Source organism: Lytechinus variegatus, chromosome 12 (genome assembly GCF_018143015.1).
Source record: "Lytechinus variegatus isolate NC3 chromosome 12, Lvar_3.0, whole genome shotgun sequence".
Classification (NCBI taxonomy): domain Eukaryota; kingdom Metazoa; phylum Echinodermata; class Echinoidea; order Temnopleuroida; family Toxopneustidae; genus Lytechinus; species Lytechinus variegatus.
The window spans coordinates 577,501-647,966 of NC_054751.1; the positions used below are offsets into that span (position 1 = coordinate 577,501).

Consider the following 70,466-nt stretch of genomic DNA (forward strand, 5'->3'; position numbering starts at 1 on the left):
TGTTTTTTAGATAAAGTTAGTTGTCGAATAGGCTCTCCTGGCATTTGAGGTCTCTATCGGTGACGTCACTCAGGATCGTCATGCCTGAACCATCGGCCGGGCAGGGATCGCAATGGTAGTATGATTTATGCATAATGCACTCGATATATACAATAATCTTGTCCTCCCGTTTAAATGAATGTGAAACTCATATAATTTTCATCAGAGCATTCAACAGGAGTACTTATTTCTTTGTTATAAGTGAATTAAAGTCCCTCCAGTGAGTTTGATCACCCCTATTGGGAAAATGTATCACCCCTACGTTGTAACACAGTCAGCTGTTTGCACTCAGGGTCACTCCGTGACCTGTGTGTGCGTTCAAGAGTTGTACACGATTTTCTGTCTCATTTAGGCAGAAATCTTTCATAATGCATCATCATCATTATCATCATCATCACCAACATCATCACCATCATCATCACCGTCACCATCATCATCATTACCATCACCATCATCATGGTAGTCCAGATTAGTAATTTTCAACTTCATACAAATCGTTGTCACGAGTACCGTCGCATTAAGCATCATCCTCCTCATCACCACCACCACCACCACATCATCAACAACAACAACGACAACAATGATCATAACGCATCACCATCGTTATTAGTATCATTGTCGTCACCACCAATATCGTCATCATCTCCAACTCCACAACCACTACATTGACGTATCATTTCGCTTGTTCGTTCCATATAGGCTTATTGTCTCATATCTGCTTTAAAACTGCTTTAAACAGTCAAGAACATTATGGTAGAAACCAATAGTACTAATACCATGGTCACATTTGTTCTACGGCGGCCGTACGGCGAGTTGAAAACAGCCGTTTTATCAATTTTGATTCAAACCACCTATATGTAGTTGGACAAAAAAATGTTAAAACGGCTGTTTTCGACTCGCCGTACGGCGGCCGTAGAACAAATGTTACCATGGCATAATAATGTCAGTTTGAAAACAAAATACAATGATTCTGTTTATAAGACTGTGTAATTCATATTGAATTCATGCTTCTATCTGTTTGAAAATTTAGTTTAATGTGATTTTTATATTTTTTTTTATTTCCAGACCTCGGGATAAGAATGATTTGAGAGCTTACCTAGTATTAATTCAGGTAAAGATCTTGTTATTAATTTACATACTGTTAAATCATTTCGTAGTTTATGCTGATAAGTGCTTGAGTCTATTGATAATACAATAATTAGAGTAAGTTATAGAGCGCTTAAGACATAATATAAGCGCTTATATATTTATTTTACCCCGGTCATCTGATTAAATTTCTCGTTCACGCATACAATGTATACATGTATGCACATCCTCCACTGCATGGGGAAGTATTCCAGCCGGTCGACAATGAAAGGACGGAATATACCCAATTTATTATGAAAATAACAACTTATGATACAACTGGCGTTATAAAATTTATTATGCTGTACGCCAAATTAAAAAGTATGAAAAAAAATAATGATCATGATAATATTACTGGATACTCGCTATTAGTGTGGATCACACTTTGGAAAAGGTGGAATGATTATTGGTGATCATTGAAATGAATCAATAATGTTCTGTTATGAGTTGTTATTGCTGAGTAGCTAAAGTTTATTGCGTTATTGATGTCATCAATCAATGATAATGAAAAATATAATTACGAGCCAACCCTACACATGAGTAGCCGGGCTCAATCGATATATTAATTTTTTTTTCACGAGACTCATTTTGAATTTCTCATGTCAACCAGATATTCATTGTCAATAACAAGTTCCCTGGTTGACATATTTACAGAGTTTTAATTGGACGGCGCGGCAGACAAGGGGGATAAAGGAGGGGGAGTAAGAGGGAGTGGGAGAGAGAGAAAGAGCGAGAGGGGGAGGGGGAGAGAGGGGGAGGAAGAAGAGAAGATAATCATAGATGAGCAATATATATCATGTACGGATCATGGTTTAGATGGGTCAAGAGAGGGAGAGAGAGAGAGAGAGAGAGAGAGAAAAGGGGAGATGACATTAAGAAGATGAAATAGATAGATGGATAGAAAGAAAGAAAGATAGATAGATAGGTAGGTAGGTAGATAGATAGATAGATGGATGGATGGATGGATGGATGGATGGATGGATGGATAGATGGATAGATAAATAGATATAGATAGATAGATATAGATAGATAGATAGATAGAAAGAAAGAAAGATAGAAAGAAAGGTAGATAGGTAGATAGATAGATAGATAGATAGATGGGTAGGTAGGTAGATAGATAGATAGATAGATAGGTAGATGGATAGATAGATATAGATAGATAGAAATATAGATAGATAGGTAGATATAAAGGCGGTTTGGTAGATATAGACAGAAAGAACGGTAATAATATAGGAGAGAGATAAAGACAAAAAGACCTACAGACACAAAAATTTAGCAGAGAAAGATTTTACTGATATAGTTTCAGATAAAGTGGAAAAGCAGAGAGTGAGAGAGGGAGACATATAAGGGATTAAGAATAAGAGAGAAAGAGAGAGGTAGCATATATCTTGTTTTTGCTGGTTGCCTAGCAACGCATAGCATTCATTACTTTAACCCCCGTATACCTATGTACAGAGCAAATTAGTTAATATTATTGACTCGCATAACATCGTCGTTTTTTTCCAATCAACGGCGATGTGGTATTCATTATCATTTATTATACCACTGCAACAATATTTACTGATACAGGAACTTATATAACTGTTTAAAAATAATGGATGAGCGATAAACGTGTTCATGATAAAGCATCTAATTCCTTTTCCCAACTCTGTGGATTTGTGCTGGATAAATTATAATCTAACTAATAGGCCTGTCCAACAATCTGTTGCATGCTAATTCCCAATGCATATATCAGATCAGATTGATATCCCGAATGGGTATTCTTGGAATTGATTTTATTGTCAGTTTATACAGGCCTATATAGGCTGGTTTACAGGTATATGATTCAAGGATATATGTAATACATGTATATATTTATTAGCATGATATAATGCTTTTGTATGCTTTTAAGTAATTAAATAAGCGTTTGGTACCGCGAAATCGAATAAGAGCCTATGAACGACATACTGAAGCTTTTCGAATTGCGATCTAGCTTTATAGCTAGCTTTCATTGTTTTATTCGGTCTCCAAAATTTTCGATTTCACTATCATTTTTTTTCGTTGTTAGTATTGTAATCTTCTCTTAAAGGGATACACCCATGAAAATTATATTGTGTAGGCCTATTAAAAGATTACACGCGGTCGTCTCTGATTCACTTATAGAATATAGTAGGAATCAAAAGGTGGTACTCATAAAGATAAGTGCACAAAATTCGAAATTAATTATTTCGCTCATATACCTGCTGATGGTTTTAATAACGTGACACCATGGCCTTCTTTTGATGGATAGAAATCTATATGCACTTTGTAGTGGGAGCCTGATATGCTTGAATTATCACCAGAGTAAAATTTTACCCCAAAACATAATTGATTTTTTATTAATTCATTACAAACTTTCAAAATTCCGTTGATTGAAAGTCAAACCAATAGATTGTGGTCAGGGGCCAATTTAAAATTGGATCGAATAAGATTTAATTCTAAATCTATTAGATTGAAAACTTCAAGAGAGAAGAAATTTAAAAACGATCCGATGTTACGGGATGAAATTAACCCCCCCCAAAAAAAAGAATAAATAAATATATAAATAATAAATTAATAAATAAAAATGAATAAATTAATAAATAAATAAATAAATAAATAAATAAATAAATGAATAAATAAATAAATAAATAAATAAATAAATTAATTAATTAATCAATTAATAAATATATAAAATGACTTTTTATTCATTTGGTTAAAAACTCAGAATAGAAAGGCACTTTTACTCTGAATAAGAAAATTGCCGGGGATGTGAACTAGCGAGAGAGAAAGAGAAACAGCAAGGAGATGGAAAGCTGCGATGCCGAGTGAGAAAGAGAGAGACAGACAAACGACCATGGACAGGGACAGGCTAAGAAAAGGGGAAGAGGATTGCTCCGCCCAGCCCTTCCTCCGTCGAGAGAGTAAGAAAATAATGATATGACGTACAGAGGAGGGTCACTCATTAATTTATTCGACCACTCTCCTCTAACTTGAACATTATTGATTTCATTTTTTTTCCCCCAGAACCCGCAGTTTGACAAGACCTCGACGTTTGTTATATTTGCTCATCTTCTAAGGCAGCTTTCCACCTTGGCAGACAATGATCATCATTATATGGTGCATTGGTTTAAAGGGTATGTGATCGATGTCACCTGTTTTTTATTATACAATTGTATTCAGGGCGGCTTTCCAGGCGCCACCGCCCCTCCCCAAGCATTATTTTTTTTCTTTCATATTTGAAACAAAGAGAGAAAAGACAAGAAACACGAAAACATACATGTAGAATATAGGGAATGAAAAGTATGGTAAAGAGAATAATTACTCAATGTTTCGATAGAATATAGATTTATTTTCATATGCAAATATAAATTTAAAAATGTTTGATCATCCCCTTCCAAATAACAATGACGCTGACCACAATAACATCATTCATGGAGAGCTCAAATTTATTCGAATATTGTGCCCAGTTATCTCTCTGAAAGTGAACAATGTAATATGAGTTTTATGTTGTCATTCAAAGGATCATGTATCCAATGCTATCCTGCACTGTTTGTGTAAGTCTGATAGTATTTTTTCACTTAAAAAGCAATTACAAGAATGATAAAGGTTAAAGGTTTTCATTTCCATCATCATCATCAATCGTCATTATAATCAAAATCTCATCATTACCATTGGCATTATCATCGTCATCATCCCCTTCCACACTATCACTATCATCGTCGTCATTTTCCACCACCATTGTTCAAGATTTCTCTTCGTCATTATCATCATCATCGTCACCACTACAACCACCACCACCATCATCATCATCATAGCCTTCTCCATCATCATCATCATCATCATCATCATCATCACACCACCACCACCACCACCACTACCATCATCATCATCATCATCAATCGATCATCACCATCATCATCATCAGTCATCATCATCACATCATCGTCATCCTATATCATCATCCTCATCATCATGTATCAGCATCGTCATCATCATCTTAATCAGCATCGCTGTCGTCATTATTGGTTCCTTCTTGAGGCCGCCATAAGTCCAACCGAGCAGAGAATTCCTACTGACTTTCTATTCTCTTCTCATCCAGGTTACCTGCTGCCAACTTCAAGTCGATCGTAGAACGATTGCAACAGTTTACATCCGTCCGTCTTTTCCCGCCAAAAAGTAATGATTTACCGCCTGTTGGTAAATGCTCATGGTGGATACCCAGTGCTACCAAAGTCCTCGCCTTACTCAGTGAGTCATTATACACTGTAAAAATTGCGGTGTTAAAACTGACACCAATTGGTTTTAATAGAGGACCACAACAGTCCTTGAGGTGTTAAAATTACACCCTAGAGATTAAACATAACACTAAAGAGTGTAAATGTAACAACAAAAGGTGTTGTAATAACACCTATAGGTGTAAAACTAACACCACCAATTTAACACCGGTGTAAAATAACTGGTGTGGTCCTCTATGTACACCGGTTAACACCACAGTTTTTGCTGCGTACTATCTCCTCAGTAAAACAATGAATAATGTTACTAATAATAATGATGATGATATTCCGCTCATGATATAGTGCTGACTTCATCGGAACATGTTTAAGGGGTTATTATTTCAATCATACTTTCTATCAAACTCATCCTAAATCTGAATCACCGCAATCCCTCCCAATCAACGTTTTACCAAGAAAAAGGTTATACACATGCAACGACTTGCTTAAAAAAGAAGAATCATTACTCTTTAGTTTCTAGGTCTTGACAATAAAGGTGTAATGATTTCGTACATGGGATTTGTAGAATTATAGTACATGACAATTTCATGCGATTTCAAATCATTAATTATAGTATGAGATTAAGTATATTGGAGATTACTGTGAATACGAATTTGCTTCCAATGTTGAGCGCTTCATACTTTGTCTCAATGTTGTGACTGGGTGAACTTTTTTGAGACAGTAAAATAAAACATTTTATTTTTAAACAGATGCATCCAACTCAATGTGTAAACCTTTGAAGATACCATACACGTGTTTCTATAACAACACTCTGGATAACATCGATCTTATGAAGGAATACCACGCATGGCAAAACCCTGTCGGCCATCAACAAATGTAAGTTCTGTTGTCAAATTGAAAACACTGTTTGCAATAAGCAGATATAAGTCACTTTGTCACATTGTGCGCACTGAATGTATGTTTGCAATCAACAAAATAGTTCCTTTATCAATGCATTCAACCGATATAACTTTGTCACACTGTACGCACTGAATTATGTTTGCAATCAACAAAATAGTTCCTTTATCAAATTGAATACACTGTTTGCAATCAACTGACATAAGTCACTTTGTCACACTGTGCGCACTTAATATTGTGTTGGCAATCAACACAACAAATATAAGATCCTTTATAAAATTGAATACAATGTTGGCAATCAACCGATATAAGTCACTATACACTGTTTGCAATCGACTGATATAAGTGACTTTGTCACACTGTATACGCACTGAATTATGTTGGCAATCAACATAGTTCCTTTATCAAATTGAATACACTGTTTGCAAGCAACTGATATAAGTCACTTTGTTACACTGTGCGCACTGAATATTATGTTGGCAATCAACACAACAAATATAAGTTCCTTTATCAAATTGAATACAATGTTGGCAATCAACCGATATAAGTCACTATACACTGTTTGCAATCAACTGATATAAGTCACTTTGCCACAATACGTACTGAAATTTGTTGGCATTCAACAAAGTAGTTCCTTTATCAAATTGAATACACTGTTTGCAATCAACTGATATAAGTCACTTTGTCACACTGTGCGCACTAAATATTATGTTGGCAATCAACACAACAAATATAAGTTCCTTTATCAAATTGAATACAATGTTGGCAATCAACCGATATAAGTCACTATACACTGTTTGCAATCAACTGATATAAGTCACTTTGTCAACTGTACATATTCAATGTATTGAATTCATGTTGGCAATCAACAAAATAATGTAAGTTCCTTTATGAAACTTTGAGCATTGGATTCATGTTGGCAATCAACAAAATAATGTAAGTTACTTTATGAATTTTATTAAATACATGTTGGCGAGCAATGCTTACAATTCAACAGATATAAATCAGTTATTGTATATTTTGAGAGTTGAATACATGTTAGCAATCAACTTTATAATTTGAGATTTAAGTCATGTTATTTTGAAGCTTTCAGAACCTTTTACCAATCATTTTTCATATATTCGGATGATTTACTATATCTACGTTACTCTTATATTGACTTATTTCACATCAATGAAAATTAGTGGTATAATTTTTTTTCTTCTCATCTCTTCTTATTTTAGCTTCACATTTTGTCAGTATCCGTTTGTTCTGAGCCTTCAGGCTAAGAGGAGCATCATGCAGAAAGATTCAGAACAGCAGATGATAATGACAGCAAGGGTAAGATCACTTTTATCATAATAAAAAAATAAATATGTATATATATATATATAAATACAATGTCGAGTATTGCAGGAAACGGTCAATTTCCGATCAAGTATTAAGTTTTGCATCACAGTTTCAGATTGCATCATTTTATTTCCCCTGAAAATATATATTTACACAATTCTTTATAACGGATTATTGTAACAATGTATCACCACTTTTGAATGAATGTCGCATAATGCCATAGAGGTACTAGATAATATATTCTCTGCAAAAATGATTTAGCTTTGGTCTGCAATGCTAATTTAAGATTGAGAATCGACAGAAATGTCACATTTCAACCTTTTTTTTATTCAACCTCTATTTTTGTCGATTGCAGGTGTATAGCATATAATCTATTCATTAATTTGTGACACGAAGTTGTATAAATGAAATTGTATAAATTGTAATTATCACACAATATGCCCCATTTCCTTCTGTCGATCGATTGCCTTTCATTTTTTTATAGTAATGATCTAAATCTGCCCTTCTGTGGACTGGGTTAGTCTTTAGATTAACGTAATAATGTTGAACAAAAACTATCGAGTGAGTTTTAATCTACATTTCGACTCGCAGAACAATCTAACACTGACAGTGTTTCCATATCTACTACAGATCAATATGTAACAGGTGGGTGTTTCATAAAGCTGTTCGTAAGATAAGAGCGACTTTAAGAACGACTGGTGATCCTTTCTTTTGGTAAATGGTTATGTTCATTGGCGATGGTTAAGCGCGTAAGAAAGGTTCACCAGTCGTTCTTAAAGTCGCTCCTAACTTATACGAAGAGATTTATGAAACGGCCCCCGGATCTCTCTATCCAAATTATATGATGCATCTTCGTCTTATTCCATAGGCTTCAAAATGGGTTTAAGGTGATTCCAAGGCAGGAATGTTATATTCTTTTTAGTTGTCTATTTTGACAAATCATCGCAACAGTTATTACTTCAAGCATCAATGATCTTAAATTTTAAAAGGCAAATTCTATATACATGCACTTCATCAGTCAATTCATGATAATAAAGCTATATGCATAATTACAGGACTCTAATACAAAACATAAAACCTATATCTAATAAAAATTGCACATTACCGATAGATGTCGGTATACATAAATGCATATTATTATTATTATTATCATCATTATTATTTTTATTTGTTAATATTAATAGGATATAGATCTATTCATGGTTGATAGCCAGTCAAGGAGTAATGTAAAACTTGATGTGGTTATTGTTTTTTTTTTGTTTCTTCAGAGAACTCTGGTAGCTAAAGTTCAACAACGTGAGATGCCAAATATGAACATGCTCTTCCTAAATCTCAAAGTACGACGTTCACATCTCGTCTCTGATTCACTACACGAGGTAAACTGTTGTATTTCATAATTCTAGAAATTAAAGACTGATTATTCCATTCATATTGGTGTATGAGCATTTATTTTTTTTCTTTCTCTCTCTCTCTCTCTTTCTTTCTTTCTTTCATTCTTTCATTCATTCATTCTTTCTTTCTATCTATCTATCTATCTATCTATCTTTCTTTCATTTTTTCATTCTTTCTTTCGTTCGTTCTTTCTTTCTTTCTTTCTTTCATTCATTCTTTCTATTTTTCTTTCTTTCTTTCTATCTATCTATCTTTCTTTCTCTCATTTTTTTATTCTTTCTTTCTTGCTTTCTTTTTTCTTTCTTTTTTCTTTCTTTCTTTTTTTCTTTCTTTATATCTATCTATCTATCTATCTATCTACCTATCTATCTTTCTTTCTTTCTTTCTTTCTATCTATCTATCTTTCTTTCTTTCATTCATCAATTCATTCTTTATTTCTTTCTTTCTATCTATCTCATTTTATATCTGTAAACAAAATCGAGTAAACTTTCAGTTTGATATGATTGATTTTTCACCCAGAATCGGTTAAAGAAAAGTGATCTAACCGTCACTACTCTTATGTAAGATTGGAATGGTAGATTGATACTTCGGAAAGGTTCACATCACTTGACCTTACCAAACCTTAAGACAGGCTTTAACATAATGCAATGATCATGACGAAGACAATGTTAATGATTATGTTGTAGGTTGCCAATAAGAAGCAAGACTTGAAGAAGAAACTTCGGGTGTCTTTCGCTGGTGAGCCGGGTCTTGACATGGGCGGTCTGACCAAGGAGTGGTTTCTATTACTTCTAAGAAAGATCTTCAGAGAGGAATACGGTATGAATCATCATTCAAATATTCAGATTTATGGAATGGCTTTCGTAATTCATTTTTCACAAGAGATATTGAGCAGACCTATCTCAATTGCTTACATGTATAAATGTAAATTATTCTTCTATGTAATTGTCACAACTGGGGGAAAGATCATTTGCTTTTTATGCCCCACTTTGTGGAAAAGCCTTCCTGAAGATATAAAAAAATGTACCTCTGTCGAAACTTTCAAAAATCTTCTAAAAACTTTGCTATTTAACTCTTAGCTCTTTATGCGCATTGAGCACTCTACAGAGTGGATTTGGCGCTTTATAAGAGTCTCATTATTATTATTTTGTAATTCTACCTTTTATTTTTTTCATTTCTTTATATGCATTACGATTACTGAGATTCATGCATTGGATTATCAATAAGTTCAGAGACACCTGCAAAAAATAGTCCCGTTTCATAACGACTTATTATAATACTAAAAGGACAGTTTTTAAAACAAATTTACTATCACAGTACACTGTAAAAACACTGTTTAAAATTTTAAGCACGTTGTTCAAGCCCGTCACTATAACAACTAATGTTTAAACTTTTTAAACAAATGTTTAGACTTTTTAAACAAGTTGTTTAAAAGTGGAAAAGCCTTCCTGAAGGCTTTTCAACAACTTTTAAACAAGTTGTTTAAAAGTTTAACCAGTTACACAGCAGTTTAAACATCCTGTTGTTAGAGTGACAGGCTTAAACAACGTGCTAATTTTTTTTTACTGTATATCAGCCAATTAGATTTCATTTTTCAGTAGCTTTTAACAATTATTGCAAATCTGTTATTTTAATAAGCTTTATGAAACGGGCCTATTATGGCATATTAAAACTAGATACTCGCGTCAGGGGGTGGAGTGGGGGTGTTAAAAGAATATTCTCTATCACCATTTTTCTTGGGGGGTTATGGTGTTGTATCTTTCGTGTACATGTTCATAATTAAGGCACATTTTCTTGTGTTGTTTGATTTATTTTACTCAGGGATGTTCACGTACTTCAAGAAGACGCATTGTTTCTGGTTCAACCCCGCCTCCACTGATTGCAATCAAGAATTCAATCTGGTTGGAGTTGTATCCTTTTATCTCTAAAATGATGATATCTCGCTGAGTAAGAGGGTTATTATCAGGTGGTTATGATGCAGAGAGAGAGAGAAAGAGAAAGTGAGGTGGGGAAGAAAGATGCACTGAATTGCAACTCAAAAAGTCAGTTTGCACTTAATCATCAAGTTGCGATTCTTCTTCAGAAGAAGTTGCTCCTGTTTGCCACCGGTAGTGATCGCATCCCTATCGGCGGTATGAGTGAGATGTCATTCAAGATCATAAGGGTTGATACCTCCTCAAACATCAAATATCGCGATGTTAATCTCAATATTCGCCATGAATATAATCCACTTAAATCGGTATACAAGACATAGAATCTACTTGGTAGGGCATAGAGTAAAACTGATGGTAATGATGATGATAATGGTGATGATCATAATGATGAAGATGATGATGGTGGTGATGATGATTATAATGAAGATGATGAGGATCATAATGATGTTCATAATGATGATAATGATGTTGTTGATGATGATGGTGATTTTAATGAAGTTAATGATGGTGATGAGGATGTTCATGATGATGGTGACGCTGAAAATGATAATGAAGATAATGGCGATGGTGAAGAAGATAATGATTATGATGGTGACGATGATGACGACGATGAGGATCATAGTAAAGGTTTTGCTGATAGTGATGGTGATTGTGATGATGATGATGAACTTGATGATGATCAGAAATCTACACTACCATCTCGCTATTAAGGGGAAAGTTTAGTAGCAATTACCCTCCTAATCATCACTATTATCTTTATATAATATCTGTTTCTTTCTCTCTTGCGTGAATACTCTTTGTTTTCTTGACAACCGTCGTTTTATCCAGTTAATGGGTCTAGCAGTCTACAACAGTATCATCCTCGACATCCGATTCCCTGCCATCACCTACAAGAAGCTTCTGAGCCCCGCAGTCGTGCCATACAACAAACCTCAAGCTCATGTGGGAAGGTGCAAAGTCACCCTCGAAGACCTCGAACAAGTCAATCCCGTAGGTTTCACGAACGTCAAACATTTCCCCGAGACTCGTGTGTTAAATTGATATTTCAAAAAAAATATATATATTCTTATAAAAATAAGGATGAAATTAGAGGGTTGAATGTTTACTACCATTTGATAGGATATATATGTTAAAAAATGCACTTGATGTTACTAATCTCTGTGATGTATGCATTGAAGTGATTTCTTTAATCGTCGATGATTAAGTAATTGTTGTTTTAACTACATTTCAGGATCTGTGTCACGGGTTGAAGGAACTCTTAGAGTACAGCGGAGACGTGGAGGAAGATCTGTGTACGACGTTTCAGGTGATGATATGTGATTATTAATTTGAAGTTTTAAAACACAGATAATAATCCCATTTTTACTGATAAGTCTTATAAAAAAGATTATGCCTAAGGTATTGCAGATTTCTATTTGTTTTATACAAGCCAATCAAATGTTATAATCTTATGAGTCACAAGAGTTAACGTATATTTATCAGGTTTCTGAAAATACTGAAATCGTGCGTCTTACTCTGTCTGTCTGTCTCTCCCCCTCTCTCTCTCTCCATCTCCCTCTCTCTCTCTCCGTCTATCTTCCTAATACTCCCTCTCTTTCTAAACTCTCTCTTGCTGTTTTCAAATTTCATTTGCCCTCTCTCCCTCTCTTGTAGCCTTCAACCCCTTACTTTCCCCGTTTTCTATTCTGAGTCGTATTCACGTTTCTCTCCTATTGTTCAAGTACCTCAATGTCATATCCCGATATATTTTCATATTGGCACTGTTTGATAACTGCGAAGTAGTTCATGAATTAATCATTTGATTTATATTCATGTTTTAGTACCGGTAACAATGTTCTTTGACATTGATCAGTTGACGCATGATGCAAATCCAATTTCATTAAAAAAAAATTATGATATAATACCATATCGCTCAATAATGCCTATCCCCTACAATAGAGTTGGTCACGGCTTTTGACTTCGATCGAAAAAAAGGTAACGAATCGATACATTATTTTGTATTCCAGTGTTCAATTCCCGTCTATGGAACGACGATGACCTACGACCTTAAACCAAATGGCGGAGATATTTTTGTTACGAATGGCAACAGGAGAGGTATGATTTATAAGTGAGACGTTGCGAGTACATAATGATTATGATTATTTCTTTGTTCAGATATTCCTTCACCGATTCATTCATAAACAAGCCCAAATAAAAAAATCTCTCAAATTCGTTCAACGATAATATAATTATCATAAAATAGACTACAATTTCATGCAAGTCTGAATAATTCTACCCGTGTTTCTAGCTGATAAAGTTTGTCTTTAATATTATACACTGTTGCTCCACTTTGTACATTTGTAAGCATATCAATTTTTATTTTCGTTGAAAGATTATCATCCCCATGGCGCCACCCTCCCCTTCCCAAGAGTTAAAAGCATAATTCCTGTAATAACCAACCAAATAGAGATAGGATTAGAAGTGTCTTGACGACGCAAAAGAAACGGCGACTCACGGCATGATTAAGCTTTTCGGGGCATAGGAATCTTGATAAGGATGACAGCATTAGCAATTCAGAAATGGCGGGTGTGGACATATTTGTTACAAATTATACTTAATTGTTTTTAAATCTGTTTCTTTCCCTGTAGAATACGTGGATCTGTACGTGAACTTTCTCCTGAACAATTCAGTCTATGAACAATTCGCTGCATTCTACCATGGCTTTCACAGCGTCTGTGCCTCCAATGCTCTTATTATGCTTCGGCCTGAGGAAGTTGAGATGTTGGTTTGTGGGTCTCCCATTATAGACTACGACGAGCTGGAGAAGGTCACCTTATACGATGGCTTTGACAAAGATGACGTCACAATCAAGTAAGATTTTTGCTTATATCATGGTCTTTGCTTTTTAAATAAATGAACTCAAATTTCGCAATGATATGTATATATATATATTTTTTTGGGGGGGGAGCTCAATTACCTCACACCTCCCATGTTTTTAGAGATGCCGTTTCATAGCTCTCTCCGGTGGCTATTCTTATCTCACTGATCCGATCTTGCATTTCAATGCGTATAAGATTCCATTTCTTGCTTGGTTGCTTCGCTATCTCTCCTTGGCCCTCTTATGAAAATTCCTGGCTACTCTAGTGGATGTTGGCCTAGCGTTGATAATGATCTCTGCTCAGGATAACACTGCGCACAATAGCTCCTCAAAGTTCATTTAAAATTCTCCCCATAGATTTGGTGGCAGCGGTGGGATGTGACGTCATCAATTCATATAAGCAATGAAACTATATTTGTTTTCAAGGCACACTTGAATTCTATGTATGTCGTGATGTATGATTCGTGTAGCCTTGATCCTTGCAATGATTATGATATATATATATTGACAATTACAGCGTTGAACCATACATTTAGACAACCACAAAAAGTTGAAATCGGTAAACCAAACGCTTTAGTCTGTACACTGGTTGATCTGCTAAACTACGTTCGCTATTAGTAAAATGTCATAAATTTAAAATAAATCCCCAGTAACAGCGGTTATTGCTGTCTACAAAATCAGTAACCTCATCAGATTGAACTATCAAGTCTAATGCTAATCTCAAATCATTAAAATGTCTATATTTTTCTTTCACTCTCAACCAGATACTTCTGGGAGGTTGCCAAGGGTTATCCCCTCCCTCTTCAGAAGAAGTTGCTCCTGTTTGCCACCGGTAGTGATCGCATCCCTATCGGCGGAATGGGTGAGATGTCATTCAAGATCATAAGGGTTGATACCTCCTCAAACATGTGAGTAAATGTTTTATTCATTTAAAAAAAATCTCCTCTTTTGGACTGGGTGGACTTCCTTAGCCATTATGCATGATAGGGATCTGCTCCGGTGAAAGTGGCTCTGATGGAAACCCTTTACATAGAGCCAAAGTTAAAACCTGGCAACTTGCAACCATGATATTGATAATTTTGAAAAGTGCTATGCATTTTGATATCATAGTATCATTGATGATTTTAGACCATCCTATATCTGTCTAAAGAATCAATGCTACCACATCCCCTATTTCTCTTTTTTAACATCATCCCTAAAAAAAGAGGACATCCTTCGAAAATTCACGAGATAAACTGCCAGTTGCATGCCTACAAGAATTGACTTGGTAAAATTCCTAATAATATGAGTTCACTATATACTGTTACTGGACAAGTTCAATGAACAGCGAATACATTCCAAAATACTGACATAGCATAAATTCTCAGTGGTCTTATCGTTTGAACTTAAAGCATCTCAGTTATTTCTTCTCGACACATCTCACGCCTTAAGTATAATCACGAACATCACACTCCATTACTTTTTGGAGTCATATCTTCTCACATTTCTGGCTGACATCTTTTATGGACGAATCCTTAAAGCTTTGATTATTGGATCCTGGGATTGTCTACCTCATTTTGTACCATAATTTGTACCAAAATATGTCCCTTTGGTTTATAGTAGCTTCGCCTATGGGAGATGATGATAAAAAGGGTCAGTTTGGGAGATTGAAGGGCTCTTTAAAAGGGTATATACCCCGGCCCCAAAGCTGCATGCACCTTACCCCCAATGTCATTCAGATTTGCGCATGCTATTCAAAAGACATTTCCATTGCTAGTCATAAGAATTCCCGACATAGCACCAGTATGATGTTTGAATGAAAAATGTACATGCTCATGAAATCTAAACATGTCTTTCCTTTCTTCATTTTCATGTTCATTTAGGCTTCCCATGTCTCACACATGCTTCAACCAGCTCATTTTGCCTCCTTATAAAAGCAAACGACAGTTGAAGCAGAAGCTAACAATCGCCATCTCCAATGCAGAAGGATTTGGATTAGAGTAGCCAATGGTAGCCGATAAATGTAATTGGACTACGAGGAGAGGCTCAGAATTTCTGTTGTCCTATAGCGCCGAGGGCGCCGCAATGATGTTAGGATTTGTGTCTGGTTATTAGACCTTTCCTATTTTAAAAGACAGAACCTTCGATCTCTTAAGAAACTGCGGACTAGATTCATTAAAAGCAAAAGGAACAAAGCCTATGCAATGGATCAGGTGCGGGACTAATAGCGAAAAGATCGACTTGTGTATGGTGTGCTTTCGCGGTGTTGGTATACTCTACAGGTCCTCGGTTGATGCATATAAATCGAATTATGTGTGTTTCAAATGGATGAGACATGGAAGTCATGAAGAAGAAAACGCAAAGTTGGCGCCGCAACGAGACGACTACTATCCATCATTATCACGCGACAATTTGACTGTCCATGCGTTTCTCATGATATTATTGGAAGGACATTTTCATCACCAAACCTTGAGCAAAATACTAATTAATGCTGGACGTTGCGCTGTTATGTGAGGATGACATACTTCAAGCATAGCACTATAACTGCGTCGGCTGTTCCATAGAATATCATTGACAAAGACAAATTACTGTTTACATCTGAGTATTTAAATTTAGCAATATAGAACATTATGGTAAAAAAAGAACAAACATGAGTAATGCAGTCGACGTAATTATTGATGTATCGAATTATGAATTGATAGATGATTATAGAATTATTTGTAGCCCTACGTCATGCTGAATTTGTTTAAGTGCTTTCTCATTGTCTTTCAGATGGGTGCCCAGGCTCTGTTAATATTTTATTTGAGGGAGCGTGGGTGTGTGTGTGTGTGTAGTGGTAGGGTGTTTGTGTGTGTGGGTGTGTGTGTAATAGGGGAGAGTGAGTAGAGCAGAAAGCTGGAGATAAATGGGAGAGGCTGAAAACTATAGGTACAAGGAGAGAGAGTGTGTGGGTGTGTGTGTGTGATGTGCGGATGTCATGTAATGTATGACAGAAACATCGAGAGAGAGAGAGAAGGAAATTTATCAAGCCATTTTGTTTGTTACCAATGTTACTGTGTTACAATGGGTTGACATCAGTGGCATGTAACTTGTGAAATTATTTGTAATCATTCAACTGCTTAGACAAAGATACAATTGCCATGTCAAAGGTTTCCATATTCACATTTTATGACATAAAACCGATTATGCTTATTTTATGAGAAAAATATATACATTGTTAGTGTATAAGTATCCAATTGGACAGTGATAATAAACATTTCATGAACAGCCACACGACAGTTTATTGTTGGTGAGGGTGATAATAAGCCAGTTCGTAATTCCTTTCTGCGGATGATCAAAAGATTCTACGCATGATCAGAGGAAGGTCATTTGTACTAAAATGACATGGTGGCTAATGAGATAAGCACCAACTTTGATGTCTTGATTATTTATATATTCTTTTGAATTGTGATTTTCATTTACATCCACAAAAACAACAATGCGTCCACGAACGACTGGTATTTCACGTGCAGTTTGCCAAGTACATTGTGCAACATGCTATGATATATATTCAAAGTAGGAATGCAATAAATACCTTCATTTAGTGTTCACTAGTGTGCTATTCTAGTCACCTGATCTATTCAATTTCTTCATCTTGCTATGTAAGGCAAGCTTACGTAATATCTTGCTTTGAAATCTGCCTATCATAATGAAAGAAATGAAAGGTCATTTGACCAAAATTGTCCGTGAAGTAGGGCCTAACTATTACACTGTATATAGCCCTTGACACTCACTTTATCAGAACTTGACAAGTGAGCCGCTTCTACTCTTTCTTATTATTTTCTTTCATCTATCAGAAAAAAAACAAGAGGAATGATCTGTGAGGTTAATATAGGTTCATTTGCAAGAATATTATTGTAGTTTCAAGTACATGTACATCAGATGTACATTGTGTAAAGTGTAAGCCACGCGATCAATGGAGTGCAATGGTGGCAAGTCCTATCATAGATTTTGTTACAGTAGCCTCGGGAAGGGTGTTTCGCGGAGTGTGCCGGCGTTTTACATCCCCTGTGATACCGGAATATGTGCCCGATGAGCTGTTGTTGACTAAATCATAGAATTGGAATTCATAAGTGTTTAATCATTTTACAGACATTTTATTCACTCGTGAAGGCGGCGATTTACATTTCACCATCATCGCGTTCATGTAGAAATAATAATGATCTCGGTAGTCTAATGCAGAATATATACAACCTTCCTCTGAACTCAATTTTCCAAATTTTTTATATAAATAAATTGATTTATTCATCATGTTAAGGCGCCATCATGGATTGCAAATGTTAACGTTAAGAAAGTGAGCAAACTGCGTGTCTTAAAACAGTACAGCAAAACCAAAAATGTGCTAAGAATACTAGTACTTCATTTTTTTGAAATGTAATGCAGAATTAAAAACATTCGGATTTCCTGATATTAAGCATAAAAACGCAAAGTTTAGAGATTAAAATAATCAAATCGCTTGTAATGTTGAAGTGACACCACCTCCTTCTCTACTCTCTTTTTTGATGTCTCCTTTTACACATCTTTCGTAGTGGAATAAACAAAATTACCTCTTTTTTTCCACCTAATTATTTTCTTTCTTCATCTTACCTTTCCTCTTTTAACACTTGTCTATTACTTCTCCATCCTTCACTTGCTCTTCTTTCATCTCTTTTTTTAATGTTCGATTGCCATATATGCCTTCATATACTATCAAAATATTTCCACTGAAATCTGACATCGTTATGCCAATAATTCTATTTTTAAAAATGCACATTTCAACAATTTCATTCCTTTTTTTAAGGTCTATCTTTTTATTGATGATTAAACTCTGTATTAAGTGACCATCGTAATAATGATAATTATGAAGTGAGGGGATTCACAGACTTTCATAGTCGGAGTGTGCTATTTTGTGAAATGACAGGTGACCTCAAAGTATTCTTCTTTAGGCAGAAGTGTCAATATAATTTATTACACAGTGTTCGCATGTGAGTATGTGTTAACGTAAATCTAATTGAAATGATTTATATTGGACAAAATGTATTAAAATGTGTCAATAAATAGATATACTTAGAGTGTTTGCAATGCATTGTAAATAAAAAATAGAATATTTTAAAGAAATCAACACTTGAAATTGCCCTGTGTTTGTTGTTTTGCATTTTGTTAACTTTTAACAAGTAAATATTTTTTGGGGGGAACAATATGTGAATTGATGAAGAAGCTCTCTTCTAATGGTTATTATTTTCAATGTTGCCACTTTAACCCATTCTCTATTCTTCTAAATTAAATATTTACGTTATTGCCTCATGTCATTTTATAGCTTATAGAAAAATGAATACACACAATGCACATATTTTTACAATACTGATATGATACAAATTTATTTTACTTGATAATAAGTCATCAAACATTCATTTTGAAATTTTGGTATTAAAAGTGGAATATTATTTCTCTGTGGCAAAATTTACTTACCTGTTTATCATTTAAATTACACAACCTGATAATTTTAACAGAAAAATCTCTCCAAATTAGTTTTGTAAAACATACAGAATACAAACATTAGATAGATGAAAATAAGGAAATGAAAAATATTTGACAAACATAAAAAATAAGTCCTTCACGCATGTGAAAACAAATCATTTACCAAATTTGAATCAGATCTGTAAGGTAGAGCTAGTTAATTGTGGACTTTGTGGCCCCATTTCAATTTTATTTTCTCTATCGTTGCAAGAAACTGCAAAATTCTTGATGTTGAATATCTTAAGACTTTGATAAGAATTCAAATTCCCATTCCACAAAGACATTCGCTACCAGTTGTCTGAACATTACTGAACTCTTTCATGATATCTTAATATTTTGATAAGAATATTCATCTTCCCATTCCACAAAGACATTCCCTGCCAGTTGACTGAAAATTACTTAACTCTTACAGACTATTCCGCTGTTGTCAATTTGGTAAACTGCCAATTCATCCACTCACCACATGTCTACCTTCATAATGCCATTCCATCCATCAACATTTCATCTAACAACCATTTGGACCAATAATCACTTAATCCAATCACCAGTTGGTCTATGAACATTTTGTCTCATGCAGTTGGTCTAATACTCGTTTTACTTTCATTCATTTTGCCAAATTAACACTTAGTCTAATTAGACCAAATGGTATACGGACTATATGCAAATGGCTCTTGGACTAACTGGTTATTAGACTAAATGAAGAGTTGACAAAATGGCAATTAGACCGTGTGGATATTAGACAAAATGATGGTAGACCAAATGATAGCAGAAGAGTTGGCAATCGGATGAACTGGCATTGGACCCAATGAAAATAAACCATTCATTCTGCATTATTTAATTATTTATTTATTTTAATATAAGTGACAAAAAAACTTACTATTAAATTATGATGATGAAACATGTATTTGATATCTTGTGGAAAATAAGTTACATTATAATTTTTATATGAAAAATTCCAGTTTACTTTAATCATCCTGGAGCCTGTTGCATAAAACTTTTTACCTGAGAAAACTCTGGTAAAAATTGAAAACTATGGTTAGTCTGATTTCTGCCATTGACTTTAACACAGGGCAAAAACTCCGGTAAAAACAACCTGAGTTTTCTCAGGTAAAAAGTTTTATGCAACGGGCCCCTGGACAAAATAGGAATTCCCTTTTGTGCAGTCAAGCAATTAAATTTTGAAAATGTCACATAAGGGCCGTTTCATAAAGCTGTTAGTAAGTTAAGAGCGACTTTAAGGATGACTAGGGGATTCTTTCTTATGGTAAATGATATTCATCATTAAATGTTCATTGGTGAATATTGTACAAAAGGATCACCAGTCGTTCTTAAAGTTGCTCGTAACTTACGAACAGCTTTATGAAAAACCCACCATGGCCCTGTGACACAAAGGTTGGTGATTAATCGCTAAATGAATTGGCCTATCAGGATCATCGTTACACACACGTTTTGCTCAGTAGACTGACAAGGGACTAATCATAACTCTTCGTTCAAATCCGCAATTTATCACTAACACTTGTGTCAAGGGGCCCAGGTTACACAAGTGGAATATCAGGTAACATCACACACAGATGTTTTCATGGAATTTAGACAATATGGCCTGTATTCTGAACGCAGGTTTAAATTAAACCCTGGTTTTAAGTTGTGGTTAAACTGTGGAGAGCCAATTGGTGCACAAATCCCTAACAATACAAATCCACTTTATTAACTCATTTGACACTCATACTGTTCATAATTGTCTGGGAATGATAACTTAAGTATTTTTTTCATTATGAAAGCAAAAGGAAACAAAATAGTAAACATAAGAAATGTACAATATAAACAGAATTTTTTAAATGTTGGCTCCCCGCAGTTTCAGCAGAGAGTTGGACTGTGGTCTAAGTTAAACTTGACTTCAGAATACGAGCCTATAAAACTACTGTAGGCCTACTTTTAAGCAGCTATACCCAATTACCCTGTAATATAGTTATAAATACTTGTCAAGTTGTCATAATCCTTTAAAGTCCATATTCTAGTTGACCAATTAAGTGAGCAACAATTTCAAGAGAAAATCTTTGAAATCAAGGTTTAATCTATTTTGAATTGAAAATCACAGACAGAATAATGTTAATTCACTTAATTAGTATTATTATTTCTATCATTATGACATAGGTTATGCAAGCCAAACATTTGAAATAATGAATACTTGTTGCTTGGAAATAAATACACTGAAAATCACCAACACAGATATACACAGATATGGGTACATGCACATTGAATAACACAGCTGGGTTAAAGACTGACAGAAAGTCTTGTTTTCTAGTCTGCAGGCACAGACCCTGATTGAAACTTTGATCAACAAGTGGGTCTTTGCACAAGACTAGCATATAACTTGCTGTTTCAATTTGAGCAAGAGGGCCTTCTTTACACAAGTCAATGTAGGCTGGGTATTCAGACCCTTTAAACTCGAGTGAAGGGTTGGCAGAGTAGACTACCCTCATTCCTTGAAATATTTGTGCATTGTATAAAGATATGGTGGGCAGAATCAAAAATTCTTCACAAGTGGGTCAGAGAAGTTCAATGATAACATGCACAGTACGAGAACAGGTACAAGTGCAGAATAATTTCATTAAGCTTGTTATCAATTACAAATACTACTATAATTCTATAAAGCCAATCAAATAACATGATTTTCAGTAGCTTATAACTCTAGTTTGTATTACTTGCCAGTGCTAATATGTTTTAGGTATCGGGGAACATAATTTTTAAAGTGGAACATGATTAAGAGAGAAACTCTGATGAAAGTATGATACATCACCTTGGGGACATCAGGGGCCCCATTTCATAAAGAGTTACAACTGTTGTAACTTTCCCATTATGGCAACTACCATGGAAACCTTGATTATGATTGGCTGCTGAGCCCCGTTGCCATGGTTGTTGCCATAATGGCAAAGTCACAACAGTTGTAGGAATCTCGGTGTTCATTTTGACTCTGAGCTGTCAATGTCATCACACATCACAGCTACTTGCCGATCAGTATACTTAAAATTACGTAATATTCATAGCATTAGGAAATCTCTGTCATCTAAAGTTGCAGCATCTGTGATTCACTCATATGTAATATCTCGTATTGATTATGGAAATGCTTTATTGTTTAAGATCACATCGTATCAACTTGCCAAGCTGCAACATGCTCAAAATTCTGCTGCTCGGGTCCTCAGTGGAACATCTCGTTTCACCCATATCACTCCAATTCTCAAAAATCTTCACTGGTTACCGGTATCTAAGAATAGAATTCAAAATCCTACACCACACATGGAAAACATTGCATGGTCAGTCTCCTTTATACCTTCAAAATCTAATCTCTGAATACATTCCCGTAAGAAATCTCCGATCCTCTACTAATAAACAGCTAAATGTACAAAGAACGAATTTAACTCTGGGAGAAAAGGCATTCGCCTCATCAGCTCCATCTCTCTGGAATGCTCTTCCACTGAGGATCCGATCAGCAGAATCACTTGAGGCATTTAAAAAATACCTAAAATCTTATCTGTTTTCTTCTTATTTTTGTTAAATATTGTTAGCTAATTTCATTTATTCATGCACCCATACATATGCAAATTATTTTATCTGTAATTCCCAATCCCTCTGCGCCTCGGAATAGTTCACTAGATAGATGGCGCATAATAAATGCTGTGTTTATTATTATTATTATTGTAACACCTTTATGAAACGGGTCTCAGATTTGCTAAACAATAGTTTTTCGTCGTTATAAATAGACATCTTAACCGACCAATAAAAGTAGATGATTACAATTCAAGATGAAGTATTCTCCTCCTTATCCGGGACATCAAAGTAATCAACATGCGCGCCAGACTCGAAATCGTCTCCCTCCAGAATGACAGCCAACTTGGCTGCAGTTTGATGAGGTTTGAGGAGCACGTTTTTGGTCTCCAGATCCCTCATCATCTCTCTGAACTCTTGGTCAATGCTCTTGTTGATGATTTCTCTATACATGTCTGTATCGACTGGTCCCGGGGAGTAGTTCAGGAAGCGCACGTCGGGTTCCTCAATGGCATAGGTCCTCACCATCATTGCTCTGGCAGCCTTCCCCATGTTGTACAAACCGCTGAACAGAAAAAGGAAAGAGGCAGGATTTGGTGTCATTAATCAATGTGTAGGATGCTCCTAGAACCCATGAAAACTGAGACATTCTTTTGATCATGTACAATATATGAGAAGACAGTATTAATCACCTGCTTTGAGAATTATTTTATCAATGCTGATAATTTACATTACTCCCCTCTAACTTGATAGAATAATCAGAACAATCAGAAGTAGAAGAAAATAGATTTAAAATGTTATCAATTGAAACAATCAATTTATTAAAACATGGCTGAACTCATAACAAAATTAGAGCTATCCACTCTTTAACTATCAATATCATGCATTTAAAATCAAGCAGAAATTCTGAGGACCATAACCAAATGAAAATTGTTGAATGATATTACTCACTCAAAACATAAACTGAAGTGTCTGGTACTTTCTACCTAAAGTTTAGGCCTAGGCCTATATCACTCACAATAAAAATTTCCCCAAAATATTCCATAAAAATATTAGTTTTCTCACTGCGAATAGCTACCATGTACAAGCTAAAGATTGAAGATGAAATCAGTAACTAATAAATTAGTAATAATCTAAGTTTGGACTTTGATTGATCATTTATTTAGTATGTATTCAGGGTCGCGGTGATGTACTGACATTTAGATTGGACTCTATTTAATTGAATTTACCTTGTCTTCATAGGCTTAATGGCACAAAGAGAAGTCACGTTGATAACGGTTCTTCTCAGCCCCTCCCTCTTTGGGAAGGTCCGCAAGAAATGCGAGGTCAACATCAGCATCGACGTCAAGTTAAGCATGAAATACTGCTGCACATAATCCACGTCAGAGGCGGTCATCTGCTTCATATACCTAGACATGTCATTGATACTTGCTGCGTTATTGATGAGCAAGACATGTTGAAAATCTGACGGGTTTGTCGTTCCAGTGAGACTGGAAAGAGATTCGGACAGGGTACCTGCATTTGCGAGATCGGCGGTGACTACACTGACGTTCACGCCGGGCGCAACGGCCTGGACTTGACGCTGGGTCTCGTTGAGATCAGCTGTGGAACGTCCCGTGAGGACTACTGTTGACCCTGGGCCAAATTTCGCAGATAATGTTGCTGCTATGGCACGTCCTATGCCTCTACTTCCTCCTGTGATTATACAAAATGTCTTTGAGTCCAATACTTGTGTGGCTGCCATGATTCAAACAACAAAATTTGCTGACGTTCTTTCCAAGACCAGACAACAGTTAACGATCTTTTGGCTGAGATGGCGCCCTTAATCTGCGCCTGCGTGTAGCCTAACCGCGCCGAGCAAGGTGCGTGTCGCCGAACGAGAAAAATCACAAGTCCGTGTTCGAATCTTAGTTATAATTCTATATATTATGTTCTACATACATTTATATACACTTCTCTATTTTATTCAAAGAATTGAATACACGATAGATTCATACCTTTAGCAATGTATGCACGTGTCTGAAAATTGATACTGTACCATTACGAATAAATTTCAATTTTTATTTCATATTTCATTAGCTAGTTTTGGTTCAAAACGGGCAAAACTATACTACAACTAAAAAAATATTACCAAATTACAAAACTATATTGACAATGGATGCCTGCTATAAAAGAGGAACAGCATATACCCGCACAAAGCAGAATACATTGAATAATTGATAATACATTGAAGATTACATTGCAAAAATACATATATTTTATTAATAGTGAATGGAGTGCCATTTGCTGTCCCCTTTGTTGAATTCGGTTAATTTAAAAACATCCTGCCTATCAAACAAAACCAGGGTAGCAAATTATTTTTTTAAGAAGTATTTTATCAAAGTATAAGCTTTATGGTTCAAAATATTTATAAAAACAAATAAAAATACATGTGTTCATACATTTTTGAACGCACTGATCTTGCGAAGATCTGCAGCACAATAAGGGAATATGACCGAAAGGACATTTTACAACAGCGCCATCTTAGCACCATTTAATTTGAACCGAATAGTCATTTTATTATTTCACCCAAGTTATTTACTCAATATTGATCTTTTCTATTTATTTTGATTTCAACACATTGGACATGTCATGGCGACGTGCGTAATCACATATGAACTGGTACAATACAATGAAAAAACATCCACATCATATTGGTATTTAAATGCTATTAATTCATTTCGTATCAATACTGATGACAATAATAAAGGTGACATCAAAATGATAGTAAGGATAATGATAAAAAATAAATAGATAAATAAAAAACTAAATAAAGATATTACTGCTACAACTACTACTATTACTACAACTACTACTACTACTACTACTACTACTACTACTACTACTACTACTACTACTACTACTACTACTACTACTACTACTACTACTACTACTACTACTACTACTGCTACTACTACTACTACTACTATTACTGCTACTACTACTACTAGTATTACTACTACTACTTCTACTACTACTACTACTACTACTACTACTACTACTACTACTACTACTACTACTACTACTACTACTACTACTACTACTACTACTACTACTACTACTACTACTACTACTACGACTACTACTACTACTACTACTAATGCTACTACTAATGCTACTACTAATGCTACTACTAATGCTACTACTACTACTACTACTACTACTACTACTACTACTACTACTACTACTACTACTAATGCTACAACTAATGCTACTACTAATGCTACTACTACTACTACTACTACTACTACTACTACTACTAATGCTACATTTAATGCTACTACTAATGCTACTGCTAATGCTACTACTACTACTACTACTACTACTACTACTACTACTACTACTACTACTACTACTATTAGTACTACTACAACTACTACTACTACTACTACTACTACTACTACTACTACTGCTGCTGCTGCTGCTGCTGCTGCTGCTACTACTACTACTACTACTACTACTACTACTACTACTACTACTACTATACTAATAACATTTAATAAATTAAATAAAAGAAAATGATAAGAATCATGATAATAATGATTGTGATGATGATGGTGGTGGTGATGATGGTAATTATGATGATGGTGATGATGGTAATAATTACAGCAAAAATATAAAAAAATAAAAAGGAGGAAAAGAATAGGGAGAAGGGGGCAAAATGGACATGAGATATGCACTTATCGTGCAAACATTTTCATAAGGTTCATAAGATAGTATTTATTGTCCAAATAAATAAATAAATAGATAAATAGATAAATAAATATAAATAGATAAATAAATAAATAAATAAATATATAAATAAATAAACATATATAAATAAATAAATTAATTAATTAATTAATTGATTAATAAATAAATAATGAATTTATACCAGTCAATCTTAAAGCAAAATAATTGTTATAGAATAATGACTTATGAGTGTTGCCTCGTAAAATGGTGCCAAGCATAAGGGGGTGCCATATCCTAGAAAGCATGTAAACTTTGTTATGACGACTCTAAATGCTTATTTTTCCATGAAACCGTTTTGATTTCAGAATTATATTTTACATCCGGAAACTGAGACTAAAAGTTCCGGTTAATATGATCGTCCAAATCATTTTACGTGTGGTATTCCCTTTTAAAAATGCAGGCATAATTCTAAGAATCAATACTACGGTTGCGGTTTTAATTCTTGCGTGTTTAGACATGTATTTCGTCATCATTTAGGAATAGTGTTTATTGACGTGGGTTGCAGATAAACTGCAGTATGCATTTGTTTATACCGTATGGGTTGAAAAATAATTATATTAAAACTTAAATATGAATGTAGAATTATCTGTTTTTTGCAGTAAATATGATAGCACGTTGTTTAAGCCTGTCACTTGCATAACAAGTTGTTTGAACTTTCTAACAATTTTTTGGACTTAAATAAAAATATATTTTTAAATCTTTTTACACAACTTTAGTGGGTTTTTTTAACAAGAGTGACGGCTTTTACAGATGTATTTGTCCCTGGCTGGTTCTATGTGGAATGATGCAAGAGCGTGGAGCACAATAACTATTTTGTAGACCTATCATTTCTTTTACAAAAAATTTTCCTCACTCCAAATATATATTTCAATTTAGTGTATTTCTCTTAATCAGGGAGTAACACATTCCCGGCCTACTTTGTGCCCCCTCCTCTAGATGTGCGCCTATGTGGCGTGTGTTCGCAGACCGTATCCATAGCAGGATCCACCCCAACAAATATTTGATTTGAATAAAAAGAAAAAAATCCAACAAACGAACCACTGAAAATTTCATCAAAATCGGATGTAAAATAAGAAAGTTATGACATTTTAAAGTTTCGCTTCATTTCACAAAACAGTGATATGCACATCTCGGTCGGTATATGCAAATGAGGGAACTAATGACATCACTCATTCATTATTTCTTTTGTATTTTATTATATGAAATATGAAATATTTTGATTTTCTCGTCATTGTCATGTGAAATTAAATTTCATTCCTCCCTGTGGAATTCCATTATTTTAACATTTTGTACTTCAGGCAAGGAGGTCCTAATCATCAAATTCGTAAATATTGAAATATTGTATAATTCAAACAATAAAAAACAAAAGAAATAATGAGTGAGTGACGTCATCAACTCTCTCTTTTGGATGTAACAGGCTCGTTCATATAACTATTTTGTTAAAAATAAGCGAAACTTTGAAATGTCATAACTTTCTTATTTTACATCCGATTTTGATGAAATTTTCAGCAATGTGCTTGTCTGATTTTTCTCTATATTGATTCAAATCAAAATTTTTCTGAGGTGGACTTGACCTTTAAGCGAGTAAATATCTAATTGTCGCCAGATGCATCAAGATTTTGAAGACGAGCTCAAGTATTACTCACATCAACAATGACCTTATGCAGGTTTTCTTTTTTTCAGGGGGGGGGTGAATATATGCCAAATATGTACAATTTTAATCCCTGAGGCTTTTTAGGGTGTAGAACACCTATATTGCTGTAGTGGAGCGTTGTGGCCTAGTGGATTAGTCTTCGGACTTTGAAACAGAGGGTCGTGGGTTCGAATCCCAGCCATGGCGTAATTTCCTTCAGCAAGAAATTTATCCAAACTGTGCTGCACTCAACCCAGGTGAGATGAATGGGTACCCGGTAGGAAGAAATTCCTTGAATGCTTTGAGCGCCTAGGCAGCCCAGCTAAATCCGAGGTAATAATAATAATAGCAGGGCCCGCTGGGAGAATACAGTTTTCGGAACTGAAGCGGCTTCCCTGGGTAAATATACCTATATTATTATTATTATTACACGCTTGACCAAGGAATCTCCAAACACCCCCTAAAACGAGTTTTTCTCTGTGTACAAAATAATCTCCTAAACAAGTTTTCGCGGGCTTTATTATACACATTTTGGCCCCTAAAAAAGTTGTCGCCAAAATATGACCTCGGGGAAAAAGCTTGGAAAAAAATATATATATATTTGACTGCCCCCCCCCCCCCCGAACACCCTACGAGCGAGGGAGTGAAGCAACAGTGTTGATTATATTACGAAAGCAGTTTTGGGAATGTCTTCTTAAAGGTCAAGTCCACCTCAGAAAAATGTTGATTTGAATCAATAGAGAAAAATCAGACAAGCACAATGCGGAAAATTTCATCAAAATCGGATGTAAAATAAGAAAGTTATGACATTTCAAAGTTTCGCTTATTTTCAACAAAATAGTTATATGAACGAGCCAGTTACATCCAAATGAGAGAGTCGAAGATGTCACTCACTCACTATTTCTTTTGTTTTTTATTGTTTGAATTATATAATATTTCAATTTTTACGAATTTGACGATTAGGACCTCCTTGCCTGAAGCACAAAATGTTAAAATAATGGAATTCCACGTGTTCAGGGAGGAATGAAATTTAATTTCACATGACAATGACGAGAAAATAAAAATATTTCATATTTCATATAATAAAATACAAAAGAAATAGTGAGTGAGTGATGTCATCAACTCTCTCATTTGGATGTAACTGGCTCGTTCATATAACTATTTTATTGAAAATAAGCGAAACTTTAAAATGCCAAAACTTTCTTATTTTACATCGGATTTTGATGAAATTTTCAGTGTTATGGGGTGGACTTGTCCTTTAAGGACGTGGTGCACACTTTTCAGAATTACTGAAAATCTGCCATTCTTTGACTTTTAACCCCCCCCCCCCGCCCCTCACTCATGTTCATCCTAACATAAACACATCAGCCTTAAATTCATAAATTAGTGACGCAACCAAACCGTTTCAGTGACCAAGTTCCATTTCACATCGGGAACATATTGCATTCATTATTATTTCATTCTCGAAGCAGGCCATAAATAGCAGTAATTAATTTCCAAGCGCATATTTTTCTACTCACATTGAGGTATACAGAAAAGGAAAGAAAAGGAAAATCAAGGAATCAGTGTTCACTCTACGTGACCCCAAAGGACGTAGGCATATCGACCTGTGACCAGCTTGATTGTGACTAATCCCCCTCATGTTATTGTTCATTCTTCTCCACATCCACGTGGGTGATTACGTCACTGAGTACGTGATCGACCGCACCTCCTCTCCCGTTTTTTTTTAATTAATTTTTTTTTTAACCACGATGGATCCTGGTACGGTACGGGGGGGGGGGGGTGGCCGGTGGGGTCGATTGAACTCTGTGTGGACCATGTTTTGAAAAGTAATCACAAGGGAGTCCTCTTTCCCGCATTACAAGATCTTCGATTTCCCTCTCTCTTTCAAGTGTATTCGATTAAATTTTTCAGAATAGCAACAAGCAATGAAGGAGACATGGGTCGATGGGGCGGTATACGCAGTGGGGATCGAGGGGGGGGGGAGGCAGCTAGGGGCATTATTACTGAACATTTTCACCATAGGTGTGCACGATTTCACTTTAGAAAATGCAAAACCGCCCATGCGTATATAAGCTCGGTCGCTTTGCTGCTTCGCTTTCAAGAGTCTTCGATATGTGTCCCCCCCGGATTTTTTTTTTTGCTCATTACGCCTCTGCTAGTCCCAAGTTGAGAATGATCATGTTGGGTTCATAAACACCGTTCGTCATTCCTATTGTTAAGATCACAAAGCCAATACCCCAACCATGAACGGACTTGTTTCGATATTACGCAACGGATATTAAGTTCGTTGTACTTTCATCGTGTCTCGATATTCGAAGAGTTCGTTGGCCGTCTGTTTACCTTGCATGGGTGTGTGATACGTGGGGATGCACGCTCTCTAGGGAAGTTACACAAAGATAAGTCATTGAAATATGTTATCAATCCTAATCACTATCATGGCTGTATTCCGACTACGTCATCATGACATTGGCATGCTCTGCTCGTGCTGGCATTACTTCTACCTGAGGAAATTTGGGGAATTCCAGAATTAATCAATATCTTGCAGTATAGAGCCTAACTGTAGATGGGGGGGGGCAGTGCTATTTGTCGCCCCCCTCGGCTATAGGCCTATATCTTTCCCATAATTATACCAGTATGTTAGTTCCTTCAATTCATATTTTCCCAAATTAAGACACTTCCCCCATGCATAATCGATTCTCCTTTTCATGAAATGAGTAATTGTTGTGTGTCACTGTGTGAGGGGTGTCGGGAGGGAGGGGGGTTGAAGCCAATCTGATTAAATAATATGAAAAATGAATGTATTCCCTAAAAGAATAAAATGAATAAATAAAAATAAGATGAAATGAGTCAAACAGCGGAAATATAGTACAGTAAATTCCATTCTCTATTATATAGAGTTTGACTGCATGGGCCTGTATATCCTATATTGATTCGTATTTATTGATGTTTTCTCGTTTGGCGTATTATACAAAAAAGCTCTAAAACCGGAAATGAGCTCAAATATAATTGTGTTACATTATTGTAAAATGAAAATAACAGATGTTTACATTTCATTAAATAAAGTGTATGATGAGCATTGGTGATTGTTGTGGTCGGCCCTCGTGATGTGTTAGAGACTCGAAATAACTCAATTTACTCTGACTCTACGAAGTATAAATTAAGACAAAGATTTTTCAGTAAATTCAAAGTGATTTTGGAGTATATAGTTTTTAATGGATGAACAGTTAAAACTGTGACAACGATAATGTTTCAAGCAGTATCGTAAAAGAGGATGATCTTGGAATGAATTAAGAGTGAATTTATGGAATTTGATTCACGAATATAGATAAAAAAATAATGCTTTAATGGTATCTTTCAATGATCTCTCCCGTCGTTCAAAATTAATGAGTAAACGAGAATAAAATCATTCACTTCACTCCTATAGTTATTTTTTCTTCTAAATTAATTCCTTAAAGAAAGAATTGAGCTTATCATGTTTGCTTTTAATGAATACGGAAAAGATTTTACTTTAGAATTGCAAATAGGAGGGGGTGCCTTAGCATAGTCACGTTTCAGTTAAATGTGTTATTTTCTTCCGGGCCGCGGAACGATTTTGAAATTTGGGGGCTGATGAGGCCCCACCCCTGGCTCGGCGGCCTCTGTCCTACAATGTATCTGCATGGATTATTGAAGAATGCATGCATGGATAATTATGTCAACCTGACTTTTTTTAATGACTGGGAAGAAGAAGAGCAGGATCCCGTTTCATGAAGACTTGTCATTATAACACATGCAAGATTTCTATAACAAATTTACCATCAGCCAATCAAAGTGAAGGATTTCAGTGGCTTATAACTGTTACTGTCAATTCGTTATTGTAACAGTTTCATGAAAATTATCCCAGATGTAGAAGTCATATGAATAGATTAAAAGTCATCTGAAGAGCCGATTTTCAAGGGAAGAAAAGGAGGAGAAGGAGGCAGAGGAGGGGTGGGGGGGGGGAGATCAGGAAAAGGGAAGTTATACAACGTGAGTAAAAAAAAACACTGTGATGTTGTTTAAGCTTGTCACTCTATAAGAGTTGTTCAAACCTTTTTATTTGTAATTGTTTAAACTTATTAAACTTTTTAAACAACTTGTTTAAAAAGTTTAAACATTTTTTTAGTTTAAACAACGGTTGTTAGAGTGTAGAAGGAATATTCAATGGATATAGATTGAAAGATAAAGCTGAATGTCACAGAGAAAGATGATAAGGAAGGGGGTGATGTTTGGCGATGGTTGTAAATTACTCTTGTATATTTGGTTTCAAGTGCGGTTTTCATGCATATTTGGTAAGTCGCTTGTTGTTGTGATAATAGTTTTTATTCATTATGTTAAATGTGTAATCATGTAAATGTCTGGTTTTCCCCGATATTGCCTCTATCATATTAATAGAATTGAATAATATACATGATATAGAGATCACAGACTCAACACAAACGAGATAGGTATTCACTGAGAGAAAAAAAAATGTGGGGCAGAAAATGGAATGGCGTGGGCCTATCTGACACCATCTTTGAAAACAGTGTGTCGATCAACATACTTTTCAGATGACTTGTAATTTGATGTTATTTTGAAGAGTTAAGTAAATAATATGTTAAAATAACAATGCCAATATTTTATATATAGGAGGGATGTGCATCAGCCTATTCTGAATTACTTTCAGCCTAATTTACCATCTCGTTATCATAGTCTCGAATGCTTTATTATTATCACTGTAAAAACGCTGTTTAAAATGTTAAAGGACAAGGCCACCCCAACAAAAAGTTGATTTAAAAAAAAGAGAAATTCGAACAAGCATATCACTGAAAATTGCACCAAATTCGAATGTAAAATAAGAAAACTATGACATCTTGAAATTTCGCTTGATTTCACAAAAAATAGAGACATCCTGCATGGTCAATATATTCAAATATGGTGACTGACGATCATCCATATTTCTTTTGTATTTTATTAAAGGAGTTTTATTCCTCCAAGGATATTTGAAATTAATATTGTTTTACTCTTTTGTGGCTCAGTTAAGTTGGTCATTATAATTGTCAAATTTTTAAAAAGTTGCAGTATTGTATAATTCAAACAATGAAAAATAAAAGAAATAGTGAGTGAGGGACATCATCGACTATATTTTGTATATCACTGAGTGGTGCATAATAACTATTTAGGAAAAATAAGCGAAACTTAAAAATGTTAACTTTCTTATTTTACATCCGATTTGGATGAAATTTTCAGTGTTATGCTTGATGGATTTTTCCCCATTGATTCAAATAAAAAAAAAATTATGGGGTGGACTTGACCTTTAAGCATGTTGTGTAGGTTGTTTAAAAATTCAAACAATTAAAAAAGATTAAATAACTGTTTAAAAGTTTAAACAACCTGATGTTAGAGTGACTGGCTTGAACAACGTGCTTTTTTATTTTGTAGAAAACTTAAAAATTGAAACATCGATCAGAGACTGTTATGACTTTTAAATTGCTTGTAATGCGGTATAAATGATGATTCGATTTGCACCTGTACCCTGATGTTGTCTCTTAAACATTTAACACTCTCAATTGATCTATTTCACATGCTATAAAATGTGGGAGTATATGGAGCCAGTGCATCTGTGCGAGGGGGGGGGGGGTGTGGGGGTAAAACGGGCTTTGAGTATGGATAGGGTGCATACATGGTTTCAGTAGGCGATTCCTATCTTCCCTGAGTAATATTTCGTTATTGTTGTTGTTGTTTTTTAATCTGTTATTACATTGCTTGATATAGACTGATAACTTTATGATGGAAAGAGAAATATACCGACCGAGAAAGGAAAGAGAGTTGAAGAGTAGAAAATAGGGGGAGGGGGGGGGGGTAAACCAACTTCGCACCCTCGCACCCTTTTAGATGGACAGTTGATATTTAATCATGTTGGCCTTTATTCTTCCTTTACGTCGCCTGCATGCATGCATGCATGGTCAAGGTCGGTTTCCCACAGAGAAGGCCTAGCCTATACGTACATGATCGCGATTCAATGAAATCATAAAAGAGAGAAAGAGTGAGTGCTAAAAATAAATGTAACACAGACGGGGAAGTTCAAACTTCCCCTCAACTTTAATAAGGTCGAACTTTGGAGCACTCCCTGAACAGGTCCTCCTTCATGATCAATAGAGAATTGACTCTAATAAGACAGAAGTTCACTGGGATAGTCAGATATCGTAAACAGTAGAATGTGACAAGGTCGAGTTCACGATGTTGTTTGTGGGATATTACAATAGAAAAGGAAGAGATCGAAGTCATATTGTTATCTAAAAGTTATGAATTCATATATTGATGACAATAGTAATAATGATAATATTAATGATGATGATGATGGTGATGATGGTGGTGGTGGTGATGATGATGATGATAGTGATGATGGTGATGATGATGGTGATGATGATAGTGATGATGATGATGATGATGATAATGAAGATGATGATGATTGATTATGATGAAGATAATGATGATGATAATATAACAACAACAATAATAATAATAAAAATTATAATAATGATAATAATATAATAAGAATAGTACATGATAACTGAACAACAATAAAAATAATAACAGCAATTGATTATTAACAATAATCAGAGAAAAGAAAGAAGAAGAAAGAGAAGCGGGCTCAAACAATTTCTATTTCATTTTCGAGGTACACTCTGTATGCACGACAATCAAAGATAATAATAATAATAATAATGATCATATAACAATAATAATAATTATATAATAATAATAATACATGATAACTGAACAACAACAATAATAATAGCAGCAATTGATTATTAACAATAATCAGAGAAAAGGAAGAAAAAGAAGAGAAGCAGGCTCAAGCAATTTCTATTTCCTTTTCGAGGTACACTCTGTATATGCAGGACGATCAAAGATAAACAGTCGAGAGAGAGAGAGAGAGAGAGGGGGGGGGGAGGAGGGGGGGGGGAGGGAGGGAGAGGGGGGAGAGTGAGGGAATGTTTGAGCGAGAGACAGATTTTGAAGTTACTGAAAAAAATGAAATCACATTTCTTATATACATTTAGAAATTACAATAACTGAACAGAACGATCAACATGTTATTCAAGTTTGTATTATATGATTATTTTTTTATTTTCTTGTAATAAGCAAATTAATTTCACATGAATTTTGCTTAATCCAACTATATAGGAGCGACCTGGCACCGCTACAAAAGATAATCATTTACAAAACCGTCTGTGATTTTCTACTAATCGTGCTTATGTAGCCGGATTAGCTTGTAAATTTGAAGGCCATATTTTTATGAATGATATTGTGATCAAATTACCTCGGTGGTTAATAAACTTTCGATTTTTTTATCGCTTGACTGATGCCTCCAATCAATATTGATGGGTAATTGCCACAATTCAATAGACAATTAATGTTTTGGGTGCTGACATGACCATGAAAACGATGATTTAAAAAAAATAAATTACTAGCATAAACCTTCAACCTTTATTATTCACGCTGGCCTTTATTGCATTGAAAATTTGACTTGAACTGGGCACATTATAATCATTAGCCAAAAGGGGCGTAATGAGCCCCCCCCCCAAATAAAAAAAGAAGCATGGTTTAAAGAGAGCTTAGCTTGGGTATCGTGTAAAATTTCTCAAAAAGTAGTGAGAATGCGAAGCGATCGATTGAAAGCATTTAAATGTACCTCTTCAAATTAATTTCAATCTTATGTGAAATAATTTACAAAGTATTCAGAAATTTATATCACATTTCACCATCTCCTATCCGTTTCTTTCATTTCTATATACCCTCCCATTTATTTTGAGTTCCTTATTCGTGAAGGCGCTATAATGTCCCGAAGCACCCATCTAAATGCCCGTGGTTTTACGGTAAAAACTTGTCACATACAAGAAACATTGTTATGCCGTACAGAAAATGTGTGTTTTGTGTAATGAGTGTATGTTACAAAACTCTTATTATTTTCACTAATGAGGCTTTTGTACCCCATATAGAAACTTCATTCATCAAAAAGTTATCTGTTGGTCTTATAACAGGCCAATACTCTCAGTATAACATTAGCATTACACAACTTTACATTGTTATCCATATTTAGCATCTCTTGTCTCCTTTATAATACAATATGTTATAGGGGATGTTATACCCCAAAAGCTAATAAACAGTGTTAATTATACGTAACAAAGGTCGCTTGTAAACTGGTTCAGTATATAGACAGCGCACATTCGAGTGCATACGGTTACCACTGAGTGACACATCTCTATACAAATTTATATTTACGGATTATAAATGATTTCGTGCTGTTTCTCCTCGGTCATTTTAATTCTTTCAGGTCATCGCGCAAAATATTGAGAACGGAGTAAAATTGAGAAGTAGGGCGGAAAATAAGAATTACAATTTTCCGATCGAAAATACAGCGAGTGACCGAACGCAAAAAGTACGACTGTCTTTTAAGCCAGTTAAAAAGCACGAAAAAGAATTATGATAATAAAAAACAGCAAATAGGCCGACATACAGACGAGAGATCACCACAAATTCAACAATTGAATTTGCTGTGATTTATACTTCTCAATATTGTAGTTGCACTTTCAAAAAATTGTGTCAGTGAAGTGCTAAAGATCTATTTATTGTTTACTTCAATTTCGGGGTCTATGCGATCCGATGTTATGACAGCCCCTTTTCAGCAAAAATTATTTTTAAAAAGGCCTGTTAATATCGATGTTATGGTCATTTATGAATGGAACTGACCCAAATGGAATTTTGATATAAAGAAAAATAATTATCCAGACATGCAGAAGATCTGGGCAAAATTTGGTCAGCAATAAGAAAAATATTAATTTTCAATAGTTGTTCAAACTTCAAAGTGAAAATTTCTATAGCTGTCAGGATTTCCAATGGGTCGCATAATGAAGGAACATCATACAATTAAGGTCCGATGTGGATTGGATACTCCGGTGCGTTTGACATGTAGAGGTGTTGTGGCTCAGTGGATAAGTCTTCGGACTTTAAAACAAAAGGTCCGGGGTTCAAATCCCACCGCAGCACTAACGTCCTTTGGCAAGGCGTTTATCTACATTTGCCACTCTCAACCCAGGTGTAGTAAATGGGTACCCGGTAGGAAGGAATTCCTTGAATGCTCGTTGCGCCCGATCAGGGTAGCCGTGCTAAAGCCGGGGTAATAGTATGCAGCGCTTAGAAACATTTGTATTAAGCGCTATATAAATGTTGCATAATTTATTATTATTATGTTTGAGCTAGCGTCATTATCACTTCTAATTACCATGTCTCTGTTTTAAAGAGGAAGTTACCCTGACGACAAGTTAGTTTTGTAATATTAATAAAAGCAGAACAAGTTGAAAGTGTGATGAAAATCCACCTACATGATAAAGAGAATTTTGATTTTTTTCTTTAAAGGTCAAGTCCACCTCAGAAAAATGTTGGTTTGAATCAGTATAGAAAAATGCAGACAAGCACAATGCTAAAAATTTCATCAAAATCGGATGTAAAATAAGAAAGTTATGACATTTCAAAGTTTCGCTTATTTTCAACAAAATAGTTATATGAACGAGCCAGTTACATCCAAATGAGAGAGTCGATGATGTCACTCACTCACTATTTCTTTTGTTTTTTATTGTTTGAATTATACAATATTTCAATTTTTACGAATTTGACAATTAGGACCTCCATGCCTGAAGCACAAAATGTTAAAATAATGGAATTCCATGTGTTCAGTGAGGAATGAAACTTCATTTCACATGACAATGACGAGAAAATAAAGATATTTCATATTTCATATAATAAATCAAGTTTTTGTTGGGGTGGACTTGTCCTTTAATTTGTGACATCATTAATATGCAAGCATGCAAGCTCCTCCAATTAATATATAAATTCGATAAATTCCATTTCTGTTATGGAACATGATGAATAGAAATATCTTTATTTTATAGAATAGGGTATAAAATGGTGTGACTGATAACCCTCGCACAGATAAAATCCCTTCCATATCTTGGGGGGAGAAAATTGCATTTTTTAAAAGAATTTATATTGCACGACATAATGGTGGCTCGTGTGTAACGTCACAATTTTTGTTTAAAGAAATCACAACTTCGTCATTTTTGATGGGTTTGTATTAAACCTTCAACAATAGTTTTCTTTGAAAGTTCCATCGTCTGGGAGAATTAACTTTCCCTTTAAAAGGACCATTAAAACACCATTTTTTCGTAAATAGGTTATTAAACTCATTGATCGCCAGTGGCGTATCTAGTGGGGGCAAGGGGGCACGTGCCCCGGGCGCCACTTTTAAGGGGCGCAAAAAGTGAGAGGGGCAAAAATAAATAAAGGGGGGGGGGGAGGATAAGGATAATGCGCAGAAAACACTAGGTGATCCTGAATTAGTCCCGACTGCATGTGTAAATATCAATATTTTTTCACCTCGCGATTCGCGCTCGCATTAATTGTCATGTATCATGTTAATTATTACGAAAAGTACTTGGAATTTTCAGTCCTAAGTCTGCTTCGGTATTTGGAAAAAGAGTGGTTTAGTAAATGCCGTATAGAAATGAAATTCTATGAACATTCTTAATTATAATACACTTTGAAAGGGGCGCGGTTTTAGAGCTTGCCTACGGCACCGTTAGTCCTAGTGTTCATGTTGATCGCCTATCAGAAAGCTACATTAGGAGAGGCAAGGGGAGTGCCCCAGCCCCCCCACAAAAAAAAAAAAAAAAAAACCGTAAGAAAAAATACCCTATTTTCAAAATGAAATGTGCCTTTTTTCAAAATGAAATACTCTTTCGAAGTAAAACATAATACATTTTTATGTTAGAAAATCACAACATTTTTGGCTCGCGCTTTGCGCTCGCATCAATTAGTATAAGGTATTTGTCCTGTTCACGGTTACAACAAGGCATATAATTTCCAGTTTTCAGGTTGGAATATTACACATTTCGGCTCATGTTTCGCACTCGCATGCTTATTAAGGTACTCGTCTGTTCCTGGTTCCAACAGTGCTTACAATAAATAAATATATCCAGTTTTCAGGTGAGAAAAATGTGGCTCGCGCTTCGTGCTCTCATCAATAATTATTGTTAGATTGTAAGATACTCATCTTGTTCATACAAAAATGCTTAGAATGTCCATGCAGTTTTCAGGTTGGAATATCACACATTTTTGGCTCTTGTTTTGTGCTCGCATCAATTATTGTTTATTAAGGTAGTCATTTTGTCTGTTCCTGGTTAAATAAAATGCCTATATAATGTCCAGTTTTCTGGTTAGAATATCAAAAATTTTCACCTCGCGCTTCGCGCTCGCATTATCCGATTGGTGACATAATTATGTAGTCCGTATCCTATTCATGACTTACTGAATGCAGTCTTTATAAAAGGTTCAATTCCTGGTCAGAATATTAAAAATATTTCAGCTCACGCTTCGCGCTCGGACCGCGTTAGTTATTTAGTCAGAATCACATCCTTTTTCATGATTACAAAACCTACTCAGAATGTTTACTTTTCATGTCTTATCACATGATATTGTCAAAAGTTTGAGCTCGCAATTCGTGCTTGCAACTTCTCACATGGATGTCCTTTTAACAGTATATTAAGGTCCATAATTAACCAAAAAGCGATTTTTGCAACTTCAGATTTTATTTTTTTTCAAAAACCGCTCGCTCAAGAAAAAATAAAACCTAAATATAAATCTAATCAATCAGAAATCACTTTAAAAAAATGCTTAACTTAATTATTACAAAGCACACAACTTCTTTGTACACAGATGATATACTCATGGTGAAAATATGCGTTTGCACCAAAATGCCCTAAATATAGCCAGTAAGTCAAATCTAAAGTCAAAATGTTCTCATTGTCGGGTTTCATTTTTGTATCAATTCATAGAATATTGAGAGAGGAAATAGATCGAGCTTATATTTTATGTATATAAGTCATTCGCTTGGCAGGTCGCCACGGGCATGCATTCATTCTCAATGAATGAATATTACATTGACGCAGGCGCAAACGAAGAGCTGACCGAACGTTCTGTCGCTATATACCAAGGTCGTGCTGATCTACTTCTGATGCTGGGCATCACTGCATTAACGAAGCAGCATCTCTTGATTTACATAGCACGTGATACATTTATCGAACGAAACAAGGTTGAATGTGATGTAATGTGTCAATGGAAGGATTATCTGTCTCATGGCTGTCATAAACAACCAGACAATAATGTGACAAATTTAAATAGAACTGAAAATGTTAATTATGTATTTATCATTCAAATTTCATTTCTTAAAAAAAATAAGGCCGAGATCTATATTTGGGATTTTGCGGTGTAAATTATACGATGCTAAACTGAAAGACGAGAAGACAGGGTCAGATATTGATTCAAATATCAAAGGCCCTAAAAAGTAGGTCGTTTTTTCTGTCACAATCTCGCTCGCTCTCTTTCCCGCTGGGTTTTCGTCTTCTTCTTCTCTTACCCTCGATCTTTGAATAAATATTGCTCTAATATAGCCTACATCACTGAATGCTTCTTGCTCGCTGAAATACAGAAAAAACCCAATACAGTAAAACTTAAATTATCACAAATCTATTCAATGATCGAATGAATATATATATATAAAAAAGAGATATTTATAATCCTATGTGTATTGAAAAAAATATATGTAATAAAAGATAAACGAAAATAAAACAAAATAAACGTACGAATTGATAACTGGTAAGCTTAAGAATGATTTAATGAAGCAATTCAATGAAACAAAAATGAATTATTCAAGAGTTCGCAGAACAGCCAGTAGGCGGAAGTGGGTATATCGTTATTGAAATAATACAGCATGTATGAAATGAATTGGGTAATTAGGCTGTCTTACCAAGCCCAATCACCTTTTTTAAAAATCAAGTCCTGCACATCTTTTATAGGATGCATTTTGGCTAAAAAGAATATTAAATACTTTTTCATTTGAAATTTATCAAAATGATGTTCTAATATAGTTTAGTCATTAAATAGAGTCACATTTAATGACAATAAAACAAATACACGAGAAATAGGGAAAAAAACAATGACTAACAATATAATTACATTCAAGTGTGTTTCTTACTTATGAGAATATTGGTATTTTTGCACTGTTGTTAAGAAATAATGTTTGAAAAGCATTCGACTATATGACTATATTAGTCTAATGCTTTTCAAACATTATTTCATTGTTTGCATTTTTATTGGTTTTTAATTCACAATACAAAAAATACAAAAAATAGAAACAGACACAATAAAATATGTGAATTACAAACCAATAAAATACATTTGAAATTACCAATCAATAAAAAATAATCAGAATTTTACATTCTTCGGAAGAAACCTAATAATGTATATTTTTCATTTTTACACTTCAACACGATAAAAACAAATCATTGGAAGCTGTTTCACATCAATTTCCTGTGATGTTGTTTTTGACATCGAAACACATATTTCAAGGAGAAAATAATAAAATAGAAATTCAGAAAAAACTACTACTACTACTACTACTACTACTACTACTATCCTACTACAGTACTATTTCTATCACTACTACTACTACCACTACTACTTCTACTACTACTACTATTACTACTACTGCTACTACTACTACTATTACTACTATACTACTACTACTACTCCTACTACTACTACTACTACTACTACTACTACTACTACTACTACTATCCTAGTATAGTACTATTTCTATCACCACTACTACTACGGCTACTACTATACTTCTACTACTCCTATTACTGCAGCTACTACTACTATTACTACTATACTACTCCTACTACTACTACTACTACTACTACTACTACTACTCCTACTCCTACTACTACTACTACTACTACACACCGTCACCACCACTTTTACTAAACGATTGCCTGGACCACCATCACTCTAACGACGACAACAACTAGTCTGTTGGTCAACCCCTTCGCTCGAGTTAAGGGTCTGAATGTGCAGCCTACTCTTGCCTTGTTTACTGAAGGCTCTCTCGCTTTTGTATTTGCTAGTCTTTGCATGGAGGCACACTTGTTGATCAAAGTTCCAATCAAGGTCTGTGCCCGCAGACTAGACAACAACTGCTGTACCACTACTTCTACATCTACTGCTGCTACCGGGTCTCCCGGGCCAACAGAGGGCAATGGGGTTCCCTTATATTGATTTATAATGTTCAGTGTGTTTTTTTTCAGGAACTTTAATGCCTGTGTTTTGAGTGATATAATCTAGTTTAGCATTTTTTGCTTCTCATATAAAGATGTTGTGAATGCGGGTTTCTGTGTTCCCCACTTAAACATTTTTGTGCGTCAATTTTCACTGGCGGCATATTTAAGGGTTCTCGGTCAACATTTTTTTAGGACGAAGAGCCCCCTCTTCTGAAGGGGGGGGGGGTTAATGAATAAATATCTAAGAAAAAATAGTTGTTACCAAGCTATAAAAGAATCCGTTGTACTGAATATCATAATAATATAACCGGTCTTGCAAAAAAAAAATGGGAGAATGGAATTTGGAAATACTGAGATCGTCCATGGTCAGCCACACCCACGACACACAAGTTTGTTTTTCGACCCCTCGGTTACATTTATGTACATTTCAGTGACGCTGTTGTAACCAAGGCCATGAACATGTAGGCCGATTCATGCTTACTTCGTATGATCATGGACCTAGTTACTCTAGGGCCATGATGTAATTGAATTTCGATGAAATATAACTTCTCCAAATCTCGGTATTTCAAAACCTTAAAATTTGTCCAAAATCAGTGCCATTTCCTCAATACCCAAAACCCTTCGATGTATAATACAGATCAGCTGGACAGGCTATGTATGTTTCAGCTTTCCACATTTCACTTGCACGCACGTTGGGTTTGTTGATGTTTTGAGTAAAAGCTGGGCGTGGTGTACCCACGTGTGTTACACATGGACTTTTGCCATGATCGAGGTACGAGCTCGTGATTGGCTGGCTAAAAATATCTTCCGTAACCTGGGTTGGCTTGACCAATGAAAGAGTGCAGAGAAGCACGTGACCTGTTTGTTTGCATTCTCGATCCTGTCATGTCAAGCGAACTCTGCGCCCGCTTACCACGTATTATATCCTGCGCATATTCGCTCGCGATAAATTTGTGTTGCATGAAATGTACACAAACCTGTGGAGGAACAGACGAGAACGGAAACATCCTAGCTATTTCTGATCGAAACGGGCATTTTTACAGATTTTTAGTCTAATCTAGACACTACATTAAAATGATGGAAGGTCTACTCAACATTGAGCAGTTGCTCCAAGCTGCAGAGTTTTTGGAAAGGAGAGAAAGAGGTAAGATTTTGTTTCTACAGCAACTTCGTTGACGTTGATGAGTCAGGAGCGGTTTGCAATTGTTTGTGTGATTGGGGTATTTTGACAGGTCGGTTCATGTTTGTTGGTTGTTTGCAGCTAGCTAGCTCGCCCTACGTGGAGGTTTGGTTAAAATAGATCAACGCTTAATTCATATTTAATCCTTCTGTTGTAATTAATTTAGATGAATTTAAAACATTTGCTTTAACGTGAGAGACTGGTGTGAATATTGTGTGAGAGTAACAAAAAAATGGGAGAAGTCAAGTCTCAAGAAAAAATAGTTTGATGCGAGACTGACACGATACTCCTCCCCAAATTTCTCCTATTTTTAATTTAGTATTTATTCTTGTGATTTATTTCCAGAACATGGTTATGCATCACCATACACACATGAAGCAAATAATAAGAGGAAACACCGGGTGAAGAGGCTGAATTCCAATAGGTAGGATAAAAATTCAAACAATATTTGTTTTTACAGTTGAATAAGTTCAATTGTGTCAAGAGTTTTTAGGTCAGGCATGTTCCTTCTTGTCTTGTTTGTTGATCATGGGGCCACGAGACTATAATTAGAATTGTGACAGGTTGAATAATTGTTCATGTAGGATCTACAGCATGGATTCTACTTTGACCCAGTGCTATTCACTTGAGCTAATCATGACTTCATGTCATCATGGAGTCTTTTTGGAATTGGAGATCTTCACTCGTACTCGTCTATTCCACACTCAAGAAAATTACTAGTAATAAAGTCTTTCCCAAGAATGTCAAGCTTAGATTTATGGTGGTCAGCTACAATAGAATGTTAAAATAGCAGATTGAATTTATACTTTTAATGAGTGACCATAATTAGCCATCAAAACTGATGACATTTATGACAATGGTTTCACTTTGTCCAGTCACAAACAGGGCGGTATTGATCGCCCCTGCCATTTCTTCAGTTTGTTGACTGGCGCCCATTTTTTTGATCAGCTGTGAATAGTGTGTAAAGCAACGAAGTCAGCTGTTCTCAAAACATGCATGCCCCCTGGCCTAGTAAAGTCATTATTTGCAGTGTACTGATTGAAAATTGCAACAATCTCAGTGATATTGTGGTAATCTATGTTTCATTTTTTGTGGTTTATTCCTACAGTAGCCGATCAACGCACAATGAATTGGAGAAAAATAGGTAAGAAAGTCGTTGTTTACAAAATGGCCCTGCCCACCACCACCACGTATCCAGTGACCTCTTGCCTTTCGTCCTCTATTTGTGTGCACACGTGTGCTAGCTGCGGGTGTGTGAGCTCGCTCTCCATTGACTGCATGTGTACGAGAATACTATGCATGTGGGAGACGTGTGTGTATCCGGTTGTGTACCTCATAATGAACTGTGTGTGTGTGTATTAGTATTGTGCTTGCTATGCCCAGCTGTATGCACAGATGATTGTGTGTATCGTATGTAGATTATACCGGGTACCGGCACGGCACGGCGGGGGTGTTTGTTGACCGTTATAGTTGTTTTGGGATTCCCTCCAAATTTTGTGAGTGAAGGGTTTTGTTGAGTTCGTTGATGAGGCTGGCCCCCAGAATTGGCGTTGATTACATCACCCGGAGGTGGAATATAGAGTCAGTCCACGAAACACCAACGCTATTGCTGTACTAGGAAATTAGGATGTAATTTTTGGTTGGGTGTATTAAAAAAGGAAATACCTGATCATTTGACTTGAGGTTAACCGTATTCTTTCTTTTCAATGGAAATTAAGGACATTAGCTAGACTTTTTACAAAATAAACCCACCCCTCCCAAAAAAATCTTTAAAAAGAAAATGATTTTTCATAAAAAAATATTTATATTCATACTATTTCATGGCAGTCCATGCTGTAAAACTAATAGGCCTAGAATTAGAAATTCTCATGGAAAATATATATAGGCATATTAAAAAATGTCCAGTACAGCCTACAGGCCTCAATATTATTAGATCTCCCTTCCATTGTAGGTATTTCCAGGAGTATATGATAAAAAAAAAGCTCATTGAATTTTTTTGGAAAATATTAAATTTGCCAGCTCAGTTCATTTTGTTGGATTAAATCTATTTTTCATAATGAGATCAAACAATTTAACAACCATTTGACTTGTCATCAAGAAGTCGGCCTTCACTTGCACTGTTGCAGAAATATAAAATCATTGAATCTTGATAGTTAACAGTCAGTCAGCAAGCCCTGAAAAAGTAGCTTCTTTTATCCAACTGATATTCATGATTAGAGGGTTTTTGCATTGTTAATGAGCTTGGTGTGTACCAAAACACCTCTTTATTGCTGCTCTATATATGACCAAGTTTCACGTTTTTGGTATCTTTGTAATACAGAATCTTGCTCATTTACAGGGGCTTGCTGACTGACTGTTAAAGGGAAGTTCACCCTGAAGAAAACTTTCTTGTAAAAATAGCAGAAAAAATAGTAAAAAATATTGGTGAAGGTTTGAGGAAAATCCGTTAAAGTGTAAGAAAGTTAATAAAGCTCAAAGTTTGGGATTTGTGACGTCATAAACGAGCAGCTGTCCCATGTGTTATGTAATATAAAATGCATAAATTTCAAATTTTTTATGGTTCCTGATGACTAATTTTCTTTTCTTTTCATGATCGGTGTGAAACGATTTGTCTATTGATATACAAAAGTTACAATGAAACCATTTTCAATTTTCTGAGAAAATGACATTTCATTGATTTTTTACCATTCGCTATGTAGGAATGCTGCTCGCATATGACGTCATAAATCAAATAATTGAAATTCTAATAACTTTCTAATTATTTGATGATTTTTTCTCAAACCTTCGGCAATATTTTTCATTAATTTTTCTGCTATTTTACAATAAACTTTTTGTCAGGGTGAACTTCCCCTTTAACAGAGTAGGCCTATACTTGTTTTCTTGAGAAGGGGAGGGGCAACATTTGCCTCCAAATCAATTCACTGGTGCCTGATGTAATCCCTTTTGTGAATATAGAAGGTCTATTCTTGTAGCCTATTTTATGCAAATTTGATAAATGGCTGGCTTGTTGGACACAAAAGGCAGTCCCTGCTTGGTCACAGCTGAGGGACAAGGGCTCTCCATTCACCCATTCAAGGTGTGCCTGGCAGCTTTCCAACATCCCCAAACAACAATTGAATTATTTGCTTGTTTTCTTTCTCACTTGTAAATTTCACAACAATTTGCCTCTACATGTATTTTTTTTTTCGCTTGGATCTATTTTTTTTCTTGATTCCTCCTTTATGTTTTTCTTGGTAGACTTGGATTGGTGTGAAGACATGTCAAAGTATAAAGAAAAAAACTCAAGGATTTTTTTTTCTATTTATCTTACAGTGTGTAATGAATCAAGGTAATGAAAAATATGTCAAGCAAATCAAGAAATAAGCAATTTTGTTGCATTATGTATCCACTAAATCCAATGAACTATGCCTACATATTGGCTTAGGACTTTTCTCCATGATTCTTGCAGAAATTAGGGCACATACTACATGTATGATCATTCAGGATCACTTTTTATGCTTTTGTCTTTATTTGGCAGTTGATGCACCCTCCTTAAAAAAATCCTGCAAACTACAACTACAATGGAAAAAGAAAAAAAAATCTACACATTGTCTGTGTTCCATGTTAAATGCAATCACTGTATTTCATTGAAGAAGAAAAACAAAGAATTGAATGAAATAATCAAATTAAGATTTCTGGCTGTGGCGACATGATCGAAACCAAGTCAGATTAAAGTTCTTTTCACAGTATGCCGTTTTCACATTTGCAAACGCGATCAAACTCTGTGTGATACATGAAATAAAGTCATGAAAAAGTTGCAATTAATAATCAAGAAAAAAAAATAGAAATAAAATTTGCCAATTTAAAAATTAAAATACTTGACCTCTGAGATGGTCAATAATTCATTGTCCCAAGTAAATATAGGGGATATATTATGGACGTTTTAGAAGTTATTTTTTAAAAGGAAAAGCAACGAAGGCAGCATGATATTACTGGGGAGTATCATATTTCACAAAAGTTTCACAACTGATTTTTGCTGACTGATCTTGTTATAAGCTACTGCAAATCCTTGCATCTTGCTGTTGGCTGATGAAGGCAAGTTAGTCCGTGAAGATGACCTACAAAACTTTCCTTGGATTCCCCCATCCACACACAAACACACAAAAAAAAATTAAGATCATGACAATACCGGGATTGCCCGGTCCCTGGGTATTTTCAAAAGAGTGATTGCTAGTTTTGCTCTGCAGGCCTATGCTACATTACCATACATAGGGGTCATTGAGTGTGTGTGTGTGTCACTGCAGCTGCTCAAACTGTGGTACTCCACAAGTCATAAACATTGTTCAGATTTGTTGATACAATATAGCCCTACAATATGTACATGAACTGGCTTATCTATGCATGAACCAGGGAAGTGTTGCATGATTTACTAGTACCAGTAGTAGGCCTACATGCCCCCTACATGCAAGATACTGGGTGGGTCACTCTACTCCATGACTAAAATGTTACCAATTTTATGTCTAAGTACATTGAATGCCGTGATGAAAATGGATACATATTACAATAAATATGTGAAGCACAAATTAAGGTTCCATGACATTTGCTCTGGTGATAATTACTCTGCTGCAAATTCCACATATTAATGGAGCAAGTATGCAAATTGAACCCTGGATTTAACACTATACCCTAAACCGAAACTTAAACCCTATTGCAACCCTAACCCTTTATCTTACTCTTAGATGAAATAAAAGTCTTGAGCAATTGCCACCGGAGCAAATGTTGTGTCGCCCAAAAAGTCAAGCCATGGGTACTGTGCACCTTCAAAATTTGGAAATTACCTGAGAAAAAAAGAGAGAAAACAATTGCTCTGCCTCCCCCAACCCCATTACTTTTTGTGTATACTGTTGGCACCCTGAATACAGGAATCTAGATATTAAGCCTACAGTCAGTAGTACAGTGTACCGTAGAAGCTTTGTAGTATACAGATGTAAGCCTTCAGCCCTGTAATGTATACAATCAACGCAATCATTTGTGACTGTTCATGGTCGTACAACGTGTAGGCTACTTAGGCATACATACAATACGTACATTTGCTTAAACTTTAAAGTTGATAAAATGGCCCAGCACTTGGAGGTGATGTAAATTTTACACCTAAAATGAAATGATCAGTGATCACACAATTTTTTTTTTAAATTTGTAATTGCAATTTGTGTGTGAAGATGCGACTTGAATAAGGGAGTGGCACCCCTTTAGATGGCCCCTCCCCGTACACTATAAATGGTCTTGTTAACGAAAGTGAGTGTATTCATTTTTTCAAACCTGTTCCAAATTTGACTTTGAATAGTTGACTGACATCCAAATAATTCAAAGAACTGCAGAAGAAACCTCCCCCACAAGAAACTCTGAATTCGTATGAAGTGTGCAAAAGTTTTAGAATATAATGGGAGAGAGTCTGCCAAGTATTAAGTGGTTTTGGAACCCTTCTTGTAGCTAGTCATGTGATCAGACTGTCATGTGATCAAACCATAGTGTGAGAGGAAATGACCGAGGGGTTCATAGAACTATCTTTGTACGCAGTGATCATGTGAGTGTGTGGGAATGACTGCATCATATAGTACGTGACTCTGCACACGGGTGTGTAATGGAGATATGCTTGGTTGCATGTACATGTAGCAGTCAGTGTCAAGGAAGTTATATTGTATTCATTGTTTACATACTTGGCAATTAATAGTATGGAGGGGGTACCATTATATTTTAAAAACATGTTCAGTTTACATTTCAAGTACGTCGTTTGACAACGTGATTTGGTATAAATGGGATTTGTTTGTGCAGCAGTCATTGCTCCTATGCAATGCAAATCAACTGTTCGAAAAGGGCTTTTATAATGAAGACAGTAATGAATAGATGAATGAAAATAACATACAATTTCTTTGAAATGATATAGGAAATATGATTTTAAAAAATTAATATTTTCACTTCCAAGAAACAATCTTAAAACCAGCTTAAAACTGAAAATACTACCCCAACTATGTCAAGTAAAATCTGCACAAGTGAAACTATTTCAATTCCAATAATCAGTGGTTTTAAAGCAATTTTCAGCCCTATATTGCCCATTTGGCATTAAAGAAAAAAAATTGTCTCTATATAGATTTCACTTAGGCAGAGATGGTAGAAAAAGATATATTATATTATGAGCAGCAATATTTTTATTGAACAATTTGAGTGCCTGAAGTTGCCCTTTACTTTAATACAGAGGCCAAAGTCGCTAATAATTCAAGGGGAATGTTTTTGTTATGTACAGTGTATTTTTCTGTGTTGACATAAATTCCTCTCATAAATTGTCAGTGGATAATCCTCCCTTCTTTTTCTTTCTCTTCTCATTTTTACAGGCGCGCACATTTAAGAACGTGCTTGGAGAGACTAAAAGAAATGGTACCACTCGATGGAGATATGCCTCGCCACACCACACTAGGTCTCTTAACAAATGCAAAAGAATTCATTGTGGTAAGAGAACGTTTCATGCAAAACTCAATTGACCATGTGCATGGACAATATTGATAATAAAATGAAGGAAAAGAAATGCTTGAGATTGATGTAGAATTTGCTTCCCTTCTATTTTTGTTCCAAATGTGAAAAATGAATTTGAAAAAAATGCAAGATTTTATCAAAACATAATTGAGAATTTAGAAGTTGAGTTGTATTGTCTTGTATAACTGGGTAATGTACAGTGAGCCAATGATTATATGCATTCTACTGAACTCATGGGGGTGCTGTGGGTTTGGATATTACCCTATCCAACTACTGCTCTTTGAAAATCAAATACTCCACAGTCCACATTAATCCTAATTAACTTTTTTTATCATTTCTTTAAATCTACATTTTCATAACCAACTCCCATTGTCAGATCTCTCTTACCGAGGCATGAGTGAGGTAAAAAAATGTTGAAAATCACCATTTTCTTACTATAGGTCTAATAGAATCCAAAGCTAATCTGCATTCAGAGATTGTTTGCGATATTAGCATGGTTGGTAGTGGATATACATGTACAGAATTTAATTAAAACAACCATTAGGTTTTACAGTAAAGTACTTTCAGCATGGTGACATGCTGGAATGATAATCTGTATGGTTGATTTAGCGGGAAGTGTGGGATTAGTGGTATTTTGTAATCTAATCTGAGCCCATGACTCTAATCTGATCTTGGCCTCATATTCATTGATGTTCTAGGTCAGCTTAGAGCTAAAATGTGGAAAGGAAAGCTATGCGCACGTAGTGCGTGTGGTGATAGGCAAGCATCCTGCAAGATCCCATGTTGGTTGCAAGCATGGGCTGTGTTGGAGTGCACACATGTAGCTTTTGAAATATGAAACATGTGAGTGAAAAATCAAAAAGTTTGTGTGTGCAGTTGATCATGAGACCATGCCTCGTCATACTCCCGGCAGTCGGTCAACAGTGCATTCTAGAATCTGGATATTTGAATTTCTTTTTATAAATAGCAAGCAATTTACCATTATAGTTGTGTAGATTGCTATCCATATCCTGGGAATGTCCATCTTCAAGCAGTCCAAGTAATCCCTCCCCGCGACCCCCCCCCCCCTCTTTGTAAATGACAAATTGTTTATTTCAGTGTATGGAGATATTAGCAGATTGGTCATCTACTTGCTGACCCCTCATTTGACTTGTAAGTTAAAAAAATAGAAAACAGTAAAAAAAATATCTTTTGATACAAGTTCACATTTTTTTTTTTTTGGGGGGGGGGGGGTGCATGGTGAACTCAAATGTTAAATATATTTGTTTATCCTATAGGCCCCCTATCCATCCAGGGGGCCTTGTTCATCATGGGAGTAGAATCTTAACCCTAATGCTCCGCAATAGTTCACCAGTCCATAGAAACACACTCCTGTTTTGAAGATCCATTCGTCATTGCGACATTTTCTATGTTTTTGTTGTGTTTTACAGGATCTGGAGGAGAAGTCCGCGCGGTTTGCCTTACACAAAGACCAGCTATGCAGAGAACAGCGCTTCCTAAGACGGAGACTGGATTACTTACAGTCTACCTTGCACAGACAGCGTCAAGACAGTACAGGAAGCTCCTTGGCCTCCGATGACTCAGAGAAAGGTATCGTGTCTACGCCACAAGACTCTCCCCTTTTTCTATCCACTGATCTATTCTTAGAACATGATGACGTCAAAAGGACAGTCACCATACCCTTTTCAATGCGTAAAAAGAGTAATCTATTTACAGTTAACCAAATCTAATCTGTCAGTTTTTAGAGTATCATAATTGGAGAGTTCAGCCACATTGAAAAGCTAATGAAAAATAAATCATACATAACCAAATCTTATGTGTCTTTATGTAATTGGAGAATTGATAGAACATGAACATAGAGGCCTGTATTCTGAAGTCAGGTTTAACTTAGACCATGGTCTAGCTCTGTGCTAAAATTATGGGAAGCCAAAAGTGTCAACATTTTTATTAAGTTGTATGTTTCTTATATTTACTGTGCTCTTTCCTGATTCATTGATGCTGAAGACGATCATCTATTTATACTTCCTAGACAATTATGAATGATTGAGAGCCAAATGAACTAAAATATCTCTACTGTTAGTGATTTATGTAACAATTGGCTATCCATACTTAAAGCACAACTTTAAACCTGAATTTAAGTTAAACCTGACTTCAGAATACTGGCCAGAGAGTATATCAGAAATTGAATGAAACACCTACAAGGTTGGGGTCTGCAAGAACATAGAAATAATTGTAATTCTGTGTTGCCAAGTTGCGAAGTCTGATATATATATTGCCATAGCAAAGAAGTTAATACTTCCTGTAGCAATTGAATGAAATCACATTTAATTTCCAGACTTATTTGGACTGAAGATTGATTTGCTATCAATTGTATGTTTCTTGCCACACCCTATCTGAAAAGAAATAAATTTTGAACTTAATTGAATTTTAATTTTTGTATTTCTTGATATAATAACACAATGATCATATGTTATGATATAGTTTGGAATATTTGTCCCAAATAAAAAAATATAAAAAAACCCTGGATACTGAAATATTGCAGTTTTAGGGTTTTGATTAAAAATAGCTTCCTTTTTGCAAAAAGTTGCAAGAAGTATTTTTGTGAAGGCATGCTATGATGTTAATAATAAGGAAATGTAGATGATTTGGTAGAAGAGGTCATTTCGATCATTTGAATGATTTAGGTATGGGTAAAAAAAAAGAAAGATATATTTTATAGCATTCACTGGAATATCTTTAAATTGTGAATCCCTGCGTCCAATTGTACGCTTGGTTCTTGGTTATATTTGAGGAATAACGGTCATTTCGCTTCTCTTTCCTTCCCAGATGACGTTGATGTAATTGGGTATGACAGTGATAATCGCAGTATTGCATCGGATCTGAACAGCAGTGATGGAGACCTTGCGGTCGCTACCAAAGAGATTATCATCACTGACTTATAGCTCCGGAGAGAATTTCTATTCACAAAGTTTAACAAAAAATAATCTTCTTTACTTGCTGCTGTGTTTAAAGGAGTTCAAGAAAAGACTGTCTGTGTATTAACACCCAATGGAGATATCCGTGGCCACGCCCGCTGGCCGGTCTGCTGAGGAGTAACCAGTAAAGATATGAAATATTCAAGTGCCAATAAAAATATATCACATTCAGGAAATGGAGAAATTTTCAGATTTAAAGAGTTAGAAGAAAAGTTAGGTCATTTTGAATGGCGACTATTTATGGAATAGCATTTGGGCAACATTTTATGTCATTAGCTGAATAGCTGATAATGATTGGACAATGCTTGTTGACCAGTGAGTATAAGAAGAGAATTAATTCCAATCAGTACCTCGACAATACTATTTCTCCTGTTGAGGAATACCTGTCATTCATACTATGTAGAGCTTTCATTCATGGAGTATTTTCCCATCATGAATACATGTACATTGATAGGAAATGGTTTATGAGATTTAAAACAAAATATTTGGTAATGCATTCAGTGGAATTCGAAATTTCAGTTGCATGTACACCCACAATTTGAAATTGCATGTGTGTTAATAATCATCTCTTGTTTATAAAACACGCGAGTTCAATGTTACGGGCATTCGGAAGTCCTTGTGTATTGATAATGCCGACATGGCAGTCAAACTTGTCATGGTTTCTTTTTTAATTTTTCCTGTGGAGCTACGGGACTCTGTCCGTCATACACTGAATGTTTACTAATAATGATGTGTGTGAAAAAATGTTTCAGTATTAAAAACTTTTTGGAGGGATTTCCCTCCGTGATTCTTATACTAGTTCCTTCTGTTTACATCCTCAATTGCTGCAATGAAAAAAAAAGAGAGTAAAGTTACTATCACTCTAGATGCTGCAGTACATCTGCCTTTTTTGCATACACTCATGTACACTTCCTCTGACACGATTCCCTTCACATGGTGCTGCATGGCTGCATTTTGAAGAGCAAAACTAAAGTGTTGATTGTGAGTGGACAAATTAAAGCCAGAACAAAACACTCAATGCAGGTATACTACAGTGGATTCGCATTTCGCAATGATTAAGTGGCTTATAAGTGCCCTCTATTGGCCAGTTTGAGACAGGCTGTTCTGGAGCTAATTTGCAAAGCTTCATACTGGCAACTGATTGCATTGGCCAATTTGAAGGAGTCCAAAGTTCCAAAGAATGTTGCATGGGGTTGGTCATGTAGTTCAAGTGCAACCGGAAGAGATAGATACTGTAAGTTCTACTTGGGTGTTCAGATATAAATCATGCAGATAAGAAAGTCACTAAATTCTCCAAGAGACAAATTGCACTGCACATAGAAATGGGTTTATGGGACCAAGCACAAATCTTGTATGATTTTTGTGGCTTGTCTTCTCAGCTAATATTTGTCATGTTATTCTAGAAGCATTGTAAGTACCGGGGTACATCCTTTTTAGGGGGGCAGTCGTACTATGAAATTCTTCCTCATTGTCAGTAAAATGAGACAGATTAGAAAACTGAGAAACCCCCCAAAAAAAGTTTACCCGAAAAGCACTTGAAATATGATCTAAACCCTGATAACAAGGCTGCTTGTTGTGAATCCACTGTTGTTCTTAAGAATAAAAGGTAAATGTGAAATTGATAAGCATGCAATGAGAGAACAATGTAACTGGTGTATTCATCTCTTTCAGCATGCTAAGCACTAAGAGCATCATATGTGAAATGATCCCTTTATCTTGGTGCAAAGTCACAAATGTTTCAAAACCTCTTGGACTTGGGATTGAGATTCACATGGAAGTGTAGTTAAATCGATGATTGCTCCTTAATTTCAGACTTACAGTAAGTTCTGCGGAGGCTTGTTTTGCAGACGTCGATCTGTGACAGAACATCAAATGAATGATGAACGTAACATGTTGAATGTGTAATATGAAGTACTGCTAATAGTAACCTGAAAGGTCCAAGTTAACTGATGCTGCACATCAAATACTTTCTAAATGTACACCACCTCTCAAATAATTACGGTAATTGATAATATTGCAAGTATGATTGAAAGTCTGAAACCATACTTAGATAACTTGCACTGAGTCTCATCAGTCATAATTTTGATTCTTTAATTCAATAAACAAGGATTTTTTTTTTTTCTCTCCCTCTGGGTAAAAAATGTGCTCTATTTTCTTCTTTTTTTTTTTAAAAGAAATTATTTATATTGTAACTACGATAAAGAGAGATAAAAATACTAGGTGTTATAGCTGATTCACTTATGTAATAGTAGCTCTTAGTTATGTATGGTATTGGTAAAAATTGAAATGAAAAAAAATTGAGTCTATACATGTAATTCTTTTTAAATTCGAGATTTAAAATGTCTTGTTTAACCATGGCTAACAGGGCTCAAAAGAATCTTGTATTTAGTCTTGGGATTAAGAAATCTAGTAGTGAGCAAGTAATATTTAATTAAAAAGTGGGTAAAAGCAATAAATTGGGATAAAATTCGAGGTGTTTTATGAGGGAGAGATGTTAATAAAAGATATGGGGAAATATGGTTTTTGACCATCGACATGTTAAAAAAAAATGTATAACATTCCTCTAAAGAGAGGTGTAGATGTAGCATGGTTTTTTGTGCTTCAGTTTTCATTGTGATTTCAAAGGTTTGTGTACAGTTATGCAGCTACATGCCATGGTATGCTCTATGCTGCATGCTGCCGTTGAGGAGTTTGTAGTGATCGTTTCTAGCATATTTTTTGTTAGCTTGTGTCTGTCGTCTTGTGTATTGGTTTATATCTGGAAGCGTTTCTGCTGATTTTTATCGACATGTATTGTGTACGATACAAAGTGTATTCTTCAGTGAATAAGAACCGCTTGTTTGTTTGTCGTCAAATTGAGATGATTTTTTTTTTATAAGGTTATTAATATATATGACTCTCTTGCTCCTTTGCAAAAGGCAAATTATTTTATAACTTGTGAACACTATTTAAAGTACATGTAGAACATTTTATGTATACTTGTAAATACAGGGTGCTTCTACAAATTCTGAAATCTTAATATAAAATAGAATAGCCCTTGTCGTGCAGGTTGCAGTTTTGCAAGTAATCTGCTTTTGATTTGTCTTATTCTAATATCAATTTGTTCGAAGGAATTTTTCCACTATCATATTAAGGATTGATATAGAGAAGTTACAGGCAAATACATGTAATGAAAGGCACAGTGTAAGTTTCCTGATATTGAAGATTTTTGAGATTCTGGTCGAATGTAAATTGTTGCACGCTACATCATATGTGTATGGAGTATCAAAGTGATAAAGTCACAGTCCTTTGTTACATCATAGCAATGGTTCCAAACAGACAAATAGTTTTATTTTTATTATTTTTTTTGGGGGGGCTACTTTTTACAATCTTTTGTCTAAATCTACAACATAGGGTTCACTTTAATATTACCATGATTGGGGACTTTTGAGGATTTTCATGTAACATTTATTTTCCAATTTTCCAGGGCACTTTTAACCATTTTGGGATGAAATTGCCCGAGCCTCCTGTATTTTAAACGCAGTTCTTTATCAGTAATCTTTGCACCAGTGGATCCAGTCACACCGAGACCAAACCAAGCAACAGTATGCCATTCAAAAGAACATAACAATTTTGATCAGACCCCATTCTGTTTGCTTGGTGCGACTGTGTCCTCGGATCCAGAACTTGAGGCTACTTGAAACTGTTTGGAACCAGTTTGCCATGGGGACGAATGACGGTGATGTCACACTTTCGTCCTCTCTTGAGAAGAATGTCCACATATTAAGAGTGAATAAGATAGGGATAATAATTCTTGTATGTTCACAAGTCAGCTTCCTCTGTACTAAATGCATGCAGGGATATCGATGTCACATAGTACTTCTAAAATAACTCCATTGTAACTGTCAGCAATACTTTTCTGAGATTCCTGGGTCCCGTTTCATAATGACACTTCTAATAGCAAATTTGCCATCAGCCAATCAGAAAATAGGATTTCAGTAGCTTTTAACTGTTGTTGCCTATTGTACCATGCTTTATGAAATGGGTCCCTATCCCAGTTACCATTCATTTCTTCCATTACTGAGGGGTGTTGCAGGAAACGTAGTTAGTTTGCAATTGCCTGCAAATGACCAACTTATTATCATATGACTAGGACTACTTTCTTGCGCTAAATCAGATTCCCAATTGTCTCGATTCTTATTCTTAATAAGCATCTTAATGGAGAATTGAAATATTTTCAAATTTGGATTTTGCATTTAAGAAAATGTGCTTCATTTATGTTAAGACCAGGAAGGTTTGGGTATCTCATTTAGCTCAAGAACGGGACAACCGTTGTTTGGAGAGTCTTGCATCGACTTCCGAACGTCATTATGAAACCGTCCCCAGCAATTGGTTGTAAACTTGCAACCAGTTGTAAAGAATAATGATGGATGTGGGGAATCTAAATCAATTGCAAAGCTCTTGCACTTGATTTGCCAGTTTCTTGCAATGCCCCTGAAGAAATGCAACCATTTCCCACTTGAATGGCAAAGTATGATTTTTTTTTCAAAGTAACTTAATAGTTATCCTTATTCATCCCCTTCAGTAAATTTATGACAACCAAGTTTGTTATGAACATGATTGGATAAAATGGAAAATACTTGATCAAATGGGGGTTACTGGAATGGAAATAATAGCTGCATATTTTGTTGGATGTGCTATTTACAGTTTACATCACATAATTTCTTCGTGAAAATGTGAAACGGATCAACTTTTTAAAAAAGTGAGTAGAAGGATCAATGATTTTAAGAAGCTATTTTCTCAGCATTCTTATGCCAATTTTCATTTCATCTTCATCATTGTATTACATACCATTTTCCCTGTTTTTTTTTTGTAGGAACAATGTAAAAGTTGCCCCTGAATGAAGTGCTACATGGATATAGTGTATGAATTTCGTCCGCAGTTTCCAACTGTTTTAAAAGCCCCATTCAGCCTTCTTGCCTATGATAAATTGTTTTTTATCAAGTCCGCTCCCGCACTATTTCTTAATCTTCCCCCATTTTATTGGAAACTGAACTCGAGAAGCAGCCACCACAAACAGACTATTTATTTCTCTTTATTTTTTGCAACTGTACAAAGTGTGACCTTAAATTATAAACAGATTTTACCCTTCAAAAGTCTGAGATTTTCTTTTTTTCAGTGTTAACTCATTACAATGATTATTATTCTTTTTTTAAAGTTTTGTAAATACTGCCTTTTTCTGTATGTTGAAAATAATTATCAGAATTGTATATGTCTACAATATATATTACTGTAGAAATTATTTGTAGATCTCTGCTTGTATTGTGTGTAAACTATGATAAATGAAATAAAAAGTTCTATTTCCACATAAGAGAATAAATTGTGTGAACTATATACTTTATAGTGGAATGTTTTATTTTTTTGTACCATAAGCCTGATTAATCATTTAGTGCGTGCTTATGATTTTACTTCAACATTGCGATGCATTCCGAAAGTTATCTCAATTTTACTTAGCAAGACATCATTGCTCTTTATTTTTATGTGGGAGGGAGGGGGGAGAACTCTTAAGTGGTGCCATGCAAGAGTGAAGGGGGGGGGGGGGGGGGGAGGGCTACTTGAAATATAAGACCCATGCAAGTGAGTTAGGGTGTCACCACTGATCTCTCCCCTAACTGGATATGCGGGGAGGGTCCTTTGTTTGAAGCCCGCGAGTTCTATTGTCCGCCATACCAGTTCCCCCAAAAGGAACGCGATCGCTCCATTAGCATGTGCATTGTGAGCGATACGCTAGCTGTCTGCACACTGAAGCACTCATTGCTTTTTATACAAAACTTCATATATTTAAGGTGCTAGAATTCGCAATTTTTTTGAAACCATGGTACTTTCCCAGTATACAATTCGGAAACATAATTTTGAAGGGGTTGGTGTTTTTCTCACCTACGGAAGAATGGATGAAATCCTTGACTTGTCTAGGGGTATTTTGGAGGTTTTCCAAATAACCATCTTAGGATCGATTTGGCGAGGACTTTCTAGGTTATGAAGGCTTATAACACTGAGCTTGAACCCCCCCCCCTTTAATTTAAGTCTACCCCACCCCCCACCCCCAAAAAAAATCAAACAAGTGTAACACCGAAAAATTCATCGTTTTCAAACGTTGAAAATATAACTTTCATATTTTATTTCTGATTTTGATTAAATTTTGAGCATTATTGTGTGTTTTTCTCTCTATTCAAATAATCATTTTCATGAGGTGGACTCGCCCTTTAAAGAACAAGTCCACCCAACAAAAACTTGAATTGAATAAAAAGAAAAAAAATCAACAAGCATAAGGCCCTGAAAATTTTATCAAAATCGGATGTAATATGAAAGTTATGGCAGTTTAAAGTTTCGCTTCATTTCACAAAACAGTTATATGCACATCTAGGTTGGTATTCCATTATTTTAACATTTTGTGCTTCCGGCAAGGAGGTCCTAAACGTCAAATTCGTAAAAATTGAAATATTGTATAATTCAAATTATAAAACACAAAAGAAATAGTGAGTAAAATCATTGACTCTCTCATTTTGATGTAACTGGCTCATTCATATCACTATTTTTTTTTATAAGCGAAACTTTGAAATGTCATAACTTTTTATTTTACATCAGATTTTAATGAAATTTTCAGCATTGTGCTTGTCTGATTTTTCTCTATTGATTCAAATCAACATTTTTCTGAGGTGGACTTGACCTTCTCCCTCTCTCTTTCCTTCTGTCACATCGATCGACCCTCTTCAATTATCCTCTACCCAGTTTGTTCATATACACTGTAGGAAGCGGGGGGGGGGGGTCCTGTACCCCTAAATTTTAGGTGGGGGACAGACCCCCCAAAATTTATGTTGACAACTTTTTTTTTGTTCTTTTTGCTTGTAAATTTTTTTCCTGCATCCCCCCTAAATTCAGGTGGACCCCCCTAAAATCGTTGTGGTCCGCCCTGAAATTCTGGTTGATAACCCTTTGTTGATGCTTGTCAGATTATTTCTTTTGTTTTGCATCCCTTCCTAAATTTGGGTTGATAACCCTTTTTTGCTTGTCAGATTATTTTTATTGCGTCATCCCCATAAATTTCTGGTTGATAACCCCCCCCCTTTTTTTTGCTCCACCGAGACATTTTTTCTTTGAAGACATTCGGCATCTCAAAATAAGTTCTGTGAAATTTCTGAACTGGTCTGTAAATCCGTCTCTGTAGCTTAATGTATTTTTTACGTAGGCCTACTTAAAAAAAAAGAGTTCTTGGAAAAAATAATTCGATCTATTGTTGACAGAGAAATAGAGAAATTATCACAAATTCACATGCAACAAGTTACATAAGCCCCCTAAAGTCCTAGTCCTATACCGTACATGTACCTATAGCTTGTAAATTTTATTGTCCTTTCACAAATAAAAGATAAACAATTTTCAGAATACCTTGTAGATCCAGTCCTTGTCCCAAAAATCAGTCTATTTCGGTCAGGATCTATGCTTGCAAAAAATTTTTTTTAAACTCCTCCGAAACGGCAGATTTTCAGTCTTAACTTTCTCAGTCGTGATATTCTTCTGTCCAAACATGATTGATAAACTCATAAAACTTGGTGACATTTGTGAATATTAATAAACTGAATATTTATTTGAATCATGGTTTGAATTCATCACTCTTCCAGAGAAATCACAACAATCGATAACCCCCCCCCCGGAGTTTTAAAGTTTTGGAAACTTGCTCTGGTAATTTAGAATTACCACACATGTATTTGAGCACATGGGACTACATAAAGTCTACAACTATGCAGTTCACCAGCTTGTCTTATCTGTGAAAAGTAATCCCATTTCCTCTGTTTCCACGGTCGTCACAATAAGTGCAATTATACGTGGCACAGGACGACATCTTAAAATTTGTATCAGGTATAAATTCACATTGAAAAGTGCTGTTATAAGAGTTGATTTGGAAAGTATAATTAATAATTGACACTATTGCCGTGTACCAGACTCTACTCCGATTTTGGCTTTTTGGGGGAACTCGGCGTGCGGAGGTACCAACTTCCGGTGCTTCAACACGGAATAGGCCAATCAGCGTTATTGTTCCTATCCAGGTAGGGGAGAGATCAGTGGGTGTCACAGACTAATGTGAAAGAGTGTGTATTAAGCTACTCCCCCAAGGGCAATCCAACCCAAATAAAAACTTGCATGTTTGTAGAGGAAAAGTAAAAATCAGATTAAGTCGATAGGTGAAAGTTTGAACAATATCGGACCAACAATAAGAAAATAATGATTTTTTAAAACTATACCCATGGAGTCTTCAAATTGGCCGCATATGTGATGTATAGTGTTGCGAGCAGTGTTTCCACTCTTCCCGAAATTCGGGAAATTTCAGGAAATTTTGACTTTCTCCAGGAAAGGTTAGGGAAATGAAAATATTACAGGAAATTTCAGGAAATCCGAAAATTACAATTAAATAACAAACAGAAATTATCAATATTCATGATATTCAGGTTATATTTTAATAGTGTTTTGACAGCCATACGTACGGTAGCTCAAAATTTTCCGCTCGCGCTCCGCGCTCGCATTTGTAATTTTGTTCCTTTTTTTAAAGAGGGCGTGAACAAAAAACTGCAAAAATCCTTGATTTTGGCCACCTAGGGCGAATTTAGACTCGCTGTATTATTGCCCGATTTTCGTGTAAAATCAATCTTGAAAATTCCAGGAAATATCTATGAATTTCAGGAAATTTGGGTTTCAGTTGCAGGAAATTTACTTTTGAGCTGTGAAAACACTGGTTGCGAGTCAAGGACTACTCTTCCAGGTACTAAAAAACATAAAATAGCCAAATGTATTTTTTTTTTTAAGTTCCACTTCAAATTATATTTTTCTTTCATGAGGACATTAAAAATTTACTACTAGGGTAATATATAGATTACTGCCCTAGGGGAATGGATACTTAGGCGAAAACCACAAATCCCGGATAATTAAGTTCATGGCCTATGGGAAAGTTTTAATTGCCCCTTGTCATAATATATGGCAGTGAGTCCAAACTTCGCGCGTGTCCATACTTCGCGGACGGTCAATATCTCAAAAACTAGCCAATATCCTTAAAATCTGATAACATTAACGTGAAAAGCGACCTAAAATTACCCTTTGGTGAAAGTTTCTTTAGGATGAGTTCAGTATTCATGAAAATATTGGCAAAAGATCGGCAAATTTGTCATCGCTGGTGCCCGTTTTGAAGAAATCAACAAGCATCACGATATCACCATTTTGCAAGCAGAAATCATCAAAAATGTGAGTTAAATGTGGTACTAACCGATTCCATAGCATTTTGTCATCATTCTGATATAAATATTTCACTTTTTGAACTTGAGTTTTTGTTTAAATCTCCACAAAAGCTTTGGTGCGCGAAGTTAGGTCACACTTTTTCTGAACGGTTTTCCAGCACAGCCCGCATTCGCTGATCGGAATAGAATTTTGAGATCGCGATACTGGCGAAACCCCTTGACCTACTTTACATTTTCGTCCATGATTTTATAGTTTATGATCTTGCCGTCAATGTGGTAACTGTTTCTTGAATTGGTTTTGTATAAATTATGAACATTTTGTGAACAAAATTAAGCCTGATGAATATTTTTGAAAAGTGCGCGAAGTTTGGACACCCCATCATACTTACCCAGTTGCCAATTTGAAATCTACATAGTCTTAGGACCTCAATTTTAAAGCAGCTGTAAATTTCTTATTGCTTTTATGATTTCTTTCAAACTTTCACCATTCTGATTTTGTTTTATTTATTTTTCTCTTTTCCGATACATGTTATGACCAAGGCTGGATTCCCCTTTATATAATCAGGTTGGATTCAGAACAAGAATTGTAACCATGCTATATGGGACTTGAAGGGATATTGTTATGTCTTTTCAATTCTACCCAGAATCCAACCAGGGGGTGCGATAGCTCAGTCGGTAGTTTCAGATTCCTGTGACCCATAGGTTCGATTCCCATTTGGTGCGCTAGTACCCTTTGGTAAGGCATTATAATCCTCATTACCAGGGGTGGTATTCTGAGATCCATTTTATCTCAGATAAAATAAAATATTTTATCTCCGTTAAAATCAGTGAGATAAAATACCCTTAAAATCTCTCCGAATCGGTATTCTGAGAACAATTTTATCTTCATTTTATCTCTGTAAGACACACCTATTTTTTAATCAATATCCAATTAGAAACGCGCTTTTATAGCTCTCTGATATCACTCAACCAATGGAAATCCATTCCGCTAGGAGGTGTGGCAAAGAAGTGAGATTGCGTCAATTTATTGACTTCACATACGCTTGCACAATACGCTTACGCGTCTTTCAGAGATTTCTTTTGAACAAAAATGACAATACTCTCATCTTTTTTTCGAAGTCTATTTCGCATCTTTTCAAGCATCGTTTCAAAGACAATATTAGTCAAGAAAAGTCTTATGAAATACTTCCTAATTGTACAGGAATAACTTTAAGGTGTTGTTCTCAATGAATATATCATTTTTCTTCATTTTCATGTCAATATTTGGAGTTAATTCATGTAGAAATATTGACGAAATCAACGTCGCGGAGATAAAATAGCCCCTACCCTCTTTTAAGTTTTTTTTTTCTTCAAAGTAAATTGGGCGCAAGCACATCATCCGCGTTGCAATGTCCAGATACGCGATGGGTATGTCTACGCCGCTGCCACCGCTCTGTTGCGTATCATCATAGATACGCAAGATAAAATTTGTACGCAAGATAAAATTTTAGATTTTATCTGAGAGATAAAATGTCATCTCAGAATACCAATTTCATTTTAAGAGATAAAATAAAATATTTTAAAGATAAAATGACCTCAGAATACCGCCCCATGTCCCTCGGAGAGGACCTTAAGCAGTTGGTCCTCTGGTTGATTGCTTACAAGCATTCATACTTTCTTAGCAATCAGGTAAAACAAAAAATCTCCACCATTTTTTTACTACATTCCTCCCCCAGTTGATTTGAATGAAAAGAAAAGCTCAAAGAATTCAATTGAACACTATGATGGGCAATATGAAAAATCAAAGGTAACTGACAATGCCCCACTGACGAACACATGACCCCCCCCCCCCACGGTAAGGACTTTAAGTAAAAATGGAGTATAAAAGTTGCGTTCTAAGAGCATTCAAAAATAAATTTCTTGAGAATTAAACAGTCTTGGAGTTCTTTTTGCTCCTTCTGTTTCCTCCCTTCTGACCCAGACTGGTGTTTCTTCATGATCAGGGTCGCAGTTCCAGCAAATTACGAGCCTTATTGCAAACGAAATTGTTTCAAAACAATGTAATATAGGCCTCTTAAAGACTTTAAGATGACAAACATGACCGTACGCAGCCGGGGGCCGCCGATCGAGAGGGCAAAATTCACAAAATTCACCAAAAGTGTGCACGAAATCCTTCAATTTTATTCTAGAAAATGTTTAAGCTCCCCCATCACAAACCCCCTCGCTCTTAAGTTTCTTCGAAAATTTAGGTCTTGCAGCCCCACCCACTCCCGGATTTTTTTCCCTTTTTTTGCAAACGTCCATGAATAACAAAAGCTGGGATGAACCAGAGAACATAGCTGCCATCACGATCTGATTAGTAACAGGTAATGGGAAGAAGTTTTGGAATCTAAAATACATAAGTGCTATATCATATGAGCTGAAATAGTATCAGACAAAACGCCTTCCAATCATGCCAATGAAAAGGACTAGAGGAAAATACGGGGCTGTGAAAATATCTTAAGATTTTTTTTATAGTAGAGCAGTACTGTAACGCTTATTTTTTTTTTATTCTTTATTTACATTTTTATTCGGATAATATGAGTCCGGTCAAGAAGACACTTTCACAGATGATTTTATTTTTTCTTGGCTAAACATTATCTCAAGTTGCTTTCGAGTGGGATTCACCATTTTCACAAATTATAAATTATAATCCTCTACACATGATTATTCTGCGTGTAATTTTCTGATAACATGTCTATATTGAGTTGAAATGACCTTGGTATTTTCTTTAGGGCACTGACTTGTTAGCACTGTACTAACTCAATTTATATTTAGTTGAAAATGAAATAATTGAAACAAGTTTCTCGAGATGTTATGGTTTCTGGGCTTGACAGCTATAGATTCCATATGTCGCTCGAGTAACTAGTGTTAACGCGCGTTAGTGATACGGGTCCGGTCTGAGCGTTTCTGGGCGACCGCGCGCTTGTTAGACGACACAGCCAGCATCATAGAGTTATAAACCTAATCATTGGTGGACCACTATCAATTTGCCATTCGCTTTTAGTCTGAAATGTATTCATTAAAAGGTTAAACGTTATCACACTGTAATAAGATGGAAAAGGGGCTTATCAAAGGTATGTTTCACAGAGGAACTTTTCGTCGAAAGACGCGAGGCTTACTATGATAATGTATTTGCCCCGTCAGGGGCAAATTTTTTTCATTTTTGACAATGGAAATGACAATTTTCAGGCAGAAAAGTGCCTTCGTTTGCTTTTGTCCTTAAAGAATTTATTTTTTTTTCTACTTTCAGGGGCACTTCCGGCGCCCTTGGTCAACTGTTTCTTTTATGGTCAAACGTGTCCTTTAATTTGCAGGCTATGAGAATATTAATTTTATTCACACTCGCTTTTTCTACAATGCATAAGAGTGAGCAAAACCCCAAATCATTTTACAATGCAAATCTAATTTTGTGACAAATTACAACATCATATATGCCCTTTTCCTTAATTCCTTTCTTCTTATTCTTATTTTCAGTTCTTGGTAAAGAAACTATTTTGGGAAGGGGCAAGCCGAGGGGGGGGGGGCTCAAGTGGCCCCTCCCCAGTATGCCAGTTTATGCACTCAAGTTGGTATGCAAGCAAGCAGTTAATTGGTCCATAAACGCAAAATTTCGTCAAATTGCTCTTATATAGGGGGCTCTACACCACACCAATTTCTTTCATAATTAAACGATCTACTGGAAATACTCCTGGAAACTTGCCAATTATTTTATATTAGGCAAACTTATATCAATCGATGATTAACACTTCCACAGGTGGTAAACATTGATCAATACCTCCATCCAGCCCCCCCCCCCCAGCCCCCTCTCGATCTCTCGATATGCGATTCTGCGTATCATCATGCGCTGCGCTGCATACGCAGTGTCGCACATGCGCATGAAGTAGAAAAACAGCATGTTATGATTGATGGGGGCTAATTTAATAGTTCAGAAATGGCCAACCCAATCTTCTTTTCTGACTTGGATGCATTGAAACAGAGAATAGAGGAGATTGAAGAGTCCTCAAGGGTGAAATTCGTGGTATTAAACAAGGACAAAGCATTTGGGAAGGGTAAGTTAAAAACTGTTTTGAGTTTTGTCGACGGGAAGAGTCAGTTTGCTGGCCCTGCGTTCAGCCAGGCCTGGCCGGGTAGGACATCGTGCTTACACCGGTCCTGGAGTAGACCTATGCATTAGCTGCAGGGCCAGGCCCAGGGGCAGGGGCCATAATAATCCAGAGATGCCAAGTTCAAAGACCAGCTATGCGTGAGATTTTCTGTGAATCTGAGTGAGATCACAGACATTGTGTACAATGTATATGGGGATAGGCTGTGATAGTTGCAGACAGATTTGAGGGGATGAACAAGAGTCCAAAAATGCAAAATGCTTGAGTCTCACGCATTATGCGTGAGACTTGGTGTAGCTCTGATAATCCATGTTCTGAAAATTTTCTTGACTTAGCCCTAAATCATGTAAATGGGATACAACTTCATTTCCCACATTTATATGATATTGATTTCATTTAAAAAAATAAGAATTCAGTAAAAAAATGAACTGAAAAGACGGGGAAAACTTGCTGCGAATGTTTACGTTGCCATCTTATTCTCTTTGTTCTTCTTGTAGCTTGGCGAAGAACATAGAAAACAAGATGGCGACGTAAACATCGCCACCACCAAGTTTTTTCCCCGTCTTCTCAAAATGTTTTTCTCGTTTTTTTAATTAATTCTTTTTTAAAAATGAAATCAACATCTACTCTAGTATGAACTAAATGTCTGAAATGAAGATGTCGACCCCTATCCCATTTACATCATCATTTAGGACTAGATCTTTTACTTTTAGAAGGAAAATAGAAATCTCAGGGGCGAAAATTCAGTTTTTTTCGTAATACACGCACATGAATGGGACGCACTCCCTGGCTCTGTGGAGACTAGGCACACGTTAGTGAAAGATTTTTACTCTCTAGCCCTTTGTGCACTGATGTTGCAATTTTGCACATTCGTACAATTCAACAATCGTAATAATTAGTTTTCTCCCCTACATTCAAATTAGATAAGCTAATAAAAAGGGCATAATGTAGTTCTTGGATTACACCTATATGATAATAATAAGTATCAATGGTGAAATACGCATTTCTTGAATTAAAGAAACTAACGTGGAAACAATTGTCATTATTATCCCCCAAAATTAATTCAGCGTGCAAAGAGCTAGCCTACATGTAGGAGCCTCCTGCCCTGGCGAGGTAGGGAGCTAATGTAAGTTATTGTTGTATGCGGTATTTCTGCAAAAACATCAAAATGAGACATTCCAAAGACATTACAGAGAAAGATTGGGAGAATATTCAGCAATTGAAGATCTCATTCAATATCTGCTTCAAGATAATGAATTTCAAAGAAATCATGCCTTTAGCAACAGGGGCGAATTGTCATTAGCATTAGCAACAAGGGCGCAAACTTGCGTGCACAAAACTTGCAAAACGCATGATTCTAATGCTCATTCATGCATATTCCCATAGATCGGGATCGTTTTGCAACTTCATACATCATATATCAATCTATAGGAATATCATGAATATTCTTGATCTTGAGCTGCGATCCTCGTGGATGCTTAATTTGCGTTTTCAATGTTTTGAAATCGGCAGTGAAGTAATAGGTGTGAGAAAACTGGGTACTCGCTCTATATCACCAATTTTGAGACTGATCGGAGGATGGACACAAGGTGAAATTAGAATGAAAAGTAAGAAAACGCGTTTTCTACCAATCGTAAGGTAATTTTGGTGCATGAGTTTTATGTTTTCCCCACATAAAGTGACACCTTTGTTACTCAGAGTATGAGAGCAAGTTTTTGGTCTCAAGGGTTCAGGTGAGTGTAGCGTAGTGTAGTGGTAGTGAAATGTAGTGGACCTACACAAACCATCGCCTGAGGTACCTCAAGTTATGCATTGTTGGGCTTGATTTTGATCTGTCCATTTAGTTTCGGTTCGATCTGATTTGGGGTTCTTTAATTCACCTACATGCAGCTTAAACCCTGTTCTCACCTCATTTCTTTATCTGATCTCTTTTGAACTTGAAGTAGTTTTGGAAATCAGTTTAGAAGATCACTTCGCTGGTGTTCTCATCACTATGTTTGAACTGGCTTCCACATCACTAATATTACAGTGGTCTTGTTGCTATTGGAACTCTTGAGTGGGGTCATATATTTTGTGCACAAACGTCAGCTTGTTTTTAGCTACAAGACCGCTTAAAGCTTGTGTATAGTTTTGGTAAATCCACCAAAATGCACCTATCACTATTCCAATTCATTGCTAGCTAATATGAATGGATATGCCCTATAACAGTTATGATGTGGAGGATATGAAATGAAAATGTGTTTTACAGGATAAATTTTGCGATTTTACATGGAAATTTAACTTGATCGGGTCACCCGATCAAATTAAAATATCTGTGTGTTTTTGTCTTTCAATTAAATCCTATTCCAAATCATGGAATGGGCTGAAACTTTCAAGATATGTTCTTTGTAACTTTTGGATATCTAATCACTAAATTTATAAGATAAGTGCTTGAATGCCCATTTTTTTAAATTTAAAACAAGCATCGCCGAGAGAGGGCGCTATGTATCCAAGATTTGAATATTTGTGAAATTTTTTCAGAGAAGTGCAGTTGGAAAAATATCTAACGGTCTCTACACTACAGTAAGACTGTCATATTAGATGATATTCGAATATCAATCACATTATTGACCCTTTACCAAAGGCTATACACAGGCTTTAACGTGAAAAAGGGTTCTCATTTCCAAAAGTAAATTCTGGACAGGGTGAGGGGGGGTTTAGCATGGATGTGCCCCTTTTCTTAATTCGCAATCACACAACGCCGTCTCTCTCTCTCTCTCTGATGGTTCTTTCAGAAGAGTGTAGTTAATTTTCACTGATTATGTTGACAGATTACGACTTTGGCGAGAAAACTTCATTTCGTCTCCGTTGGGAATATGACGAGGACCAGCACCCGTGCAAGATTCCGTTTACAGGAGTTCCTTTTGTCGCGGTCGGCCGCAAGACTATGGAATGCCACCAGGGAAAGGATAGGAATATCAGACAGAAGGAAAAGTATGCCATTCAAGCAGAGAAATTAAGGGTAAGATTTTACACTATAACCAGACAAGCCAAGTCCCTTGCATTAGGCTCAAGACTCTTTTATTAGGAGTTCTTGTCCATTCTCTGATTGCTTTTTTTTCCCCTTATGTACATGACACCCGAAAGCCAAATACACAACTCCTGGCAATGCCACGCAACTTCATCATGGCTCTAAATTGCTTAAAATCACTTGCCAGCTAGTCTTTGAACTTTGGCATCTCTGATGCTGGGTGAATTCAAGATTTATTTTGGTGTTGAAAATGGATATCTGGATGTGGACTGGATGCGGATTATTTCCATTCATGAAAGGTCAAGGACTACCGGTAGGGGTTTCTCTCCAAGATTTAAATGTGACCTAGAGTCAAACTTAAATTTCCCAGTTAAGTGCGGTATAAAAGGCATCACCGCTTTGGTCAAATTGTGCTAAGAGGATGCGCACTGCTGCGCATTAATCTATAAGCATGATTGAAAGTTATACTTAACTGTTTGTGACGCACCCCCGATTAGAGAAGATTGTTTGAGTGGCTTGATCCGGACTCGATCTCAGTATCTCGTATGTTGAATTCATCAATGAAGTTCTCCAGTATTGCGGGCTCTTTCTGAATAAATGAACACAGTTGTTATTGCCAGGTTCGCACTGTGTCCAGACTATTTGAGGGCAAATTCATGATAGGGGTGGGTGATCCCCCACCCCCCACTGTTTCCAAATCCTTGTACAAAATAAAATTCAGTAAAAATGTCCATCTGATTACGATTTTTGCATGGCCAGCCCCCCACTTTTAAAACTGTTCTGCAGTAACTGCATACATTGTTCATTTTCTAATATATTACTATAAAATAACCTCCTAGTACACCTCTTCGTACACCTCGTCTTGATGTTTCTTTTGTCCATCTACAACTGATGAAAACTAAAGGAATATTGCAATTGTTCTTTATTCAGGAATCGAAATCTAAGAGCAGGAAGAAGCAAG

General features: G+C 35.7%; 4 protein-coding genes across 5 annotated transcripts in view; 3 read left to right on the forward strand and 1 right to left on the reverse strand.

Annotated features, from left to right (window-relative positions):
• Positions 1–16,285, forward strand: part of LOC121425492 (probable E3 ubiquitin-protein ligase HECTD2) — a 30,790-nt gene extending 14,505 nt beyond the window's left edge. The window contains exons 5-18 of the mRNA XM_041621561.1: positions 1,105–1,150; positions 4,189–4,298; positions 5,264–5,412; positions 6,146–6,272; positions 7,517–7,613; positions 8,891–8,998; positions 9,701–9,833; positions 10,836–10,924; positions 11,777–11,938; positions 12,180–12,254; positions 12,955–13,042; positions 13,576–13,798; positions 14,570–14,713; positions 15,668–16,285. Of these exons, the coding sequence (XP_041477495.1) occupies positions 1,105–1,150; positions 4,189–4,298; positions 5,264–5,412; positions 6,146–6,272; positions 7,517–7,613; positions 8,891–8,998; positions 9,701–9,833; positions 10,836–10,924; positions 11,777–11,938; positions 12,180–12,254; positions 12,955–13,042; positions 13,576–13,798; positions 14,570–14,713; positions 15,668–15,788 (1,672 nt within the window). The 3' untranslated portion in view covers positions 15,789–16,285. The remainder of the gene's footprint in view (positions 1–1,104; positions 1,151–4,188; positions 4,299–5,263; positions 5,413–6,145; positions 6,273–7,516; positions 7,614–8,890; positions 8,999–9,700; positions 9,834–10,835; positions 10,925–11,776; positions 11,939–12,179; positions 12,255–12,954; positions 13,043–13,575; positions 13,799–14,569; positions 14,714–15,667) is intronic.
• Positions 16,286–21,227: 4,942 nt separating this feature from the next.
• Positions 21,228–24,666, reverse strand: LOC121425423 (sepiapterin reductase-like). Its single transcript, XM_041621469.1, has 2 exons — positions 24,092–24,666; positions 21,228–23,427 (listed from the first exon to the last, which is right to left on the reverse strand). Exons 1-2 carry the CDS (start codon positions 24,604–24,606, stop codon positions 23,115–23,117), a joined length of 828 nt encoding a protein of 275 aa, XP_041477403.1. The 5' UTR covers positions 24,607–24,666; the 3' UTR covers positions 21,228–23,114.
• An 18,677-nt stretch (positions 24,667–43,343) lies between these two features.
• On the forward strand, positions 43,344–58,484 carry LOC121424791 (max dimerization protein 1-like). 2 transcript variants are annotated; one of them, XM_041620568.1, is made up of 6 exons: positions 43,344–43,593; positions 43,975–44,053; positions 44,741–44,773; positions 49,998–50,112; positions 51,567–51,726; positions 52,963–58,484. In XM_041620568.1, the coding sequence occupies exons 1-6, from the start codon at positions 43,524–43,526 to the stop codon at positions 53,076–53,078; spliced, it is 573 nt and encodes a 190-aa protein (XP_041476502.1). In that variant the 5' UTR covers positions 43,344–43,523; the 3' UTR covers positions 53,079–58,484. The 2 variants fall into 2 exon arrangements, with proteins under 2 accessions (XP_041476502.1, XP_041476501.1); XM_041620567.1 differs by having other exon boundaries at positions 43,345–43,593; positions 44,738–44,773.
• A 7,839-nt stretch (positions 58,485–66,323) lies between these two features.
• The window catches only part of LOC121425724, a 13,891-nt gene continuing 9,748 nt past the window's right edge, over positions 66,324–70,466 (forward strand). The window contains exons 1-3 of the mRNA XM_041621893.1: positions 66,324–66,441; positions 69,306–69,496; positions 70,436–70,466. The exon at positions 70,436–70,466 is cut by the window's right edge and continues 80 nt beyond it. Coding sequence (XP_041477827.1) covers positions 66,324–66,441; positions 69,306–69,496; positions 70,436–70,466 — 340 coding nt within the window. The remainder of the gene's footprint in view (positions 66,442–69,305; positions 69,497–70,435) is intronic.

Coding starts and splice junctions, on each gene's coding strand:
- LOC121425423 (XM_041621469.1), bottom strand. CDS start 24,606: ATGGCAGCCACACAAGTATTGGACTCAAAGACATTTTGTATAATCACA. Junction 23,428..24,091: donor ATTAAGCCTATGAAGACAAG/GTAAATTCAATT, acceptor TTTTCTGTTCAG/CGGTTTGTACAACATGGGGA.
- LOC121424791 (XM_041620567.1), top strand. CDS start 43,524: ATGATGGAAGGTCTACTCAACATTGAGCAGTTGCTCCAAGCTGCAGAG. Junction 44,054..44,737: donor AAGAGGCTGAATTCCAATAG/GTAGGATAAAAA, acceptor TTATTCCTACAG/TAGCCGATCAACGCACAATG. Junction 51,727..52,962: donor CTCCGATGACTCAGAGAAAG/GTATCGTGTCTA, acceptor TTTCCTTCCCAG/ATGACGTTGATGTAATTGGG.